At 42.3% G+C, this 72,089-nt stretch overlaps 1 protein-coding gene across 1 annotated transcript; it reads left to right on the forward strand.

Moving 5' to 3' along the window:
• The first annotated feature begins 5,768 nt into the window (after positions 1-5,768).
• TPO (thyroid peroxidase) lies at positions 5,769-50,125 on the forward strand. The gene is given in 11 exon segments (XM_032212968.1): positions 5,769-5,988; positions 6,435-6,536; positions 15,415-15,547; positions 21,569-21,698; positions 23,850-24,056; positions 27,718-28,233; positions 38,869-39,127; positions 41,164-41,334; positions 44,192-44,429; positions 45,989-46,197; positions 49,932-50,125. Coding segments are annotated over 11 exon segments (2,379 nt in total).
• Positions 50,126-72,089: the final 21,964 nt, after the last annotated feature.

Genomic DNA, 72,089 nt, shown 5'->3' on the forward strand with positions numbered 1-72,089 from the left:
AAACCCTTCACAAACAGAATTCTGGAGTGACAGAAACATCTGAATACAGAGAATGTGTTGAAGAACCAATTCCACTAAAAAGTTACACATAAGAAGCAATAATCCAGCTGTCAAGTAGAAAAGCACCGGAGGCAATCAAAATACCCAACTGAGTTATTTAAAGCTGTGGAAGAAGCAGTTAATCTGCAAATGATTCCATGTCCACGGGAACAAGCCAGTGCGGTCCAGAGGCAGCAGGCAATTGGGGGGCAGATCCTACACCAAAGGCGACAGAGGCAACAGAAGGTGCAGATTTACCAGGCTTTTGCGCTAATTCCTTACTTACGCAACAATTTGTTTAAAATTCTAACAAGGTGAGTAGAAACCCCACAGAGAGAGAGAGAGAAACGCTAAATGGAACGGAATGGAATCAAAAAAGGCAGATGAAATCACATAGCTAAGCAAATGGAAAGAAGAGAATTTAGGAAAAGAATTCTGTAGAGATTCTCAGTCACCCAGGTTGCCCCAAAGGTGCTTTTTTCAGGAGGCAACTGGACTTTCTTGGGGTTTTTTTTTCCTTTGAAGACATTTCCCTTCTCATCCAAAGAGCTTCTTCAGCTCTGACAGGATAGTGGAGAATGGAAGGATTTATATTCCTAGCAGACAGCTGGTCATTTGCACCCTTTTAGAGGGTTGTTGAAGCACTTGGAGGTTTATCTGTGTCCTCAGGATCACCTGAGTAGTGCTATTGTTTCCTGTAGTCCGCAATTATTTCCCCCCCTTTGGAACAGTTAGGAAAAACAATCTTTGCTCTATTGACTATAAGCCTGGCTTTCGTCTGTGAACATGAAATACATTATGACAAGTAACAGGTATACCAGGACCCTTGTATTTTCCTTTGAGAAACACTTTTAGAAGCCAAGAGAAAAGAGTATGAAGACTAGAGCGGGAATACAGTATAGCTCTTGTTCTCATCCCTGTTTAACTTGTACAGCAAATATATTATAAACTTGGCAGAACTGGAAGAGGCAGCAACCAGAACCAAAATTGGAAATGAATATGCCAACAAATTGAACTATAAAGGGGATGTCACCTTGTTACCCGAAGTAAAATCATTTTGAGTAAAAGTGGGAAAATGAAATATGGCAGGAGATGTGTGGGGAGGGAGAGGATTCAAAGGTCACGTCAACCAGCACGCTTGGCAAACACTGATAACATAGATGTGAAGGCGGTAAAGGGGATGAGAAATAAGTAGGGACAGGCAGTGGGAAGATGGAATCTGCCAAATCAAAAAAAGGTAAGAGTATTTCTGTGGCAATGCTAGACAAGGCAATGGTTTTCCAATGGTAAAAAATTGACTGTATAAAAGAAAATCAGAAAAGAGGAAAGATGCTTTCGAAATGGGGATTTGGGGATTATTATTAAGAATAGTATAGGCTACAAACAGAACCAGTCAATGAGTCCTAGACAACTAAAGACAGGATACTCTGGTGACTTTGTCCATGCGATACAAGATGATTGGAGAAAGCAACTGGGCTTGGTTAGACCTGGGAAAGTCAAGAGATAAGATGGGTGGACAGGATATATACAAAGACATTGAGACTCTAAGAAAGTGTGCAGAGAACAGCAAGAAAAATGGTAAGACCACTTGAGGATAAAAAATATGAAGTATGGTTGGGCATATCTAGTTTAATTAAAAAAGGACTAGCGGTGACATGATAACAGTCCTCCAGTATCTAAGGGTTCAATTCTCCAAAGTACCTGAAGGCAGGGCAAAAAGCAGTGGATGGAAACTAATCAAGGAGAAAACTTACCTGGAACTAAGGAGAAATGTCCTGACACAACAATTAATCAGTGGAAGGACTTGCCTCCAGAAGGTGTGGGTGTGGAATCACTGGAGATTTTTAGGAAAAGATTGGACAATCATTGGTCTGATATGGTCTAGGCAGCGTCTCCTGACTGAGCAGGGAATTGGACTAGAAGACCTCCAAGATCCCTTCCAACTCTGCTAGTCCGTTAAGTATGGATTGGTCCTGGGGTAGATATTGTCCATGTGGTATAGACAACATAGAGGCCCAGCCCAACTCAATGGCATTCTAATACCTTTTAACAATTCAAAAGAATTATCAAAAACATGAGGAATAAAATGGTCACTCTGAACATCGTGGTTTTTGGTTTTAGCCTTCTCCATAGAAACTGGATTAAAAAATCATATGAACTCTTAAGTCCAAACATTTATATTTGTATCTTCTTTGGTAGCCTATACATCATTGTCTAGAAATGTAACTATGAGCTTTCATGCAACTCAGTGATCTTTCAAATCTGTTTCCTTTCCATAGCCTAATTATTTTAAATAATCATATTTTCCATAAAATATCATTTAGGTAACTTGAAAAGGTAATTTTTGAAACTGGCGGAGGGGGGAAATCTGGAAAGACTTGAAAGGATTTTGGAAGACACTTGTTCTTTAATTAAGATATGTATTGTCCAGGTTGAGAATTTTTTTTATTTGACATCTCAAGTATTATGAGAATGCCAAGTGTTCCAGGGGAGGAAAGAAAGGCAATGTATTACCTTAAATTGGATCATCACAAAGCAACAGCATTCTCAACCCTGTGAAAACTCAAATGTTTAGATTTCTCTTTGAAAGACTGCAGCAGCGCAACGCCAGTACGTTTCAATGCTACCCTTGAGAGTGAAAAAGGACTCTTGAATTGAAGAGGCAGTTTCTGATTTAGTTACAGCCTGAAAAACTCTTAATAATTCTATACACAGGATCTCAGGGTTACGTTGCCTGATTTTTATGAGCTAAGACTTGAAAGTACTTCGCCAAGTGAACAAAAATTGATTTCATTTTATTTGAACTTGAAGGAGGACCCTGTTGGCCAAATGGATTTACTTTGTAGCATAGCTATTTCGTTAATTACATTTTAAAAACCCGAACACAATGCTGCGTCTGTGAATGGCACATGGCATTTATTTGCTGAAATCATTACAAAGGCTGCCAATATCAATGGGCACGTTCATCTTAATTCAGAAATGACTCTGCTTTCACTTCGATACAGAAATAATTGAATTCTCTAAAACTCTGCCAGAGAAAATAGAGAAGTATTAGCCTTTGAATACTTGGACCAAATCCAGCCTGTCGCCTCTTCGCGTATGGCCTGTAAGATAAGATGGGTAGATATGTGGTAGATCACCAGGGCCTGGGCTCCCATGGTCAAGGGCCGGGTTGAAGGCCAGGGGCTGGATGACCTGGGCAACAGTGTAGCCTATCAGCAGCCTCCTTGCTGACGATTCAAACAGCAAGTGGCAATTGAGAGTCACTTGGACTGCAAGGAGATCAAATCAGTCAATTCTTTAAAAGGAAGTCAAGCCTGACTGTCCTTTGGAAGGACAGATACTGAAGCTGAAGCTGAAAGACTTTGGCCACCTAATGAGAAGAGAGGACTCCTGGTCAAAGACCCTGATGTTGGGGAAGGAAGGAAGCAAAAAGAGAAGTGAACCTCAGCAGAGAAGATAACAATAGCACTTAGCCCTTAGACTTATATACCACTTCACAGTGTTCTACCGCCCTCTCTAAGCAGTTTCCAAAGCCATCATATTTCCCCCAGCAATCTGGGTCCTCGTTTTACCCACCTTGGAAGGATGGAAGGCTGAGTCAAAATAGTTAGATAATATCATCAATGCAATGAACGTGGATTTGGGCAAGTTCAGGGAGACAGTAGAGGATTGGGGGTGAGGGTGGGGGGGATTGGCTTGCTATGGTCCATGGGTTGTGAAGAGTTGAACATGACTCAGGGGACTGAACAACAGTAATTAGGGTCAGGAGGGTCTTTGCCCAATTTCATGATGCACATCCCTTGCCTCCATCCTTGGGTTGGGAAGTCCTACTCTCAATTAATCATGCCCCAGTAACCTTCCAAATGGATTATGGTAATATGCTTTACTTTGAGCTCACCTTGATGATTATCTGGAAGCTTCAAAATGCAGCGACATGGGCAGTTATGTGTGTTTCAAGAACTGCACATGTTACATCTCTGCTTCACAAACTACATTGGCTCTCTGGTTCTTTCCAGCTCCAATTCAAGGTGCTGGTGATTGCCCTCCACAGCACAGAGCCCAATTATTTCTCTCCCTGATTGCATCTAGCCATCCCATCAGATCCAACAGAAGGGACAGGTGCTGTTGGCTAAGGAGCATTGTTAGGTAGGATCCAGAAACAGAGTCTGTCCTCTGGGACATCATTCCCTCCCACCAGGTGAAATTTCCCCAATCTTCCAGCTTTCTAGAAGGCACTCAACAATTGGATGTGCCATCATTATAAGAGCCAAGGTGGCGCAGTGGTTAAATGCAGCACTGCAGGCTACTGCTAGATCAGCAGGTCAGCGGTTCAAATCTCACCGGCTCAGGGTTGACTCAGCCTTCCATCCTTCCGAGGTGGGTAAAATGAGGACCCAGATTGTTGGGGGCAATATGCTGACTCTCTGTAAACCGCTTAGAGAGGCCTGAAAGGCCTATGAAGCGGTATATAAGTCTACTGCTATTGCTATCAGACTTGACGTTGCCAAGGATTCATGGAGTCAATTAAATTGTTATATTGTATATAGGTAGAGTGAACTCTCCTCTATCTTTTTATTGTATTTTTATTGTAGCTTTTAATTTTTAATTGCATTTAATGGTGGAAGAGTATGATTTTTGTTCTAACTGTAAGCGGTCATCTGCAAGTGAGATGGGCAGATGTATAAATTTAATGAATTAATTAGTGCAATTGCTTGATCTTCAACAGACCTGATTAAGTACATTGTATAAACCCTGCTAGACAGAACAAGGTAGAGGAAAGTGAGAAAAAGCTAATTTTTCATTCCTTTAGAATGGCTGGAGTGATCTATTGTATTTGACCAAACAAATGATGCCAATTAAACACCTCCTTCACTCATTACCGTAACCGAGCTCCAAATTTCTGTTGTTAAGTGAGACATTTGTTAAGTGGGTTTTGGCTCATTTTACGACCTTTCTTCCCACTGTTGTTAAATGAATCACTGCAATTGATAAGTTAGAAATCTGGTTGTTTGGTAAACCTGGCTCTCCCAATGACTTTGTTTGTGAGAAGGTCACACAAGATGGTCACAGAGCCATGGTCATAAATATGAACCAGTTGCCAAGCGTCTGAGTTTTGATCACATGGCTGCGGGGATGCTGTAAAAAGTCGAAACTGTGAAAAACCCTCCTAAGTAAGTTCATTTTTTCAGTCCCCTCATAACTTTGATTGGTCACTAAATGAACTGTTGTAAGTTGAGAACTATCCATTTCCAACAATGTAGCATTCCGCTATTTTTTATAACCCAAAATCTCTGTGGTTGAATTTGGATTGAAACTTCCGTGTCTCAGGGGATGGAATAAAATACTTTCAACCAGATGTTTTTTTAAAATGCATATTATCCTCAGGGTTTTTTTTTTATAATTCTCCTTCCTTCTCATAATTATTTTAAAAGTTCTTATAGAGAAGTAATTTTTTGAAGTAAAATGGGGGGTCCCAAACTAGATCAAATCATTGTGTTCTTTCTCTAATATAAAGCAAAATAACAATAGAGGAGCAGCTGGGTGTGAGCCATGTGACCCATCAAGTAGTTTGTTCTTATAGTAACCATGAAAACGTGGTTTCGATCAGAGTTGATAAAATATACTGCACAGAAAATTTGTCCCTTTATACGTTGGTGAAAGATTGTTCAGATTCCCACCTCACCCCCCCCCCCCCCGGTCTCCTACAAGTACTAAATAATGAATTTATGAGACAAAAGCAGAAGTAAACTTCTAAAAAAATGATTATTCTGCAACTGCTTCTGCAGACAATGTCTCTTTATATCTCATCCTCTCCACTGATTGTTGTTGCTGTTGCTGTTGTTGCTTTGTATCCCGATGAGGATACAAAAGAGCCATATGGCACTCAAAGAAGTGGAAAAATCAATTCATATGCCCCAAAGAAGCAGATGATATTTCAGAAGGTCAGTGAGCATTGTGAATTATTCTACAATCATCGACGTTAGAAGTGATGAATGGAATAGAAAAGTTTTGTAAGAGTTTTCTTTTAGTACAGTATAGGCTCTGTTTCAGATGGATGTATGCCTGTGCATTTTTAACCCTCTCGCATTTCATGCCAAATGCTTCAATCTACCTTCATAAACAATTTCCACTTGTAGTAATCTCGATCATTTCAACTTTTCCACCCTGGAAAAGTTTTTGAAAGTGATGCCAAAAACTCATAGACAGAAGAGAAAAGAAAATCAAATTTCAGTAAATGATCAGTAGGTAGATATTAGTGGAATATCTAGTGCACGTCTAAACCCAGTGTGATTAAAATGCTATTATTCATTTTTTTTAAAAAAAAATATGTTGTAGTATTCACCAAAGAAGTCAAACCGTGGCTTATGCACCATTTCCCAACCACCCGGAAGGACAGACCGAGGTTTTATCTCAAACAGCTGAAAAAAGGGAAACTTCCACGCAAGACTTGAAAGGGAAACACCAGAAGCATAAACGCAGGCTGCCTCCGAACGGTGAATAAATACATAAGGATAATACTGGGAATGGGACCCTGTGGTTGCTTGAGAGGGTTGCGTCTCTGACATTAAAGCGGTACTATTTTATTCTTATTTTTTTTAAAAAAAAAACATTGCCTTAGGTCAGACTTAAATTCATAGCAGAGCTTGAAGTCCCAGCTAAACACTTTAAATGTTTGAATTTTTTTTTAAAAAAGAAAATGAAAGAGAGGGGGGAGAAAACCTCTTATAAAACTGTATTTGTGTTTCGGGGACAGGGGGAATCAAGTTTGCCAAATAACAAGGACACATGAATCCTATATATGATGATGAACGTAATTTCTTTTTCAGGATATTTAAATAGTTGCTGTTGTTGGTTGAATATAGTTTAATTAAAAACAAAGGGGTTGCTCGGTTTCTATACGGACGTTTCGGAAAGTAACAAGAATTTGAGTTTTTAAAACTTATTTTTCTTTATTTCTCTAAATGCCAAGGGACGTTCATGCAAATTAGCAATTGGCATTTAATCTTTTTGTGCTTATATTATTCATTTGCATAGTTTCAACCATCAGCTCCCTATACAGTGAGTCAACAGGCTAGGAATGCGACAGCTTTGTCGGAAATGACTAATCTCTTGATGTGTACATACAATTATGGCCAAGCAAGAAGAGGGAAAGACTCCCCTGACCCTAACTTGTTATGCACTGGCATCCAGTATTGGGTTACATTGTTAGAGGTTAATCAAGCAGAGCTGTGGTCTTGTATGGCTGCTCATTTCCCTTGGCCCACCACTATAGATTGTGATTCTTAAGTCCCCATCAATAGCCTCCATAGCCTGCTATACTTTCTGTCACAAAGACTACTGTGTTCAAAAATAGCATTGGCCCACTTAAGGACATCGAAGAGAAAACAGAGGCACATGCAGGAAAATGGTAACTGAAGGGAATCAGAAGAAAGTTTGAAGGAATCTCTTGAAAAGTTTATTATGCTTCTCCATCTGTGGTTTCCAAAGCTAAGCAGAGCATATGTCATATCTGTCGATATTTTAAAGTTACATTAAATCATTATGACTAGTGAAACAATAAGAGTTGAGGATATTTTTGCTAATCACATTGGGGAACAATATTTCACAAAATAGACCTAAACCTTTTTTTTTACAGATAGAAATGGATGAAGTTTTTATATATTTCTCATGAAATATATGCAGAAATGGCAATAGATCTGCAACATTTGATTTAAGGGTAGCATCAGCATCAATACTTTTGCAGAAAGCAGCAGACCAAGTATTTTAAAGCTGTCCAAGCGCCGAGAGCTTTTTCAATGACATCACAATTATTGGAGAAAATTGCTAGGTGAATCTTCCTAATCTCAAGGCAGCTTTGCTGAGAACATGGTATTTGAGCATGACACAACAAACACAAAATCTTTAAAGCTAGTATAACAAATGGGAGTTATGCCATTGATGCACAAGGCCTACAGGAGTGTGCAGTGAAAAATCACATACTTGTGAAGGACCCAAAATATGTCACAGCCATCATTCTTTTTAGTATGCATTAATTATTATGACCAATTCTTGACAATTCAGCCATTAAGCTAATGTATCAGTCCTTGAATACATTATTAGAACTGTGTTGGACTTGATGGTGGAGAAACATTGAGAAGAGATGTTATGATCTTCCCACAACTTGGGGGTTTCAGGGGAAAAAAACATATTTGGAACTCTTGCATGTTTTTCCTTATCAGGGATCCAGATGAATACTGTTCCACCAGTGGTGGTGTCAGCTTCTGCTTTGCTACTGCTTCAGCTGCCATGAAACGGGAGGGGGGGGGCGTGTATGTGGGAGGGTTTTAATTGATGTGCTGGAGGTCTGCTGCAGGAATGTTCTAGGATGTTCCAGTCGTTGGGGTTTACGCATGCGTACGTGTTTCCCGCCTGCATCAACGGCCTTCACATTCCATCTTGGCCTGTCTTTTTGAAGTTATCTCACACCTGACATTTGAAGGACTTATGATTGGACTGGAGCTTTGATCCTAAGGGGGGGGACGGGCTTTGCCATATATCAATTGCTTTCGCGCCATATTATTCAGATCTTGCTTCACTACTGCTCGCTTACCATTTATAATTAGTAAAAGTACTTTGGATTTCCAACCCATGGAGTCTCTTGGTCTTCTTTCCTAATTATGGAATGGAGTGGGGCGTGACAAGAAGCAAGATCTGAATAATATCCCTTTCCAGGAGATTTACGTCTACCGAGAAGGGACATAATGTCTTCTCCGACCAGAGAAGAGGAAGGCGCCGTTGGAGGGACGGATTCCAGTGAACTGGGACCTCCCGACCTTTCTTTACACCAGCCCAGCCCGTCTGACCGACCTCTGCACGAAGATTTATGTCAACTACAAATTTCCAATCAGCCTGAGCCTTCCCCCCTACCCCGTTGGTCAACTTCAGTGGGGCAAAGAGAAATAGAGACAAGCTTGAATGCTGGACTCACCCAGAGACCGCCTCAACAAACTTCGCTGGAGCCAGGGGCCGTGAGGAAACCTCAGGCGGGTGAATTCCCTGACTATTGGAGCCAAAGAGGCGATGAAGCTGAATGGAGAAATTATCAACACCAGGGCCCCGTGAGAAAACCACAGCGGAGTGAGTTACCTGATTATTGGGGTCAAACATTTTTGGAGGACAGGAGGGGGGAGGAGGAAAGAGACTGGAGAAGTTGGCAACGTCACCCACGCCAGGATTCTCCCCCACCCCTCCCTCGGCCTGTCTCACCCCCTGCGGCTAGAGGTTTTGCTGATCAAAGGGGACCTCCCCCCCAGGCCCCCCCTCGACGACATCGGATGGCTAAAATTCCTCCCTTGCCTGTGCGTTTTAATGGTGCTTCAGCCACCCTTCCCTCCTTTCTTATGCAAGTCTTTAACTACATGGAAATATATGGGCGGGACTTTGAATCTGACACTTTAAGGGTCAGAATGGTTCTTTTATCCTTGGACGGTGAAGCGGCTACGTGGTCAACTGCTTTGCATATGTCTGGTTCTCCCCTCTTGGGGAATTTCAACCGTTTTATGGCGGCTTTCCGCCAACGTTTTGATGACCCGTTAACTGAGAAGCGGAACAAATTAAAGTTTTTAACCTTTGACCAAGACGATAGACCAGTCGCCCAATACATCCAGGAATTTCAATGTCTGTCTCAGTACATGAGAGGCTGGGGGGAGGATGCACTTCTGGACAGATTTGCTGAAGGCTTAAACGCTGACATTTATCAACAATGTGTCAATCGTAACCTGCCGAGGCGTTTAATCACTTGGTTTGAACATGCTGCTGACGCTGAGCTTGACTTAATTCGTCTGCGTTATGCCACTGAAGAAAGAAGGAAGCGAAAAGAAAGAGCTGCCAAGTCCCTCCCCCCTCCTACTACTCAAGCGCTTTCCAAACGCCGAGGCGACGCGAGGGAGCCCCCTTCTGGCTCCTCCAGACCTTTAACATGTTTTCGCTGTGGGAAGCTTGGGCATACGGCCCCCCTCTGTCGGGCGAAATCACCCCTCTCTGCCCAACCCCCTCCCAGACGTGAGGAGAAACCTGCCAGAGGCTCTGAAAAGAAAAAGAGGGAAACGGCTTTCGCTGGGGAAACCAACCCCCCTCCTCTTCCCCAACCTTTGACGGATGACGCGGATGCTAACTCCTCTTCTTCTGATGACTCAGATGACGACACTTCACCTCACTGGGTGAGTTCAAACAAGGGGCCCCTTCTACTCCCTATTGAATTAAAAGTTCCTCCTGAGGGGACACCTGCCACCCTCCTAGCATTACTGGATTCCGGCTGTTCCCGGTCCATGATCAACCCAGCCATGGTTGAGAAATTAGGACTCAAATTGCGCACTTTGAAAACCCCTATTGTTTTTTGCCAGATAGACGGATCGGTTGCGGGGGGGGGGCCCGCCCATTTTTTTACTGAGCCTTTGGAAATGAAAATGGGTACCCACACTGAATTAATCTCTTTTGTGGTCGCACCTGGCATGGACAGACCACTTATTTTGGGCATCCCGTGGCTCCGGAAGTGGAACCCTCACATAAATTGGCGGACAGGCCGCTTGCGTATTCGCTCCAAAGTTCCTCCAGTGGGGGAGGGCTCTCCAAACCAACCTGACGTCACTAACGTTCCTGAAGTAGCCGCTAGGGGGCAGGAGAGGATTGCAGGAGAGGAGAAAATTCCGAAGGAATATTTGGATCTTAAGGAAGTCTTCAGCGAGCAATCTTCGGACATTCTGCCTCCCCACAGGCCTACTGATTGCTCCATTGACATTTTGCCCGGGGTCAAACTCCCAAAACCCCGCATTTACTCCATGTCACCCAGGGAAATGGAGGAGATGCGTTCTTTCATTGACAAAAATTTGAAACGTGGTTTCATTGAACCGGCCCGACCCAAGGTGGCGGCCCCTGTGCTGTTTCGTGAGAAGAAAGATGGGTCTCTTCGTTTATGTTGTGACTTTAGGAACCTTAACGCCATATGTTCTCAAAACCTCTACCCACTCCCATTGATGAAGGACTTATTGGCGCAACTGGGGAAGGGCCGCATCTTCACAAAATTGGACCTGCGTGAAGCGTACTATAGGGTTCGCATTAAGGAGGGGGACGAATGGAAGACCGCCTTTAACTGCCCTCTTGGTTGTTTCCAGTTCCGGGTCATGCCTTTTGGCCTACAGGGGGCTCCTGCTGTATTCATGCAGTTTATTAATGAGATCCTACACGATCATCTCTATAAGGGCGTTATCGTATATCTGGACGATATCCTCATTTATACCCGCTCTCACGACCACCACGTCAATCTAGTGCGCACTGTTTTGAAAAAACTCCGTGCAGCCAACTTGTATGCCAAATTGTCTAAGTGTGAGTTTCACCAAACTACTATTGACTATCTGGGCTACCGTATCTCCCCTCATGGAGTTGAAATGGACCCTGAGAAGGTTAAGGCCGTCACTGAATGGGACGCTCCCAAAACTCGTAAACAACTGCAACAATTTTTGGGTTTCGCTAATTTCTACCGTCAATTTATTCCCTCTTTTGCCGACATTGCTCTCCCTATTACTAATTTACTCAAAACTAAAGGCGACCCAAAACCTAAACCCAGTAAGCCTTTGGACTGGACCATGGAATGCCAGGCGGCGTTCGAAAAGCTTAAACGCCTTTTTGCCGCTGAACCAGTTCTTAAACATCCTGACCTCAACCAACCCTTCGTTGTCCAAGCTGATGCCAGTGATGTCGCCGTTGGGGCTGTTCTGCTACAAGCCAATGACCAGGGTACCTTACAGCCTTGCGCGTACACCTCACGTAAACTCACTGACACGGAACGACGCTGGGCGGTCTGGGAGAAAGAGGCGTTTGCAGTTCGTTGGGCCCTCGCTACTTGGCGCCACTTCCTTGAAGGCTCTAAACACCCTTTTGAGGTGTGGACTGACCACAAAAATTTGGAGGCGTTGCGCACGCCTCGCCGTCTCTCCCCAAAGCAGATGCGTTGGGCCCAATATTTTAACCGTTTCAATTTCACTCTAAAGTATATCCCGGGTGGAAAGAATTTCATGGCAGATGCTTTGTCCCGGTTACCTCAATATAATTGTTCCAAGCTAAGTATCGTCCAACCGCTCTTGGCGGCTCCGGTGCTCACACGTCACCAGACCAAGGCCCAAAAGGACGTACCTCACGACCTGCTTTCTGACCTCAAAGCAGCTCTCCCACAGGACGACTGGTTCCTGAACCATCGGGACGAATGCACCATGAGAGACGATCTACCGTGGATTGGAGCTAAATTATACATCCCCGCTTCCTTACGTCTTGTGGTCCTTCGTCGCGCTCATGACTCCAGGATGGCGGGTCATTTTGGATTCGTGAAAACTTTGCACCTCGTGAAGAGACAATTCTGGTGGCCCTCTTTAAAGAAGGACATTGAACTTTATGTCTCCAGTTGCCCGGTTTGCGCCACCGCCAAAAAACCTCCGGGGAAACCACACGGCCTTCTACAGTCCGTCGCCCGCCCCATTGCCCCGTGGAAGGAAATTTCTATGGACTTTATTGTGGACCTTCCCGAGAGCCAGGGGCACACGGTTATCTGGGTGGTTACTGATTTGTTCTCCAAGCAAGTTCACTTCGTGCCGTGCCACAAGATTCCTTCCGCCAAGGCCTTGGCTAAGCTCTTCCTTTCCCACATATACCGCTTGCATGGCGTTCCCGACCGTATTATCTCCGATCGTGGAGTCCAATTCACATCCAAGTTTTGGAAGGAGTTCCTCACGCGTATTGGCTCCGCCCAGGGCCTTAGCTCCGCCTACCATCCTCAGACTAATGGCGGCTGTGAACGTACTAATTCCGTCCTTGAACAATATTTACGTTGTTTCATCAATTATCAACAGGACGATTGGGTGGACTTGTTACCACACGCTGAAGTGGCCTATAACAATTCGGTTCACTCCAGCACTGGGTTCACCCCTTTCAGGGTCGTTTATGGCCATGATTTTGTTCCTATCCCCGAACTGCCTACGGCCCAGCCTCAGGTTCCTTCCGTGGCGGACTGGAGTGAACGTCTCAGTCGCCTTTGGCCCCTCACTCGTTCCACCTTGGACGCAGCCCACAAGGCTCATAAGAAGCAGGCTGATAGGAAACGCTCTCAGCCTTATGAGTACCACGTTGGTGATTTGGTGTATTTGTCCACGAAATTCTTGCATACCACTCAAAAGTCTAAAAAATTGGGTCCCAAGTATGTTGGCCCTTTCCCGATTTTGAAAGTTATCAATCCTGTTTCGGTTCGTTTGCAATTGCCCAAACATCTTAACCGAATCCATCCGGTATTCCATATCAACCTCATCAAGCCAGTTCGGGTATCTGACCTGCGCCCCGCAGATGACCCTCCGCCTGCTCCGTTGCTTGTTGATGGGGAACGTCATTTTGAAGTCCGGGACATTCTGGATTCCCGCAGGCACCGCAATCGCATCCAATACCTTGTGGCTTGGAAACATTTTCCCCCCTCCCACACGGAATGGGTTGATAAGTCCCACGTTCGTGCTCCCCGCTTGCTTCGGAAATTTTATGCTGCTTATCCCGACAAGCCTTGACTTTTCTCCTTTCCCTCTCTTGTTTGTTTGTTGTTTGTCTGTTTTGTTCTGTGTTGTCTGTTTTGTTTGTTTTTTCTTTCAGGCTTGACAGCCTTTTTTCCGGGGGACGGCCGGATGTCAGCTTCTGCTTTGCTACTGCTTCAGCTGCCATGAAACGGGAGGGGGGGCGTGTATGTGGGAGGGTTTTAATTGATGTGCTGGAGGTCTGCTGCAGGAATGTTCTAGGATGTTCCAGTCGTTGGGGTTTACGCATGCGTACGTGTTTCCCGCCTGCATCAACGGCCTTCACATTCCATCTTGGCCTGTCTTTTTGAAGTTATCTCACACCTGACATTTGAAGGACTTATGATTGGACTGGAGCTTTGATCCTAAGGGGGGGGACGGGCTTTGCCATATATCAATTGCTTTCGCGCCATATTATTCAGATCTTGCTTCACTACTGCTCGCTTACCATTTATAATTAGTAAAAGTACTTTGGATTTCCAACCCATGGAGTCTCTTGGTCTTCTTTCCTAATTATGGAATGGAGTGGGGCGTGACAGGTGGGTTGCTAACCGCTTTACTACCAGTTCACTTGTGCTTGCGTGCGGAATGCACAGAAGCATCCGGGTGGGTGGGTGGAGCCTCCTGCCACCTCCATTACCGGTTTGGTCAAACCAGGAGCAACCTACCTCTGGTCTCCACCCAGTATCATCAACTCAGAGATACAACTGGGATCTAAAAGCGAAAGTATCTAGCCATCAAGATTTCTGTACCTAATCTATTTTCTCTTTCATGAATCTGTTTATAAAAGTCTTCTCTTCACAAGAATCAGGAATCTTTTTTGTTATTAAGAGCTTCATGAGAAGCTTTCAGAGAAGCAAAGAATGGTGGCAGCCTATATGATGCTTTCCCTATTATAGCCCACATTAATCAGTGAAGCTGGCATGTGATTCCTCACAACTAATTCGGCCATCGTTCTCTCATGTGTCGTGAGAGGCTGCTTTCCCATAATGCTGCCTTACAGCTGTACATAAGAACTATGCGCAAGCAGACAGGGAACAGCTGTGTTTGGTTTGCAGAGTTAAGCAATTCGACAAATACTTGAACAGAAAGGATGTGGATCCTGATAATCAACCACCCCTGGCAATGCTCAGTCCATAAAGAAGAATTTCTCTCACAGCAAGTGCTCAGATACATCACTGGGCTTGGTGCTTTGGGTTGTACTTATATTAATCAGAATTCTCAATGGATACACAGATATGCAGATGAGGACAGATTGTCTAATTTATCTCTACAGAAGAAACAATCTGTAATATCCAGTTCAGATGGAGACACTTTTGGAGTTTCCTTTCCAGAGCTCCTATCACAGATTATTTGAAGGGAAACTAGGAACGAGCCAAAGCTCTCTTAAGCCTCAACAGCAGCTCAGAGTAGCTGGAAGATACGGCAAAAATCTCAGTTTGTGAAGTGTTATCAGTCTCTTCATGAAGTTGACAATGTCTGCATTATTTGGAACTGTCCTACTGCTCAAGCCAAGCACTCAAATTTTGAAAAGTTGGATATTTTAGAAGAATAAAGTTGAAGGCACCAGCTCATAGTTTTGCTTGTGGCTTAGAATAGACGGGTTGTTTTCAAAATATCAAAACTGCCTCCTGCACCTGCCTTGGGTTTTTTTTTAAGTCATATGGACCTTGTAGGACCATGTCTTTGAAATTAAATCCTTAAACCAATCTATCATACTCTGTGATAGTGTTTGCTATCCGTAAAATATTATTGATGAAAAGAATTGTGGCCCTTTTTTAAAAAATTCCAGATCAGTTACCTAGTGAAGTTTTCCTTGTGGTTTCCAATATACCTGGATGTGTGCCTGAAATGCTACCACCTAAGTGTCAAAACAACTCGGCAACCAATAAGTACAGAAGCATCACTGGAGCCTGCAACAACAGGTAAATCTTAGTATCCACATCTACATTTCTAATTTAAAGTACCTAAACTCTAGTCTGCTAAATTAGTGTTTATTTTAAATCTCACTTCAGGGTTTAGCATAGTGATAAATGAGGAATTTGCTGACGTCAAAGAGAAATGGACAGTGGACTTTGGCATTTCCCCAGGCTCATTCCCCCTTTGGATCCAGAATATTAAATTATGGTTTAGTTATGGTGTACAAACTAGATCATGGTTTATATTGCTTTGCTTTTTCTCTGCAACTGTTGAGGTTTGGTTCATTTGACAATGTGCAAACATAGATTTGCTTTCTTGTAAAAGTTGAAGCCTTGGCAGTGAAATAATGGGCCTTTTGCAGATCCAGAAGCCACGCATCTCCCTGCGTGGATACAACTTTATTTAAACCCTGGACTATTTGTAGGTTGTCAGATTACTGCAGCTGCATTATACAATCTTATGGAGGAGTTTAGCATATAAATCATATTTATGTTCAGGTACAAATTTATTTGGAGTTTATGAACAAAAGGTCTTTTATGCCCAGATTGCCACTTGGCAGATTGTGGACTGTATCACTGGCTTTTACTGCCTTCACTTGAGAGAGTTTAAATGAATACAGGACTTTTATGCACAGTAGCAGAACTCTCTGGCCCACAGTGCTTCCAAGGGTTCTATCATCATTTAAAAAAATATTTACACACTTCTTCTTCCCCAGAAATCTATTGGAGAGCTTCTTCTCCCAGGAACAGTCAGTTGTCGGCTAAAATATTAAAGCAATCAAGAAGAAAATAACTGGCTAAGCTGTTAAATTAACATATCATTATTTTTAATTGAGTGAAATAGCACTATATGCCGATCTTTATGCCATTTCAATAAAGACAAATCAACTGTAACTAATCTGAATGCCTTATTAAGGCATATGTCAACCTTCAAGTGTGAATTATCACAGTTAATTAAATGTATTACCATCTCACGCTGCTTTGCAAATTGAGCCCTTCGGTATACTGAAGATCAATCAAGTATTCATAAAATAATTGTTCTCTACTGAGTGTCCACTCAGAAAAAATATATCCTTCTATGAATAACAGTCTTCAGATTTGCTTTTTTCTCCCCCATTTCCTCTCTTGGAGATTCAGATTATAGACAATGCTTTTAAAGTGAGTGCTAGGACTTGTTTGCTTTCCAATTGTTATTCTTTTTATTATAACCTGTTACTTTTTTGGAGACCCAGATTAATCTATTTGAGTCTCTGTATTCTGAAATCATGGGCCCATTTCCTCTGCACCCCCCCCCCAATCCCCTTCAGCTCTGCCTGCGTGGCAAATTCCAGTGCTCCTTCGTGGTCTCACCTGAAGTTCCTACAGAAAATAAAAGATAATTGAAAAACCCTCCCAAAGCAGGATATGATCAAGATGTACGGATTACATAGATTTTGATCAGATGTTTAATGCAAGGTTTCACAATAAAGTATTGAAAGTTGGAAACCGCTATCAATATCCCTCTTTTGTTAAAGGTAAAGGTTCCCCTCACACATACTGTATGTGCTAGTCGTTCCTGACTCTAGGTGCCAGCGCTCATCTCTGTTTCAAAGCCGAAGAGCCAGCCCTGTCCAAAGATGTCTCTGTGGTCATGTGGCCGGCATGACTAAACGCCAAAGACACACAGAACACTGTTACCTCCCCACCGAAGGTGGCCCCTATTTTTCTATTTGCATTTTTACATGCTTTTGAACTGCTAGATTGGCAGAAACTGGGGCAAGTAACGGGAGCTCACTCCATTACGTGGCACTAGGGATTTGAACCAATAAACCGCCAATCTTTCTGATCGACAAGCTCAGTGTCTTAGCCACTGACCCACCACGTCGCCCCCACTTTTGTAGAGAGTTCATTAAAGTGGAGTGCGTTTGAATATTTGGAATCTTTTCCTACTGTGCTTTTTTTAGCCTGAATTGAGTTGCCATTTATGAGATAGTCTATGAGATAAATTAGATGATAGATGATAGATAGATAGATAGATAGATAGATAGATAGATAGATAGATAGATAGATAGATGATAGATAGATAGATGATAGAGAGATAAAGCGATAGAGAGAGAGATAGAGATAGATAGATAAATAGATAGATAGATAGATAGATAGATAGATAGATAGATAGATAGATAGATAGATGATAGATGATAGATAGATGATAGATAGATAGATAGATAGATAGATAGATGATAGATAGATAGATAGATAGATAGATAGATAGATAGATGATGATGATGATGATGATGATAGATAGATAGATGATAGATGATAGATGATAGATAGATAGATAGATAGATAGATAGATGATAGATAGATAGATAGATAGATAGATAGATGATGATGATGATGATGATGATAGATAGATAGATAGATGATAGATGATAGATGATAGATGATAGATGATAGATGATAGATAGATAGATAGATAGAGATTTAGAGATTTAGAGAGATTTATTAATATTTGTAGGCCGCCCTTTTCCCTGAGGGGACTCAGGGCGGCTCACATAAAATAGGGGAAGGGGAGATACAGACATTAAGGTAAGACATATAATAAAATAATAAACAACATACATTCATCATTCGGGAGGGGAATTATCCTTGTCCCCAGGCCTGACGGGCGAGCCAGTTCTTCAAGGCTGTGCGGAAGGCCTGGACGGTGGCGAGGGTGCGAATCTCTACGGGGAGCTCGTTCCAAAGGGTCGGGGCTACTACTGAGAAGGCCCTCCTCCTTGTAGTTGCCAGCCGACACTGGCTGGCCGATGGTATACGGAGGAGGCCTAATCTATGTGATCTTATTGGTCGCAGGGATGTAATTGGCAGAAGGCGGTCTCTCAAGTATCCAGATCCACTGCCATGTAGGGCTTTATGGGTGACTAATAGCACCTTGAAGCGCATCCGGAGATCGACAGGTAGCCAGCGCAGCTCGCGGAGGATAGGTATTATGCGGGTGAACCGAGGTGCACCCACAATCACTCGCGCGGCCGCATTCTGTACTAGCTGAAGTCGCCGGATGCTCTTCAAGGGCAGCCCCATGTAGAGCACGTTGCAGTATTCCAGCCTAGAGGTCACAAGGGCCCGGGTGACTGTTGTGAGAGCCTCCCGATTCAGGTAGGGTCGCAACTGGCGCACCAGGCGAACCTGGGCGAATGCCCCCCTGGTCACAGCCATTAAATGGTGGTCAAACGATAGCTGTGAGTCCAGGAGGACTCCATAGATAGATAGATAGATAGATAGATAGATAGATAGATAGATAGATAGATAGATAGACAGACAGACAGACAGACAGACAGACAGACAGACAGACAGACAGACAGACAGGCCTCTCTTACGTGTGAATTGTTCGTGCCTAGCATTCTTCGTGATTCTTTCTTGTCATCCTCCACAGTCACTCTCCATAATGGCTATGATGAGAATAATCAAGAAAAGCAGATGAGCATGAAGGGAGCAAACAGGACAGAGAATCATGATGGCGATAGGGACCATTTTGAAGCCACATCAGTCCTACCTGCTCTTTGCAGGAGACCAGATTAAAATATCCCAGACAGTTGTCAGTCTAGCTGCCACTTCAATACCTCCAGTGAAGGGATGCCACCACCGCTCTGAATAATTGGTTCTACTGTTCTTATTGTGGGAAGGTTTTGTTCTTCTTCCAAAGCTGAATGGTAGTCTGCCTTCCTCTAATTGAAATCAATTCTTCTGAGTTTCCGCATTCTGGAACAGGTCCTGATACGGGACTCCATTTTAGGTATTTAAAGAGGGTTATCATAGCTGTCCCAATAATCTTTTCTCCATGGTATGAGATCAAAATTTGGACCCAGGGCAACCAGCATCAGAGGTGGGTTGCTAATGTTTTTATTACTGGTTCGGGCGCTCTCTCTCTCTCGCACGCGTGCAACACTTCTGTGCATGTGCAAAAGCATCTGGGCAGGTAGGCAGAGCCTCCCACCGCCGCTACTACCGGTTCGGCCAATCTGGGCTAAACTGACAGCACTTAATTTTGATTCCAATCAGCTTATACTTTAATGATCCTACTGATTGTTGTGGCAAGAGGCTTACAAATGCTTTGCCAAAATCAAGCTGTACTATACCTAGATCATTTCTATACTCTAATAAAGCAGATACCTTAAAAAAAAAGAGTTAAGATGAGCCTGGAAAGATTGTCTCTTTGTAAATCTATCATTTTTAAGAATGGGATGATTAGACATAATCTGCTTCTCTTCATGATCTGTTCTAGAATCCCTCTAGAGATGAGTGTCAAACTGACTAGCCTCTAGTTCACTTCCTTATTCCCCATTTTGAAAAGAAAGAGCAGTATTGGCTCTCTTCCGGTCATCTGACACTTCAGTTCCTCAGAATAGATCGATTGATCTATCTGTCTATCTGTCTATTTATCTATCTATCTATCTATCTATCTATCTATCTATCATCTATCTATCTATCCATCCATCCATATCTATCTGTCTGTCTGTCTGTCTATCTATCTATCTAATCATATCTTTCTCTCTCTCTTTCTCTCTCAAAAAATAATAATAATCTAATCTTAAAGTATGAATCTGATACTTTTTTGACCCATGTTTCTTATCACTCTCAAGCCTTAACTCTGCCTTTCACCTGCTTTCCATAACTTCTGGAAGAGCCCATAATTCTCTGCTAAAGAAGAAGGATCCTCATAATATCTGCTGAGTAAATCTGCCCCTACTTCACCACTTGCCTGCTAGCATTTTACCGCCTTCCCTGGGCAGTTGGTCTCTTGATTCTTTTTCTTTGGGGTTTCATCTGAAGACATCGAAAGGAGCCCTTTTGTTTTTAGCCGCATCTTTTCTTTTTCTAATGTCAGCACATTCTTTGCTCCCATTTTCCCCGTGTTCTTCAGTTCAGGATTACTTGTCTCTTTGCCCTTCGTGGCCTGACCTTCCTTCCGTTTTCTTCTCTCTGTGGGTGTTGTCAACTCTTCATTAAGTTTCATGGGCAACCATGCCAGCTTTTCCTTTCATTCCTCCTGATTAAAATTACGGGCAACGGTGCTTTAGGACTCCCACCCAGGTGAGGAGACGTTGCTCCTTCCTTCCTTTTATTCTCACTTTGGGTGTATCAACATCTGTTTGGGGATGTCCAAGATACACGTGGCTACAATCAGCTTTGTTTTCCCTTAAAATAAAGCATCCCAACTTTACCTGGTCATTTTATCCAATGTCCTGACTCTCTTCTGTCCCGCTTGCAAGATGTAGAGGCATAAGGAGATTTGCTTGGCTGTAATAGACTCTGTAGACTCTGCTTAACAGTCATTTGTTCAGTGGCCTAAGTTACCAGAGAACTGAATGAGTGGTACTTGCTGTATGCCTGCTGCTGCAGTTCTTCTGGGGATCACATGATCAAAGTTTGGGTGCTCGCCAAGCTGCCAACATTTACAGTCACAGGGTGAGCTTCAACTTTCTCCAATCTGCCCCGTGTTCTACTGCTTCTGTTGCCCCGGGGACTGATCCATCTCCTTCCTCCCACTGCTGATGAGGCAGTGGGAGGAAGGCAGCTACTCGCTAAGCAAGGATTGGAAACTCTTGCAAGGCTACAGAACACCTTGTGCCACTTCACTGGCTTGCTCCAGTCATCAGCAGCCACTAACTGCACTCACTCTGAGCTGTAGAATCTCCCATAGCAACCACTTACCTGCCCACCAGCCTGCTTGCAAACCTACAGGACTCGTGACTTCCCACCAGATTTCCCATTGGTTTTGCTTGCTGAAACCTGATAGGAAATTACAATGGGGACCTTGTAAATGATTCTCATTTGACATTGGCAGAGAGAACTGCTGAGACGGTCATCACTCAGTGATGAAGTCACATGGCATCACTTCACACTTTAGTCATGGAAATTTCAATTGCTGTCATTAACTGAGGACTGCTTGTAAGAATAGAAAGGAAATCATGCATAGAATAGACTGTTATAATGAATGATTGTAATGATATAAATTATTTTAATTTAATTATTTTAATTACATAGGGAACATCCTACTTGGGGAGCTTCCAACACTGCTCTAGCTAGATGGCTTCCTCCGGTTTATGAAGATGAACTAAGTCAGCCCAGAGGATGGAACCTTGGTTTCTTACATAATGGATTTCCATTGCCTTCGGTCAGTACAGGACAAAATCATTTTTCAAAATAAAGTCCCTTAGAAGGCATCCATACTGTGCTGAAACATAAGCTTTCAGGCAAGAAAAAAATAAGGAAGCACACTGAGAAGTAACTTTCTATAATCCAACAACATTCAATCCAACAAACATAATCAAATAGTAGCTATTAACAGTAATCAAACTCAGCAGTTCCAAAGATAATGAAGATCAGAAAAGTCTTCATGAGGATGATATGTACCATATGCCAACATAAAAAGTTCAAGAAACAGAGCTTAGGTACTACAGTGGTACCTTGATACTCAGCATTAACTGGTTTCTGGAGGTATGATGAATACCAAAAACGATGAGCACCAAACACATTATTATCATAAGATACAATGTGGTGAGTCACAAGGCAGCCGACACTGATAATTTCCAATTTGTGCATCGAGTACCAAACAAATGATGAGTACTGGGACAAAACGTTCATGTCAAAATGCATTGAGTACCAAATCCAATGAGTTTCAAAGCAGTTGAGTACCAAAGTGCCATTGTACATCTTTCATTTTTGTCACTCTCTTCATGTCCACTTGCAGAGTGAAAACCCTGACATTGCTTAGGATATGGAAAGACAAGTTGATTCCTTCAGATCGATCAGCCCTATGCTGGGGGCAACTTTGTGTACTGTCTTCTAATCCACAGATTATAGGATTATAGGGATGAGTTTCAGCCTTCTGTATGTTGGTGAATTAAAATTCCCAGCAGTCCTCATATTTTCCCACACTGCTAAGATGTTGCCCTCATCACTATCTGGAGAGACACAGATTCTCTGCCTTTGAATGATAGAAGGTGGGCTGCATGGGGTAAGGGTTAGGAAGATCACAAAGAAAAGGTTCTAGATGGTGCTTCCCTTCTTTTCCAGCCAAGATCCCATTGATTGGGGAAATGTTGACATGGAATTATTCATTCATGAACATTAGATATCTGGGAAATTAAGGCCTTGTTTCTAATGAATGGAAAAAGGGAGATATGATTAAGGGCTGGATAGATGTATTTGATCTTAGACGTTTTTGAACATATTAGAATAAGAGTTGCTCCCCTCAAATCTGTGAGCTCTGCTACTTCCACACGTTGCATGCATAAATTGTAGGAAGGAGGTCTGTACATACTGTATAAAATCAGCACCAATACTAAAACAAATAAAACACAGTATTTGTCTCATTGCACTGCTAGAGCCGGCAAACTGAAAGGATAAAGGTTTCTCCTGTCCAGTCATGTTTGACTGTAGGGGGCAGTGTTCAACTCTGTTTTTTAGCCAAGCAAGCCAGCATTGTCTGAAGATATTTTTGTGATCACATGACCAGCACGACTGTATGTGAGGTGCACGGAACGCTGTTATCTTCCCACTGGTGGTACATATTTATCTACTTGCATTTGCATGATATGAAACTGCTAGGTTGACAAGATTTGGGGCTGGAACAGGAGCTCACCGTGTTTGTGCAGTTTTTGGCTCTTGAGTTGTTGACCTTCCGGTCGACAAGCCCAGCATCTTAACCATTAGCAATCTCTTATGCATAATGGGCAAATCTTTCACTGCATCACAGGCAAGACAACTTCTGTATTTCTGCCTGGGAAAGGGACTCTGGACCTGCATGAATACCATCCGAAAGACAAATATCTGGTTGCCTGACTGCTTCTAGGCTGTCATCCAGGTGCTAGAAAGCAGTCCTTCCCCTCAGAAGCTTTTTCAGTTTCTTTCCCATCTTCTTTTTTGGGTGGACCGAAGTACTCTCATTATATGATTGAGGATGCTATGTAAGACCCCTTAGAGTGTAATTGTACATAAGTCTCATTGAACTAAATGGAAGTCACACCTGAGTAGCCATGTATAGGAGCCCAGTTAGTAGTTATCAAATAATCAAGTTATGTGAGTCTCCCTCAAGATATCAGTCGCAAGTTTCTTATTTTCCAAAAGGATGAATAACATGATGGTAAATATGTAATTCAACCTTCTGTGATGTCCAACTTCTATACCTGCATACAAGCACCAGTCTGTCAAAACATAGAGAAATAAGTCAACAATTTGGAGTTGGGGGCTTTTTTAGGGCTGGGGTAACATTAGGAAAAAAATACTGTGTAACATGGTGACTTGTTAACTTATTGTCTTCCAGGTACGTGAAGTGACGAGAAAAATTATTGAGGCGTCTAACGAGGCTGTCACTGAAGATGAGTTATATTCTGATCTGATCACTGTGTGGGGCCAGTATATCGACCACGACCTGGCCTTCACTCCTCAAAGTGAGAACCCACCTTCCTTCCAGGGAGCCCTCAACTGCCAAATGACCTGTGCAAACCAAAATCCATGCTTCCCCATACAGGTACAGTTTAATAAATTTTATTTACTTTTAAATACTCTTTTTAAAAGAGTCCCATTCACAGATGTCTACCTGGATGTGACCAAATCATCTGTCATTGCATATTTTACATATCTGTGCCTGTATGTACTTCAACTACTTCGCTCTCGAAGGGCTTCGAGTGGCGTCCTTTGGGGCGTATCTGTGCAAGCAAATGTATTCGACGCATGAAATTCCAGTGGTGAGCATATTCAGAAGTCTCGCCATCCTGTGCAGCATGGCTATTAAAAATGAGGCAGTCCTTTGAGGAAATATCAATCCTTCTTCAGGGACCCACCAGCTATAATGAAAATCCAGCCCAGCTGTAATGAAAATTGTCCCTCTGGGTTTGAGGATATGTTTTACATTCAAGAAATCCATCCCAGATATCTCCATTTTGTTTTAATCTAGTGGAAACAGCTGTTACCCTACGAAGGACACAGACAGGACTTGGTAATTTGGTTAGATACCTTGACTTTGTACTAGATAATTGAGGAGTATATTCATTTATTCCATAACCTCCATAGGCGACATAATAGGTATTTTATAGCAATTTGTTCCATTCTTTTATGTCTTGTCAAACTGACAAGCCATTACAACCCTTTGGCTGTATTCAAATATTTTAATTTGATTAACCATGGCTTGTTAAACAAGGCATAGTTGGCTGAATTCACATAAAGTAGTAATAACATGCTGAGTCAAAGTTACACAACTTCATATTTTGGTTTACTGTGAAGTAAACTGTGTTCATGTTTACTGCACCCTAAACATAAACACATATACAGCTTAAAAGTATGCAACATTGAAATAAAAGTATTCCAAATTCAAATGCTAATATAGATTCCAAGCTTTTTGCCAGTCTACTCAACCCAATGGTCAAGAATACTACTTGGGTGGGGGAAGTGAAAAGATAATAAATAATAAATAAATAAATATAAATGAAGGCAGAGGTGAGTCCCCCACCTCTTATGCAATTGGTCTCTAAATTTTTCTTCTCCCTTTAATCTCCATTTAATATATCATTTCTTTGAAGATTAAGAAAAGTACCTCCGAAGAATGAATTTCTTCCCTCAAAACAGAAGAATCCTCTTGAGTGTGATAATTATAATTCTGAGATAGATTTTAATAGCTAGGAGCTATTTGATGTCCTGACAGTAATTAATTTTTCTAAAAGCAGCATGGTAATTATATTTTATTTAAATTGCTGTTGTGATAAATATAGTCAAATAGCTAGAAATATTTTCTCCTAATGATTAAGGATGAAACATCCTATGAACATGCACCCTCAAATCATTAGTAGAAGAATTTTTCTGTTAGCATTTAACATACAGTGGAATTATGACAGAATTCCATACTTACATGCCAGCCCCACTGTATTTCCCCAAATGAAAAAATTAAGATGATCCAGTGTAAAAACCGTTGTGCAACACCACTAATTCCGATGCCACAATGATAAAAAACCTCATGAGATAATATTAAGGGTAGTTCCAAATGTGTAAAAGTATTTAGCTGAATATTTTCAGCTTCACCAAAATAGGGAAATCTACACTGCTTTCTTTGAATTGTCAGCATATTTCTCTCCTGTAACTTCACTGATATTAATAATCAGAACAAAGAATGGCAATGTTATATGTAACTTAATCAACACTTCTTTGTGACACCTTCCTTCCACAAAGTAACTGAAAGTGGGAAAGTACAACAACTTTTCGGGGATTCAACCGTAGCTGAGTTGGCCAAGTGATTTCCACAGGGACAAAAAAGGGAAATTGGGAAAGGATTCTGAATACTGCATAATTCCTGCATTTTAATTTATATTCTACAGATGCCAAATACAGGTACTCCTCTGCTCACGACCACAACTGAGTCTAAAATTTATGTTGCTAAGTGAAACATGTGTTAAGTGAGTTTTGCCCTATTTTACAACCTCTCTTGCCATAGTTGCTAATTGAATCACTGCAGTTGTTAATACCAGTGCAGTAAATCTGGCTTCCCCACTGATTTTGCTTATGAGAAGGTTGCATAATCCGATCACACACCTGACCCCAACGGGGCACTGCAACCGTCATAAATGTGAGTCACTTGCCAAGCGGCTGGATTTTGATCACATGACCACGGGGATGCTGCAATGGTGGTCAGTGTGAAAGATGGCCACTTTTTTCAGTAACGCCAGATGGTGTTGTAAGTCGAGGACTGCCGTATAAGAATTCCCTCTCCATACAGAATGGTTTCTCCTGCGTAGAGATCATGAAGTGCTTGTTCCTCCTTCCTTTCTGCATAACTCCAGCAACTACACAAAGGAGTAGAAAAGAAAAAAAGAAATTCAACTCGTTCATGCATAACACGACAGAAAAGACATTCCCAGTTGTGGCGTATGACAACTTGCTCTGCCACAAAAGGCTTCTCCCTTGGAAATCTGTAAGCGTGATTCCCCTCCGGAAAGAGAGATAAAGGCAGCAAAGCAGATGACATTTGGAGAGATTTTCTTTAAGACCACAGATCAAAGGAAAGAGTTCAGTCCTCTCCTTTTATGCCCACTCCTCCTGGTTGATTTATTTAGGTCTATAAGTCCCCACCACCATCAATATTTTTGCATATATATTTTTTTTAAATCTGCACCTTAAACTTACTCAAATGTGTGCTGGAAATAACTGGACAATCCCTGGATGTCAGCAAAAGATCCGAGTTTTCTGCAGCTAGAATTTTGCAGCTCAGCTCAGATAGGATTCCCCCAATTCATAAACAAAACAAGTATAAATATCTCTGTGTGTTGTATGCTGGATATTAAAAGAAACATTTTTTTGTCTTTTAATGACCCCGTAATCCCTTACATCGGGGGTGGAGTCGGGGCAACTGAAGGGAGCTGAATGTTTCCTGGCCGGATGCCCTTCCTGTCGCCTAATGCAGAGTTCGCAGCAGATAATTACTCATTGTGCCCAGAGAGAGAAATGTCTCCCTCGCTGGCAGCTTCCACCCACCCAGTTCCGGCCAGGTGCAGAGACAAAGGATGACCTTGACTTCCTAGAAAGAATTTTGTTATGGCTGCATATCACCCAACTCTGTATAATCCCCTCTCCCATATTCCCACAACAGAAAAGGTGGGATAATATGAAGGGTATCAGCCCTGAAGGCCAAAAAAGAAAAAGAAAAACGGCTTGCAGGACTGACCCTACCCATTCGGGCTCAAGGTTGACTCATCCTTCCATCCTACTGAGATCGGTAAAATGAGGGCCCAGATTGTCAGGGGCAGCATGCTGACTTTGTAAACCCCTTAGAGAGGGCTGTAAAATCCCTGTGAAGCGGTATATAAGCCTACATGCTCTTGCTATTCAATAGAGGCCTTTCATGCGTGCTGATCCCTGGTGTTTGCACTGGGCCTTACTACACAACATTGTTTAAAAATGGAGGTGAGTTGTAAAACGAAGTTGCACCAAGGATTATAAATTTGTACTGGAGAAGGCCTACTGTAGGAGGGTCTTTCTACTGTAGGAAACACCTTTCTATTAATATGTGTGGCTTTATACCTCCTATAACTTAATTAATTAACTTAATTTATTAATTAAATTAAAATAACTTAGTAAATATGATCCACATTGTGACTTTTAAAAAGGCTACGCTCTTTCATGAAAATAATTCATTTGATTCACAGATCTTCTCCAATGATACATTCTCTACAAGGATGGATTGCGTCCCTTTTTATCGTTCAATGCCTTCATGCTCCACTGGCCAACAGGGGAAAGCGTTAGGAAATCTATCAGCGGAAAACCCAAGGCAACAGATGAATACAGTTACTTCCTTCCTGGATGCCTCGACTGTTTACGGCAGCACAGCTGCTGCGGAGAGCAAGCTAAGGAATCTGACCAGCGAAGGAGGCCTCCTTAGAGTTAACCTGCGGCATTTTGATAAAGGGCTTGGATATCTTCCTTTTGTTGACCAGGTCCCTTCTCCTTGCGCCCAAGACCCAAGGGAGGATAAAGCAGAGAGGATCGAGTGCTTCATGGCTGGAGATACCAGGTCGAGTGAAGTGCTTTCCTTGGCTGCTCTGCACACTCTCTGGTTGCGAGAGCACAACCGCCTGGCCAAAGCCCTAAAGGAGCTGAACCCCCACTGGGCTTCCGAAACCGTCTATCAAGAGACTCGCAAAATGGTTGGTGCCTTACATCAGGTCAGTCAACGTTTGCCGATGTCTTCCTTTCGGATCCCAGTTTCTCCTTTCTGCCCATTTCATCCGGAGAAATTGGATGGATTGCCAGGGTGTTTACTCTAACGTATGATTAATGGGGCCCCAAAATTTATGTTTTTAAGTGAGACAGTTGCCCCATTTTGCAACCTTCCTTGCCACAGTTGTTAAGTGGATCGCTGCAGTTAAGTGAATCTGGATCCCTCGTTGACTTTGCGTGTCAGAAGGGGGCGTTCATAAGTGCACCATAAGTGCCTGCCATCCCTCTCCTACTGTCCCATTTATATGTCCTCTTTTTATGTGTTGATGGCTATGTTTTGCTTATTTATATCCATTTATTTGTGCCACATGTTTTTATACTTGTTGACAAACAAACAAACAAATAAAGTTCGAAGAAGCTGATCTCATGAGCTGATGGGAAACTGCAACCGTCATAAATAGGAACCAGTTGCCAAGCATCTGAATTTTGATCAGGTGACCATGGGAATGCTGCAATGGTTGTGAGAAAAACAGCCATAAGTCACTTTCCTCAGTGCCGTTGTAATTTTGAATGGTCACTAAATGAACTGTTGTAAGTCGAGGACTACCTGCCCAGTACAACAGGCCGAGTGGTAAAATGCAATAATAGAATCCTCCTTTAATTCCAAGATGTCTTCTTCCCGCATTACGTTTTTTTACGTAAGCACCCACCGCCACAAGCAAAGCTGCCTTGTGCTTCAGTCGCCTTTATTTAAGGTCAAACTTTTGAAAAAGTAGAATTAGAATTATGTAGAGATAAGTTGCATTCAGCCTTGGTGCGAAGTAAGTTGCCATTGAACTCAGTGGACTTATTTTTATGATCAAAGTGCTTTATTGTCATGTATTTTTGATGGCCGAGTGCCTTTATCTATTGTATCTGAAATATTGTTTTCTCCCTCAGAATCAAGAGCCCTTAGCAGCTGTTCCAGCAGTAACCTATCCCCACTTTAACTCATTCTGTGTAGTTGGATCCTGCAGGGAGGGCTTGTGTTCTCCCTTGCCTCGCTCAACCAAGGTCATCTTTGTTTGAATTTCAGTATATCAAGCTGTTTTTATCATTCCCCAAGGCTACCAGAAGGAATCATGTGTGTTTCCCCAATCATTCGCCGTGTGATCACTGTGGATTTCAATATCCATTCAGATTTCCTAAGTGAAACTGGATTCTCTTGATTATTTTCCTTTCTCCTTGCTTCCATCCATTAACTGCCAAACAGGTGCTTAATCCCCTTATGTTACTCTTCACTGGTTGGTTCTTAATTACCAGTTCTACTTTCTAGCCTTTCTCGATGTTTTTTTTTTTTTTGCCCTTCTTTCTTCATTCCTTCTCCGATTTCAGAGAAAATAATAAAACTTTAGAAGTCCTTCAGGAGTTTTCAAGAATTTAAGATAAGTTTTGGATTTCATCTGACAAATCCCAGATTGAACAGTTCTTTCCTTGCTGAGATGAACAAATTTGACTTCTTTATTAAGATACCTTGAGAACATTTTGAGATGGGTGGTCCAACCACAGACAGAAGTTGAAAATAAAAACGGATCTTCCCCAGTCAGTTTGCCCCTTGGATCCTCTAAATCCTTTAAATTTAAATCCTTTAAATCCTACAGTTTGCCCAGAGCTGAATCTTATGAAGAATCATCAGGTACAACACTTTAATGATAGTCATAGGGTACAAATAAGCAATCAGGAAACCATCAATATTAATATAAATCATAAAGATACAAGCAACAACGTTACAGTCCTGAAGTCATAAGTGGGAGGAGATGTGTGATAGGAACAATGAGAAGATTAATAGTAATAGTAATGCAGCCTTAGTGAATAGTTTGACAGTGGTGAGGGAATTATTTGTTTAGCAGAGTGATGGCATTCGGGGAAAAACTGTTCTTGTGTCTAGTTGTCTTGGTGTGCAGTGCTCTATAGCGTTGTTTTGAGGGTAGGACTTGAAAGAATTTATGTCCAGGATGAATACTACACAGAAGCTGTAGGAAACTGTTCCAAATGGTGGTTATAATATAAAAATATCACTTGGATTATAGGAATCTTCACACTGAGGATCAGTCCACAGGGAGTCTCCTCTTATGAACTTATGGCCACGGTTAGGATCCAAATTTCTGCTGCTAAGTTGTCAAATGAATTGTGCCCAATTTTACAACCTTTTTTTGCCATGGCTGTTAAGCAAATCGCTACAGATGTTACATGAATTACACAGTCGTTAAATGGATATGGCTTCCCCCATGGATTTCTCTTGTCAGAGGTTGGCTGGGAAAGCTGTAAATGGTGATCACAGGATTTCCCAGGATGCTGCAACCATTGTAGATACACACCGATTGCCAGGCTCCTGGATTTTTCATCATGTGACCATGGAGTTGCTGCAGGAGTCACAAGTGCGGCTGTAAGTCATTTTTTTAGTGCCGCTTTAACTTCGAACGGTCACTAAATGAAGAGTTGTAAGTTGAGGACTAACTGTACTTGCAGATCCCCTTTCCTGAAGCCACCACCGTATTTAATTTAGCCCTTTGACAAAGAGAACCACTTGGTCCTGTCAGAGTTGCAGGGATACATTAAGGAATTACTGCCAGATAATTATAACATAAAGCCTGTCTTGTCTCTCCTTTTGCGGTTTGGTGCCAACTTGAGAAAAAATTAAACTTCTTAGACTTCAGCAGGCTTCTCAATGTAAAATCTTGTTCCGTGCATTTGCTCACCTGGATCCTGTTATGCCAATTTACTGCCCACAGGAACGGAGGAGAGAACTCCTCAGAAGTAATGCATTGCAAAGGAACCGATTTAATCCAGTTGGCAAATACAGGCTTTGGCCAGAGTCTTAAAGTAACTAAGCCAATTCAGCCCGTGGGGAAAAGGCTGTCCTCTTCCTTTAATTATCTTCTGTCCTGGTGAGAGCAATGGTGGCGCAGTGGTTGAAATGCAGGCTAATTCTGCATTCCACTGTCAGGAGTTCGATCCTGACCGGCTCAAGGTCGATTCAGCTTCTGAGATGAGTAAAATGAGGACCCAGACTATTGTGGGCCACATGTTGACTCTGTAAACCACTTAGAGAGGGTTGTGAAGCACTATGAAGCGGTATATAAGTCTACGTGCTCTCATGAAGAGCCATTGCCATCGGCCAGGGCAACTGAGAGTCACAGAAGTCTGAGGCTTCCTTTGCCCGATTTACCAACCTCTTTGAAAATAAAAAAAGTTCAGAGAATACATTTCTAGCTGGGCCTTGCTCTTCCAGCTAGTTTCGTGCCTGTAGGTTTTCCTCTCCCCTCTCTGCCGTCTTTGAATGTGGCTCCCATCATCACACATTTGCAATCAAGGACTGTGTTTATCCACTTCTGAAACACAGCAATTCAGAGTGAACCCTCTGCAATCCTGGCACAATTCACCTGGAAGCGGGGAGGTTCCCTAAGAGGCCGCCCCAGAAATTGTGAGCCTTTTACTTGAGTCTAGGAGAAATTAAGCAGGTTTGTCTCAAGTCAGGAAATCTACGTATGATTGCTCCTGCCTGAGACGCTGTGAATTGAGTCAATTTTCTTCACCTAACAGGGCTTTAATTTTTCATCTGGAAAGGGTTAGGCAGTAGCCGTGTCTGAATCATTTTGGGAGTCAGAACTTTAGCCAGCAAATAAGCAGCCAAGTTCCAAGGGGAAATTGATTGCTGTTGCCATTGCACAACATGCAGTAATCACACCAAACAGTTTCAAAGGAAGTTGTTGACATTCCTCTGAATTTCTGGTCCGTAACCATAATAAAGATAAGTCTGTGTGTGATCATCCCTTGAAAGGGCCTGAAATATTCAAGCATCCTTCATTCCCCACCCAGAACTGAAGCGGAATTGCTGAGATTTCCTGCAAAGCCAATTCCTATGAAGGACCCTCTTCTGCAAGGAGTCCCTTGCTTGGTTCCTGGGGTTCTCCATCCATTGCTGCCAGCATTCTCAAATGCCGAAGGGCTTTGCCTCCAGTTCCATATCAGAATCCCCCACGTCAAGTTTAGAAGTGGTGCAGCCTGGATCTGTAGTAAGGCCGGTTGTTTTGTCGGCTTCAGAACTGATAGGTTTGCTGTTTCGTGTTCTGAAAGAAAGGTATAGCCAGGTGGGCCTCCATCCTAACAAGACAAAGGCTTTGTAGTGGGAGAGCAATCCCAGAAAGAGGCCATGGAAAGCTTTAGGTTCTTCCCAGGCAACCTCTGTGTCTCAGAGTATATTTTATTAACTCTGATTGGTAAAACACCACTGGCCTTTACAAAAGTCCTGAAAAGTTCCTGATTCTTCCTGCAGGAATTGACCCAGGTAATAAGACTGGGGCAAATACCTGAGGTTGTATATTGCTGATAATGCAGTGTCTTTTATTATTATTTCATTGCTCTTCTTATGATTTTTTAAAATCCTTGCTAGCTGCCCAGAGTCATTTGGCAAGGGGCAACCACATACATTGAATGAATACATAAATAACAATCTTGTACTTTCCTGGACAGGGAAAATCTAAATGTTTGATCTCATCTTAGTAACCTCACAGTTAAATGATTGGAATGCATTCCGTGTCAGGCTATTATTGTTGCTCTCGGAGTGGAAAATGCAGGCAATGGAAAGTTAGGTAACCAGACTGAGTGGGCCATCTGGCCATTTGTTATACTTGGGCCAACAAAGGAAAACTAGCAGTCAGAAGACATGAAAACCTCCTTAATTTCACAACCTATGAAACTTAACCATAGTTTCAACTGGGAAATTGTGATGATCTCAATCAAGCCATGTCCAAAAATGCTAGGGAATAAAAGTCTGGCACCCAGACAAATAACCCATCAACAGAACATAGATATAAACAACATCTACATACCTTTTAAAAGAGACAACCAACATCCAAAAAGGGAGGGGAAAGATCAAAACGCCTGCCCATCAGCATCCAGATAAGCAGAAATCAAGAAGTAAACAATGCCTCAATCAAGGAACTGCCACACAAGCTAAAAGTAAACAGCCCAACTAAAGAACCTCCAAGACCATCCCCACCAACACTGAGAGGGAAGCCACTTGATATAAACCGAGAACAAGCCCTGCTTCCTACCAGCACTAATGATGTTGCCTAGTTTGGATAAGGAAATATCTGCAAGATAACAAGGTCCGGGAGCACCAATGACCCTCCATTGTTACACCTGTGTTGAACCAACACTACTGGCTGCTTTGTGGATACTGACATCAGGATACCTGACCTGGGCAGTTATTATTAACCTCAACAGAGTGAGTTCTGCAGCAATGCCATAGTCAATAGGGGCCACCTCAGAGTTACTTGTGCCCCTGCTATTTGGAATTTGGTTCCCTTATGAGAAACCAGTTGGTTGGTCTTCAGATGCCGGTTAAACACCTACTTCTTCCTGTAAACCTTCCCCGTGTGAATGTGACAGAGGAATAGCTTGGTTTTCCTTTTTCTCTTTCCAATATTTTTAATGGATTTTTGTATTTGATTTTACTCCCATGCCCCTTTCATTATTTTTACTATAAACTGCTTAGAGATTAGGCTGCTTGGAAAGCCACACCAACACCCAAGCCACCCAAGTCAAAGCAACAAGAAGACCAAGGAATTGTATTTTTTTTGTATACCTATTTCCTCCCCCTCTCCCCAGAAGGCCAATGTTAAAATACTACTCATCATCTGTCTGAGAATTGCAGGTTAATGAGATCAGTCTTTGGCACATTAGAAACAGTTTAGAAAGACTCTTGTCATTTTCAGGGACACTTATTACATCTATACCAACATCAAGTTGGTAACGTAGATCATAGATCCATAACTGAAGTGTGTTATGGGTACTTAACTAGCAGCTAGCAGCTTCTAGAGTTGAACATAACAACTACGAATGTGACACTTTCTTATTGAACTCCTGCAACTATATTCCCCTACAACTTGGGGAAAGTAAGTGAAAGGATAGCATCCTAATAGCGCAAAGAGGGAAGCTGAGAAATAAATACCAACTTTTTTTGAATCATAATACAGAATATTTATACAAATTAGAAGAACAGATTTAGCTGCTTTGTGGGATGACAGAGTAAGGAAAATGATTTTTCCCCCTGCTTGGAAAATATTGTGAACACTTCATTATAAAAACATAGTGAATTCATAGATAACATCACTGGGGAAATTAAAGTAGAAAGACAGTACAAATGTAGGTCTCTCAAGGTCACCTCTTTCCATCCTGTTGAAATGACATTGCACGAGGAGAATCTGAAGTTAAGAAGCGGAGGGCAAAAATTGTATCATGCAATTTCAGGTTATTTCTGAAGTCACTCCTGTTCTTGTTATGACTGTTTACTCAAGGCATACATATGCCGGCTGATCCTCAGTTCTTCGGCAGCAGATTCTGGTAGATTCAGTGCAAGTAGTCCTCGCTTACAATAGGGACTGGCAACTCTTACTAATCAGAGCAGTCATCTCTTAATTGTGCCATCACATGACCGTGATTTGTGACTTCCTGCTGGTGTCTCCATTCTCTCTGCTTGTCAGAACCCAACGATGAAGGTTGCAAATTGTGGTCCCATGACTATGGGACGTTGCAACCATTGTAAAAGTGTGCTGATTGCAAATTGCAATCACATTACAGGAAGCTGCTGCAATGCCTGTAGTTTCCAGAACAAGCCATAAGCCTTGATTTTCAGCATCATCATAACTTCAAGGCGAGGAGGAGGAGGGGAGGGGAAGAGATAGCAGTGACATAACTACACTTGGAAGAAATGGAGGAGGCAGATCAAGGGTTTTATCAAACTAAGAGGAAAAAGTAGGGTAAGAAAGATATTCAATGGCAGTCAACCTTGAAAAGGCAGTAAGAACACAATACACTCACAATTTCATTTATCAGGATTTTTTTTCCTCTCTTCTGTATACTGTTTCTATTTACTAACCGATTAACACCACAGTGAACATCTGAAACAACTAAGGAAGACAAACGTTTCTTTCCTATCTGTTTGGGATAGAAAATTGTCCTAGCCATTCTGGTTAGATTTGCTGTGAGAGTTGACTTAAAGGTGGAGTCCCTTTGTTGGAGAAGGCCATAGTTGCTGACTGAGAGATTCTGACTCGGGACCAGTGAAGAAGCTACTCTTCTTCAAATACGTCCAAAAGTATCTGACAGAAAAGATTGGACCTCTAATTGAGGAAACCTTCACCATGTAGCCATTCAAGCTGATAAGGGAGCCCAGCAGCTGCCAAGAGCTTCAGGTAAAGGTCTCCACAGATGCTTGGCAAGTATATTGCTTTTCCTCGGTCTAGAAGGGATACGACTGATACGACTGAGGCAGAAGAAGATCTTACACTTTTTCCTGGTTCCGATGGATGGTCTAGACCAGGGAGCCCAGAACTCTGGGAGTTGAAGTCCACAAGTCTTAAAGTTGCCAAGATTGGAGACCCCTGAAGCAACAAGTATAAACTATGAGGTCTCCCTGAGGGACCAAACTTCAAAATTATAGAAAGGGAATTTAGCCATAACAACCATGTGGCTTAGTGAAGGGCCCAAATGCATGTTTAAATTGACATTTTTATGAGCCAACTCAAGTGTAAAAATTTAAAAATAAAAAACCCTGCCAGCATTTTTGCTCCAGAGTCGATACCCAGTAGAATTCTGTGGAAGATAGCATCTAGGCGTTTGCTAGAACATTATACCGATCCTGCCATTTTGCAATTTAGCGATTTCTGCAAGAAGCTCAGATGCTCATTTCTCTTTTACCCCATTCCATTGGGAAGGCAGTCTGCTAAAGATCTAATCTCGGCTCCACTGTTTCTCATTTAATTCATATAATGAAAAAGGCAAAAGAATCCTCCATTTGCTCTTCTCCAAATACCTTTTTAATTTTCCAAGGCCTTTGCAAAGCAGCCACACCGAAGCCGATGCTCATCACTGGCGGCAGTCCTTCCATATCTTCTGCCTTTTTCCTTTTCCTTTCAGAGGGCTCCGCTCAATTTAGGTCACTCTTGTATTGCAAAGATAAAGGCTTTTATTTCTTTATTTTCCCCTGAATAAGACTGGATGTCTCCGAAGTACAATAGGAACCATTCCTTGCCAGAAAGCCTGACTGAATGAAGACTATCAGCTGTTATTCTTTTCTTTTGCAGTGATGTAAGGCAGAGTTGAGCTCAGTTTGAACAGTCTGGCCCAGATGGGATTTCTGAAAACATCCTGATTTAAAGAGATGCCCACATCACGCTTATGGGCCTGTTTGCTGAAAGACTTACTGTTCCAATTCTGAAGGTCTCATAGAAATGTTATAGCAACAGCACTTAGATTTATATGCCACGTCAAAGTGCTTTATAGCCCTCGCTGAGCTGTTTACAAATGTGTAATGATGAGAGCCACATTCAAAGATGGCAGAGCGGAGAGAGGAAACCCTAATGGCACAAAACTAGCTGCAAGAGCAAGGCCCAGCTAGAAATGCGTTCTTTGAACTTTTTATTTTTAAAAAGCTTGGTAAAAGGGCAAAGGGAAGCCTCAGGCTTATGTGACTTTCAGTTGGCCTGGCCAATGGCAATGGCACCTAGACTTATATACTGCTTCACAGTGCTTTACAGGCCTCTCTAAGTGGTTTACAGAATCAGCATATTGCCCCCAACAATCTGGGTCCTCATTTTACCCACCTCGGAAGGATGGAGGGCTGAATCAACTTTCAGCTGGTGAAAATCAAACTGTTGGCAGTCAGCAAAATTAGCCTGCTAAATTTTGACCACTGCACCACCATGCCATCTGGGATTACTTTCTACATACAGTACACTCTCTTTTTCAGAAGTGTAACCTGCCATGATATGCTTTGAAGGATTATTTTAAATAAATGCATAAATACATAAGGATGTATTAGCTCAGTTCCTCGAGATTCCCCAAATATTTTACACGGCAGCCACTCCAAATCCTTTTCATCACGGACACTGATCAGGGATTGCAGCAGTTGGTTAGTCCAATAATCAGCTGTCGGTGTTTGACAAAGAAAACCACTGGAGTTTCCCTGCCAAGTTATTAAATCCTTGTTTCTCCAGATTGCACAGGTTAAACAGAAATGCTAGTTGTTGTTGCTGGGCCTTTCAAAGATGAGATCTTCTAAGTCCTACTGGGATGTAGGATTATTATTATTTTTTGTGCCTTGTGTGGTTGATTCTATCAACTGTAGTAACCTGTTTGTGAGTTCGCACAGGGCAATGAGAAGAGAGGAGAAATATATAAAGGCAGCAGTAATATAATTTTTTTAAAGGTTGGCTCTTCCAGCAAGGTAATTTGGCCTCTGCTGAGCCAGCATTATATACTGTTGCAACAAGATTGATTTCTTAATCTCTCCCCCATCAGTAGAACAGGTATGGGCGGAAGATAGATTACAGAGTTTCTAATTCTGAATTAACACCTTGCTAAGGCTGCTGAAATGAAAAACCCTTCGATTAATCAGCAATGGACGTAGATCTCGGCTCCAGGACTGAAAAACGCCTTCCTAAATGGAGTGTTTAGTGGGACATGATTGGTTTAGCATTTGGAGCACATGATGGCTTTGTCGTTCAGGAGCATTTCTTTGATTGATGCCTTCTAAGGATTAAGAAAAGACACACGAAGCAGATCTGAAGAGCTTTCCCACTCCCGGGCCAGAATTTATCATAGGACCATCATGCTGGCGCAAGAGAAACATCCGTCCTGGTCGTAAAAATCAGGTGTGGTCATGTGATGACCTGCTTAATGACTGGAATGACTTACAACTGCAATTGCAGGTTCTGTTATGGTTGTGAGTTAAGGACTGCATGCAAGGTTTTCTTGACAGCATAGGAGAAACTTTCATAGATCAATCACTCAAATCTTTATTACCATGATAGGCCATCATATACTTGCAGAGAGAATGTGCTTGATTTCTCTCAAAGGCTGAGCCGAAATGATGTCTCTTCACACTTCTAGCACATACAATGAGATCCGGGGGGTGGCCTGGTACTCATCAATAAACCTATGGCATTATGGAAGCATTTGCTAAAGAATTTCTGTAACCCAATATGAGGCTTTGGATGGCTATGGGTTTTCTGGGGATAATTGTAAATGGGCTTATCAGATGGATTTTGGGAGCACTTTATCATAAAATCTGCCCACAATTTCATTCAGGAAAGAAGCCTTTCATCAAAAACCAGGTGAGTGGCCATAAACCTGAAAGCAAGTTGCTCAAAGCCAGAGTTTCCGATGGAATTCAAGGCTGCCTTGCTTGCAATGAAATCATCTCTACTGCCTGATATTGTCCAAAGAGTCACTTTCTGTGGGAATGTTGGGATTTGGGTAAAATAGCAATAGCAATAGCATTTAGACTTATATACCGCTTCATAGGCCTTTCAGCCCTCTCTAAGCGGTTTACAGAGAGTCAGCATATTGCCCCCAACAACAATCTGGGTCCTCATTTCACCCACCTCGGAAGGATGGAAGGCTGAGTCAACCCTGAGCCGGTGAGATTTGAACCGCTGAACTGCTGATCTAGCAGTAGCCTGCAGTGCTGCATTTAACCACTGCGCCACCTCGGCTCATGTTGGGGGCAGCAGCCCAATGTTTCTTGATAATAGTCTGTCCTTCCTAAAACACTGTCGGGGGTTTCTTATTTCCCTTCTTATTTATTCCTTCAGATTATTACCATCAGGGATTACATTCCCAAGATCATCGGTCCGGATGCTTTCGAACAATACATTGGTCCGTACCAAGGCTACGATCCCACAATCAACCCAACAGTCACCAACGTATTTTCGACCGCAGCCTTTCGCTTTGCTCACGCTGCAATTCATCCACTGGTGAAGAGGCTGAACCCGCGGTATAAGGAAGACCCAACGCTTCCTAATCTTTACTTGCATGAGGCCTTTTTCACTCCCTGGAGACTCATTAAAGAAGGTGCCTCTGTAATGCAGTTACATCCACTAACACGGCTACAATATTCTTCCTAATTGAAATTTCCTTTCAAAGAAAAGGTTTTGTTTTCATCCCAACATTGTTCTGACTGCTGAATCATTAGCTGACACATTTTGGTTTCCTGCTTCTAGCTAGTAGAATTAATTACGCACCCTTTTCATTTATGTTGGCTTTTTGAATAAATTTGGCTTGCCAGATGGGTTACAATCCGGGGTTATGTGTGTACACACATAAGGATATGTGTGTACATACTGTGAGGTGTATATGAAATGTAATCAAAGCTCATACTTTCTGAATTATTTCAATAACTTTTGTTTATTCCAAAGGTCTAGGCTAATTTTTTACAGTGTGGTATTACAAACAGAATATCAATAATACCTAAATCCCAATTTACATTGCAGGGATAGGAAACAAAAAAAAATCCTCCAGAGGTTGCTGGATGTCTTCCGGCAAACCCAACCAGTAACGGTGCAGGTTTTGTGGATAGTAGCTCAGTGACATCAGAAAGCCTTCACTATGGATATCTTGTTTCTGAAGAGGTCGATATAGTGATCGATAAAGAAGAATATTTGTAATTCAGAGTTGAAATGAAGGGTCCTTGATGACCTCTGAGTTTGCTTGTTTTCTTGCAGATGTTTCATTACTCAATCTAGGCAACTAGGGAGCACTGTTGATGCTAGCTAGTAATGAAAAGTCTGCAAGAACACAGAGCACCAAGGACCCTTCATATACGGTGGCATAAACAGAGGTGGGATTCAAATTGTGAGCCGCCCTGAGTCCCCTTCGGGGAAAAGGGCAGCATATAAATGCACTAAATTCAATTCAAATTCAATTCAATTCAAATAATTTAACAACTAATTCTCTGCCCTAATGATTTCTTCCAACAACCAGTTCACCAAACTGCTCAGAAAGTTAACAACCCATTCTCCCAAAGTGTTGCGAACTGGCTGAATCCCATCACTAGGTATAAGGCTGTGGGATAGGTGCCTCCACCATCCTTTGCTTCCTTATGTAGTAATAGTACTAATTGTGAGAGGGATCTTGGAATCCTGGTGGACAACCGTTTAAATAGGAGCCAGCAGTGTGCAACAGCTGCCAACACAGTTCTAGGCTGCATAAAAAGAGGGATAGAATCAAGATCACGTGAAAGGTTAATACCACTTTATAATGCCTTGGTAAGGCCACACTTGGAATACTGAATTCAATTTTGGTCTCCATGATGTAAAAAAGATGTGGAGACTCTAGAAAGAGTGCAGAGAAGAGCAACAAAGATGATTAGGGGACTGGAGGCTAAAACGTACAAAGAACGATTGCAGGAACTGGGGATGTCTAGTTTAATGAAAAGAAGGACCAGGGGAGACATGATAGCAGTCTTCCAATATCTCAGGGGCTGCCACAAAGAAGAAGGTGTCAAGCTATTCTCCAAAGCACATGAGGGCAAAACAAGAAGCAATAGGTGTAAACTAATCAAGGAGAGAAGCAACTTAGAACTAAGGAGAAATTTCCTGAGAGTTAGAACGATCAATCAATGGAACAACTTGCCTCCAGAAATTGTGAATGCTCCAACACTGGAAGTTTTTAAGAAGATGTTGGATAACCATTTGTCTGAAGTGGTGTAGGGTTTCCTGTCTAGAAGACCTCCAAGGTCCCTTCCAACTCTGTTATTCTATTACATTCTCAGCTTAATGGAAGTTAACTTAGCAGACTTTGAATGCAAGGGACACTTCTGTGCAAGCATAAATTCCCAATTGCCATTTTACACATTCATTTGGATGCAATGAACTTTTGGTCTTAACACATAGCCTCCCCCACCCCCCTTAGCCTGTTAAATCAAGAGCTTAGCATACAATTTATAAAGAAAAGATTATGCATAAATGTGTATAACTAATGATATTTTTAAAAATAGTTGTAATGACAGGTAAGTTATTTTTCTTGGGTAGTTGATGAAATCTTACGTGTAAGCTCTCATCCCCAATAACGTGGTTTCTTATAAATGCTACTTATTTTTGTGGTCGAAGGTGGTTTGGATCCCTTGCTAAGAGGAACACTAACAACTGCGGCAAAACTTCAGGTCCAGGACCAACTGCTGAATGAAGAATTAACGAAGAAGCTCTTCGTGTTGTCTAACAATGCTTCCTTGGACTTATCCTCCCTTGATTTGCAACGGGGGCGTGATCATGGGCTCCCAGGTACATTGATGTGCTTTTCTAAAAAAAAAGATGTTCTATGTCAACATTAGAATGAAACAGGCTGGGTGTTTCCTTCTCTGACCTGAATATCAGTTATGATTATTCAAAGCTATTCTTTTCCTGAAGGGAAAAGGGAAAAATGAGTTTCATGTAATGCTGGTTTTGCTTTATCGCAGAAGTGATCAAACTTTGGGATGGATCGAGTATGTGGGGCTACTAATGCTTGCTACCAGCAGCCAGTGACAGCAGAGAAATTGTGGTCCAAAAGTACAAGAAATGACAATTTCCCTGCCTCTGTTTGTGAGGAACAGCCTTCTTTGATTAAGGAGATAATCAAAGGACATAATGGGGAAGATTTAACATTTGTTTACCCTCCACCTTCCCTGTAAATTGACTGATAGATCTGCTGCAAAGAAGTCATAAGATTAGAGTTCTTGGCTGAGGCAGTTACACCAGAATCAGAATAGAGCTGGAAGGGACCTTGGAGGTCTTCTAGTCCAACCCCTCCCCCCTGCTCCAGCAGGAGACCCTATACCATTACAGACAAACGACTGTCTGGTCTCTTCTGAAAAACCTCCAGTGATGGAGCACCCATGATTCCTGGAGGCCGGCTGTTCCACAGGTAATTTGTCCCCTCTGTTAGGAAGTTTCCCTTTAATTCCAGGTTTCTTCCCTCCTTGATTAGTTCCCATCCATTGTTTCTAGCCTTATGATGTACATTGTCCACACTGAAGGAGGAACCAAGGTTCACAGGAGTAGATTTCAAGGCATGGTTTTTATTCACTCCTACTACAGGTAGTCCTCGACTTACAGCAGTTCATTTAGTGACCATTTAAAGTTACAACGGCACTGAAAGAAGTGACTCATGACCGTTGTTCACAGTTACAACCTTTCCAGCATCCCCAGGATCACGTGGTTCATACTTATGACCATTGCTGTGCCCCAAAAAGTGATCACTTTTTGCAACCTTTTGACAAGCAAAGTCAATGGGGAAACCAGACTCACTTAACGACTGCAATGTCTCACTTAACACCCATGGCAGGAAAGGTCATAAGATTGGGCAAAACTCACTTAACAAATGTCTCACTGAACAACAGAAATGTTGGGCTCAATTGCGGTTGTAGGTCGAGGACTACCCATATTTACTTTCCAAATTTAATTCCCCCCCCCAATTAAGGTATGCGGGTATGTCATGTGACTGTAACTCTTTAAAGCTTACCTGGTGGGTGCAGAGAGCAACTGTGGGAACACATGAAAAGTGTGGTTACTTTAAAGAGCTGCAGACAAGGGCGGCTCTGCCTTTCCATCACGGTCGAGTGCACCAAGCTGTATTTTTCAAAGTATAAGATGAACCTTTTTCCTCAAAAAAAAAAGAGGGTGAAAACCTGGGTGCATCTTATACAGTGAATGCAGCATTTTTAGTCTCCTGAGACCCCGCCCCATTTTTCAAAAAAAAACCAACGATGTGCAGAGGGTTTGGGAGGCCTGCAGAGGGCTCCTGGGGGCTGGGGAGGACAAAAATGAGTGAAAATTGGCCCATTTTTCACAAAATGGGGGTGTTTTGCCCCGGGAGCTCTCTGCAGGCCTCCCACACCCTCTGCATGCCCCATTTTTTGCCCCATTTTTTGCAACCCCCCCCCCCCCCAAAAAAACAACAACATGCTGTGCAGAGGGCTCCTGGAGGGCCAGGGAAGATAAAACCCTTTTTTTTTAAAAAAAAATTTATCTTTTCAAAATCTTGGTCCGTCTTATAGTCCAAAAAATATGCTATGTCCTAAAATCTATACAGATTGCCTAATCTGCTCTGGGTAGGGTTCTCTCTTTTATATAGCATTCATTTTCCTACTTAACTAAACCTTTTGATATCAGACGAAGCCTTCCATTCCCGGTTTCAGAGCTCTCGTTTTTCAATCTGTCACCATCAATTTCCAATCCTCTTTCCAATGTTTTATATAATTCACCTCAATCCCAGTTCCTCTGCTTTAATTAATAGAATAGAGCTACTGTAATACTCTGACCCTGAAGATTAGCTGTTAATAGTGAGCTTGACACCTTTCAGCCGCAAACTCCTGAAAAGCCCTAAATCAAATTAAAGATTGGTTTGCCATCATGATAAGCAGGACCAAGCTGGACTTATTAACAAATCCAGTTACAGCCGTCAGCATTTCCACAAACATATTTTGCAGAAAAAATGCCTCTACGGACAATGCTGACGGATCAGAGAGAGGCTGAAGGTTGTCTTGGCGCAATGTAAGATGAAGACGAGGCAAAATATTTCCTGTCCCACAGCGTCATTTGCAGAGGGTTTGCGGATTTGAACTGGCATCCTGTCACTCAAATCCCCCCTCCAAGCTTTTTTCTCTCTGATTCTTGGGCCAGTTTCAATCCAAACTCAATGCTTGGCCCTAAAATGACATCGGACAGGTGGGCCACACGGCCAATGTGATTTTTTGAACAAGCAGATGGGATTCCAATATGACAAATACATTCTTTATGCCAATGACTTTGTCTAGTATTTGTTTTTTTAATACTAGAAAAAGTCCACTGTTGCTCTAAGCTCAGTTTGCACATGGATTGGGAGCCATGAGGATATATCAGTATGTAGGCTTGACAGGAAAATTGAATGTTGGTACTGCTGCCACATCACTTGCATTGCATTGCCATGAAAACTGCACTCTTGTATCCGTATAGTCCCAAGGATTCTCACTCGACAGAAAGCTTTTGGTACCAAAATTATGATTTCGTGGAGGCAGGGGTTCGTGTCTTTTAGAGCTGATGGTCCACATAGTTACAGTACTTTTGTAGAGCTAGAAAAGAGAGATGGGTTTGAATCTTACTGTCTATGCAATATCTGCAGGTTATAATGATTGGCGAGAATTCTGTGACTTGCCGAGGCTGAGGACTGAACAGGAGTTGATGACAGCAATAGAGAATAAAACCGTTGTCCAAAGAATTATGGAACTCTACAGAAGCCCCGACAATATCGATGTCTGGCTGGGGGGAATCGTAGAAACTATTCACCCTGATGTCAGAACCGGCCCCTTGTTTGCATGTCTCATTGGAAAGCAAATGAAAGCGTTGAGAGATGGCGATAGGTAAGCTTATTGTACCTGCACTATTGGAATACACTTGCTTTTACAGAACAGACAAGGTGAGCCATTTAGATAACTGGACTCAAAAGATTTGGTGATCTTCAGCACAATGAAGCCCTGCCTTCCTTCCTTCCTTCCTTCCCCTCCCTCCCTCCCTCCCTCCCTCCTTCCCACCTTCCTCCCTCCTTCCTCCCTCCCTCCCTTCCTTGCTTCTTCTCTCCCTCCTCTCTTCTCCCTCCCCTTCCCTCCCTCTCCCTCCCTCCTACCTTCCTTCCCTACTTCCTCCCCCTCCTTCCTTCCTTCCTCCCTCCCTCCCTCCCTCCCACCTCCCTCCCTTCTTCCTTCCCTGCTTCCTTATTACTATCACCACATTGCTATCATCATTACACCACCATCATGAATTATGTTAGCAGCTGGAAGTTACAGCTTCTGCCAAGGAGGAATAATAAACCCTCTGTGACTTAAGGAATTGGACTCAGGATACCCAATAGCACCCAAGGACTCAATATCCCATCACATAGCTAATATTCTCTGCCAATAAGCACCAGGAATCTCTTTGCAGATACTCAAATATCAATGCAAAGATCTATGGGTTGGAGGTAAGCAAGTCTGCGTTCGAGACCCGAGTGCTGCTGTGTGATGGGGTGAGCTCCCGTCATTCACTCCAGCTCCTTGGCGGGGACATGATAGGAGCCCCCATGGGCAGCCCCTGGGCGATGGTGATGTCACTAGCTAATCTTTTCAACCCGGAAGTGCCTTAAACGATACCCCTGACATGAACAAGATGGGGGAAGTGCAAAGATCTGCAGTGGATAAGACTGTCAGAAACAAATATACAGTGGAACCTCCGGTCACGACCGTAATCCGATCCAGGACTTTGATCACAATCCAATTTGGTTGTGACTGGAAGTGAGACTGACTGCGCATGCGCATAAAAAATGGCATGGCAGGGGAAGTTGCCTCGGCTATGTTTGCTCGCCACCTGAGTCTGTGTTCACAACCAGAGTCGAACATTTTGGGGATTTTTGGGTCGGCACCCGATTAGGTCATGGTCAGAAGCGTTCGTGACCTGAGGTTCCACTCTACCTGTAATGTTGTCCATGTGAACCAGGAGTCTGCTTTACTAGGGAATTGTTGCTTGATGGAAGCCAAACAATTACAGTACAAACATCTTCTTGGTGTTCACGCTGAAAGCACATCGTTTCCAGTAGAAAAATATCATTGGAGCAACCTTGACAAACCCTGACATGCTCAGTGCTGTGTGTCTTTTGTGCCTGAACAAAGTTGCATTTCCCCCACATGGTGATGTAGAATTGCATTCAGTATTCTTATTACTACACCATTAAATCCATAACATTACTTGTATTCCATATCCTTTGATGCAACGTATAATCCTTAGTCGTTCATGAGATTCTATTTTGTAATACTCCACTCTGTACCCAAATTTTAATCCATTTCTAGCCATGTCCTGATTCATATTTCAATATCAGCAAATGTAGTTCTATGAAATCGGGATATACACTGATAGATTGTCATTGTATTGGGATCTTCCTTCCGTGCAGATTTTGGTGGGAGAACATCAATATTTTTACCGATGCTCAAAGGCAGGAGCTTGGAAAATATTCTTTATCCAGACTTATCTGTGATAACACAGGCTTGATGGAAGCAACTCCTGACCCTTTTCTACTTGGGAAATTTCCTGAAGATTTTGTGTCATGTGAAAATCTACCTAGCATTAATTTAGGACCTTGGCGTGAAGTCCTTTGACCAGGTAACTTGAAAACTAATAACAGATTCATCTACGAGTATTTATTGATAAATAGATTCTATTTCATTTCTGGGCATAGTCCCAGGTTGAAAAACACAGGACTGCTGCCTTAATTTTAGTTAGGGATATTTGCAAACAAAAAAATACATGGAATGTTTTGAAGGTTGGAAGCAACATGTCTTAATTTCTTCTGCCACCAATTATAAGTAGATCTTCTTGAATTGCATGAAAGGAGGGTGTGAAATCCAGCTGGTTCTGGCAGTTTCTGGAGAATCAGTAGCAGAAATTCTGAGTAGTTTGGAGAACTTGCAAATTTGGCTGGCCCCGGAATGGGGTGGGAATGGAGATTTTGCAGTATCCTTTCCCTGCCACGCCCACCAACCCACACCATGCCCACCAAGCCACGCCCACAGAACCGGTAGTTAAAAAAAAATGAATTTCACCACTGCATGAAAGGATTATGAAAATATGCATGAAATATTGCTCATAATAGTGTCAATAGCTCTGGTGTTATTGACCAGAGTGCCACCCTTTTTAATGTACACACACTGATACTGTGGATTCCCTACAAATGCTACTGGCACAGAATTAACCTTTTGTGAAGCTTTCCTTATTAAGAATCTAAATTACACCTAGCAAATTGAATTTACTTTCACATATAGGCATGGAACAGGATTAGATTAAAATCAAGAATTGCCTTTTAATTATGTTGCTGAATCTCTCAAAAGCTTGCCAATGCAGCATTTATATACCTGCCAAATTTAAAGAAATCAGGAGTAATACAATGGAATCAAATCCAATTAATTCAATGATTGAATATATTGGCAAGGAGAACATACTGTATGTATATTCATGCAGACAACCAGCTACAGGAACTGTGGTGGTGCAGTGGTTAGAACAGAGGTGGTATTCAGCAGGTTTTGACCACTTCTGGAGAATCAGTAATGGAAATTTTGAGTAGTTCCGAGAACCGGTAAATACCACCTCTGACTGGCCCTGCCCCCATCTATTCTCTGCCTCCTGAGTCCCAGCTGATCGGGAGGAAATGGGGATTTTGCAGAATCCTTCCTCTGAAGTGGGGAGGGAATGGAGATTTTACAGTATCCTTCCCCTGCCACTGCCACCAAGCCACGCCCACAGAACCAGTAGTAAAAAAATTTGAATCCCACCACTGGGTTACAATGCAGTACTGCAAGCTACTTCTGCTGACTGCCGGCTGCCTGCAATTTGGCAGTTCAAATCTTACCAGGCTCAAGATTGACTCAGCCTTCCATCCATCCGAGGTCAGTAAAATGAGGAGCCAGATTGTTAGGGGCAATAGGCTGACTCTGTAAACTGCTTAGAGAGGGCTGTAAAGCACTGTGAAGTGGTATATAACTCTAGGTGTTATTGCTACAGGAACATCCTCAGCATCTCTTAAATATACATGATTTTGCAGCAGAAACCAAGGCTACTGGATCTGAAATGCAGAACTCTGGACAGTTGGTAAATAGCAGTAGACAGGACTCCATATATGACAATCCTCCAGAAGTTATTATTCCAGCTGCAACAAAGAATATGATATGGCTCCCTAAATAAGTCAGAGTTGGGTTTATAACTCACGGTAGGTCATAATTGGTTTAATTATGGCTTATTTGAGAAATCAGAATTGGATTCACACAAGTTAAGTCATAACCATGGTTTACAAAGCAGAGTAGCAGAGTTCTCACTGCCTTTAAATGAAACAAACTTTGTATGGCTTGTACCAATGTGTTAACCAAAATAATCTCTTTGAGAGACGGACTCTGGCACGACAGGCATACCTTTAGGGTTCAAGGTGAATAAAAAGTTGATTTTTAATATTATTAACAAATATAAATTTCCTTACCTGGAGGTTGTAAGATCTTTTATGGAAAAAATGTAGAATCAGATGTTATATTTATTAGGCAGTGGGTAAATAACAAAATAATTACTAGCTGTTGGTCAGTTTGACATTGATTAAGGGTAAAGAAATAAAGATAGATAATAGCAATAGCACTTGGACTTACATATTGCTTAATACAGCACTCGCTCAACCTATTGCCCCTTACAATCTGGGTCCTCATTTTACCAATCTCAGAAGGATGGAAGGCTTGAGTCAACATGAGGCAGTCAGGATCGAATTCCAAACTGTGGGCAGAGTTTGCCTGTAATAATGTATTCTTAACCACAGTGCCACCAATTAATAATGCATTAATTGTGGCAAAATAAAATAGTAAAAAAATTATGCAAATTTTCAGGTTCTCCAGAATTTTCTTTGACATAGGAGGTTACCAAAAGTGGTGAAAAAGTTAAGAGGAAAGCATGAAAGTCAAGAAATCACATTTAATATTCCAGCCATCAAAGTTGACATTAGGTCAAGACTGCTAGATTGAATGTATTAAGTCATGATTACGTGTTAGCGGTGTCAACTTACATCTACCATTAGGAAACCGAAAAAAATATTTCTACCCCAGCTTTGGAAACACCAAGGCTACTATAGTAATCCACAACAGTCTGTGTGTGTGTGTGTGTACATATATATATAATCCCTTTTATATATGCAATAAAGAAATTATTATTAGGTTGCAATAAGTCCTTTTAAACTCACTATATTGTTTTGTTTTTTGTACTGTACAGTGTATGTGGGACTTCTGTATTCAGCAAATATAACCTATCCTAGGTTTCTGTTCCTAACCATGATGGTGCTAAAATAAGTAAACAGACATTATAACACTGCAATGCAAGTTCTGTCCTTTAGGATGTGAGTTTTGCTGTCACTAGCAAGTATGTAAGGAACAGAGTTTGTGATGCAGGCTGTATTCCATTCAGTGGTAGGTTTCCATATTTTTTACCACCGATTCGCTCACGCACACGCATGCACATGGGCACGATGCTTCTACACATGCCTCCTGCCACCACTACTACCGGTTTGTCCGATCCAGGCCAAAGTGGGAGCAACCCCCCTCTGATTCCTTTCCACCACAAAGTCAGAGGTGGATTTCACCTAATTTTATCACCGAATCACCATGCACTGAAAATGTGAGTGCACACTTCCGCGCATGTGTGCAGCCTTCCATGCATACGCTTTGCTCACACAAAGCTTACTTAGAAACGTGGCTAAATAGGATGGCATAGCGCCAGGGCAGGTGGATGGGGTGGCTCCACCCACAGGTCACCACTACCGGTTCACCCAAACCAGTCCAAACCACCTGAATACCACCACTGCACAAAGTTGCTTATGATTCATGGAAACACTGTCGCCTGAATAAACAATACAAAATATTTATTAATTGTTCCTTCAACAGCCAAATAAGCTGATTAATAGGCACCCTTGAAAATTATTACATGGCAAAAGAAAAAACAAAGATATTACAAGGCTGTTCCTAAGTTCGCTACTTGCAGTAATTATTGTGTATTTAATTTTTCTCATTTGTTGCAGAATTTCATAATGTTATCAGTGCAATAAAATCTCTCTGGGTTTTATAAAATATGAAGGTATGAATTTGGAAAAAGACGTATTTGTAAGTAACTGCATGCACTGTTATACAAAAAATCTGGCCTTCACAACTGAGTATGTCAGTATGAGTTAAATGCCCCTTAAATTATAAGAATAATAATTTAGTGGAGCAGAGAATAAGGCTTCTATTTCAGTATTTAAAGCCATCACCATCAACCAAAGTTGATCCATGGACATTCATGTGCCTGGTTTTCACCTCATGTTCTGTTTTTACTTTAAGAATAGCAACCTGGTTCTCCAGTCAAAGAGGAACATGAGGACTTCATCCATTGCTTAAAAGCTGGAAAATCTTCAGTGACCCACACCTGCCAACAAAGATATAAGCTACTTGGACAAAAAAAATTATCCTGCACGAAAGGGAAATGGAATTCAGAACTGCCATTCTGTCAAGATGCTTCTCTTTTTCAAACCTGATATTTTCATCACAATTAAATATTTCAACATAGCCCTAATAAATGCCATTCCTTTTGTTTTTATTTAATGTGTTTCCCCCCAAATAAGGCAAAGCCTTATTTTTTTTTTGACCCCCGAAATAAGCACTTGGTCTTATTTCCAGGGAGGTCTTTTTATTTTTGAGGTGCAGGAGACGGAGAACACGGTCACTTCATGGCTGCTGCAGTGTTGCAATATTTTCAGGGGAGGGCTTATTTTAGCGCATGTGCTCAAAAACCTAATTGGGCTTATTATCTGGGGAGGTCTTATTTTCAGGGAAACAGGGTACATATTTTTTTTTAAAAATTATATGAACAAAAGCAAAACTTAAGAACATATGTAAAGGAAAGTTAATGAAAAGATGCAAAAAGTGTGAGAAACTATACAAATAAATATAAATGTGAATCAAAGATTGCAATAATATTCATATGAAGTCTGTTCGAGAGCATATAATTTAGTTTTAAGAAATCTTTGGCAGATTTAATTGTAGATAGTCCTTAACTCACTACCACAATGGAGCCCAGAATTTCCGTTGCTAAGAGATACTAAGTGAGACAGTTGTTAAGGGAATCTTGTCCCCTTTTACTATCACTCCTGCCACCATTGTTAAGTGAATCGGTGCAGTTGTTAAGGTAATAACATGGTTGTTAAGTGAATTTGGCTTCCTCATTGACTTAGCTCAGTGTTTCTCAATCTTGGCAACTTGAAGATGTCCAGACTTCAACTCCCAGAATTCCCCAGCCAGCATTTGCTGGCTGGGGAATTCTGGGAGTTGAAGTCCAGACATCTTCAAGTTGCTAAGGTTGGGAAACACTGACTTAGCTGGTCAGAAGTTCACAAAAGGTGATCACATGACCTCAGGATACTGCAGCCATTACAAATACGGACCAACCTTTGATCATGTGACCATGGGGATGCTGCGATGGTTGTAAGTGTGAAAGTGTGTTATAAATATCTATCTAGCTTTGTTTTCAGCTTGAATAAAAAATGGTTTATAAAGTTCTTTGGGTGGAATCAACAGAAACTATTTTCCCTCTAAATATGCCTACTGGCTGGTGTGCCCTCACTCAAACTGGGTCTTCATAGAGAAGCTCCATTTTAACATTACAGTTCAGTGATATGGCTTACGATAAGCAATTGAATTGTTGTGGCCCGCCAGCAGCCAGGAAAGCCTGCAGCAGAGTCAGACAGTGAGGAGGTTGGGGAGGAAGCTGGGCCAGTCCTGGAGTCTGGGGAAGGCTCTGAGGAGGGCTCTGCATCAGAGGCAGAGATGGGGCCAGGGTCGTCAGACAGTTATCAGCTGCCTTTGGTATCAGACATCAGTGAGGCAGAGGAACAGCTGGAGCCTGTTCCCAGTGTGCGCATGCGCAGAGTGGCCAGAGGAAGGGAACAGCTAAGGAACAAGGGTTGACTTGGGATAAGGCCACAGGTGGATGGTGAATTGCTCTTCCCATAGGGAATAAAACAGGAGCGAAAGGCGAGGGGTGTTTGCAGGAGACAATTTGTTCATTTCTGCATTCTTGCCTAGTATTGCGCTGTCTGAACGATATCAGCCTGATAAAGGTTGGTAATTGTGAACTATCTTGAAAGACTGTGGACTTTGCTGATGAGGAATTCACTGTAATTAAATGAAAAAGGGGTTTATCTGGACAAGGACTCAGTTCAATGTTGCTGGGGAAGCCCAGGTCTGAACATGAGCTAAAACCAATAAATTGTGAAAGATTACTAGTGATTGGAAAGTGGAATTTCCATAATTCTCAGTCACCAGGCTCCATTTTTTTCATCTCTGGGTCTACGTGTACAATGCCATTTTTTAATTAATGTAGACAGTTGCACTGTGATGCTCACTGAAATGGGATTGGGAAAATATTCCATTCCCAGAAACGTCCAGAAAGAGGGTCCCATTGCAAAGCTACAGTTCTGTCATTGGAAGCTATATGAAAGGGAGAAGGTGCAGAATTGCTGGATTTGTCCACAACCTGCTTCACCCAAGTGATTATATCACTACAGTCCTGGTAGCCATTTGCCTTTATGTGCCCCCCCCCAATTATTATAATGAAAGCTCACTTGCCCTAAATTAGAAAGAGAGCATCACTTACAGGCAGATTCAGAAATGTGCCAATAATACTTAATGTAGATTCCAAACACATGGGTACCACAGGGAAGAGTGATGCTGGGAAGGATCAATTTATTCAGCTGTTTCCTTGGAAGGAGGGAGAATTCGAATCTTGCAGATTTGTCCACCAATTTCTCATTAATAATCTTAAAGATAATTGCCAGATTGGATCCATGTCAGCTTATTTCTGCAGTTACTTTCTGTACTGAATGATGTACAGGGGTGGGGTGGGGGGAATCTTTTTTACTTACCTAAAACTTTAAAAATAAAGCCTATGCATTTATAAAAACAACTATCTTCAAAAAACAGAGAGTTCTTCTCTAGCATTTCTTAAGAAGAGCTAAAGCATTTTACAGACTATTGCAGTCATAAGATAATGGAATAATAGAAGGTTTCTGCCGTCAAAGGATTTCAAGCAAGTGAGGAAAAACAGGAAACCCAGAGACTGATTGTGGGGCTCAGTTGGGTGGGTCTCAACCCCATGATCATCTCTGTGGGCCGAGCTTCCTTCCCACCTTCATCCAGCTTCCAGGTAAGGCCTGCTGCCACTAACCATCTTCCTAAAGAAAAGAAATGGTGGCAAAATAATAAATGGCAATACTATCAATAATAATTATTAAGACCATCAAACATCCACGTTTGCCTATCCCAGGTCCTTGTGAAGGACCTTAGGATGGAGGGGGACAAAAGTGCCAAATCCAGTCTAAATATTTGGTTGTCAGAATCAGAAATCACAACGAATTACTATCACAACTGTTTTTGGCCCCAGTAGCTTGAAAGCAGATGGCCAGATTTTTTGGAGATGACAACAAAAGCATCCTTTTTACGTTTTTAAAATTGATTGTATGAAAAATACAAACAGAACTGGTTCCTATTAGCTTTAGGTGGTGAAATACCAAAACAATTTCACTTGGCTGGAAAAAGGCATTTACCTGATAAGATCACAATTCCTCAAAGATCAATCCCTCACAAAATGCTGTGGGGTGATTGAATACAGAGTGGGTGAGATTTATGATCCCCAAATCTTGAATAAATGTATAGACAGATGATAGATTAAATAGATAGGTAGGTTAAATAGCTAGATGGATGGATGGATAGATATATAGATGATAGATAGATGATCTGCAGTTTACACCAAAGCAATAAATTAACTTCTGCTAGAGGAATCGGAGCAAATTTCTTGAAATGATTAACAGACATACTCAAAATAACAGAAAACACAGTTACAGGCTGGCGTTCCTAGCCAAGATGTAGTCTGAATGATTTGAGTTTGAGTTTAAGTTTGAGTTTAAATTTATTTATAGGCCGCCCTTTTCCCTAGGGGGACTCAGGGCGGCTTACAACATATAGGGAGGGAATACACACAATGACGGTTAAAAGAGAACAACACATAATTAAAAATAAAAAGCAACATTCATTCATCATTCGGGTGGGGACAGATTATAATCTTTAACCCCAGGCCTGACGGGATAGCCAGATCTTGAGGGCTGTGCGGAAGGTCTGGAGGGTGGTGAGGGTACGAATCTCCACGGGAGATCGTTCCAAAGGGTCGGAGCTACTACTGAAAAGGCTCTCCTCCGCGTAGTTGCCAGTCGGCACTGACTGGCGGATGGAACTTGGAGGAGGCCTAATCTGTGAGATCTAATAGGTCGCAGGGAGGTAATTGGCAGGAGGCGGTCTCTCAAGTACCCAGATCCACTACCATGGAGGGCTTTATAGGTGGTAAGTAGCATCTTGAAGCGCACCCGGAGATCAACAGGTAGCCAGCGCAGCTCGCGGAGGATAGGTGTTATATGGGCGAACCGTGGTGCGCCCATGATCACTCGCGCGGCCGCATTCTGGACTAGCTGAAGTCGCCGGATGCTCTTCAAGGGCAGCCCCATGTAGAGCACGTTGCAGTATTCCAGCCTAGAGGTCACAAGGGCACGAGTGACTGTTGTGAGAGCCTCCCGGTTCAGGTAGGGTCGCAACTGGCGCACCAGGCGAACCTGGGCATATGCCCCCCTGGTCACAGCCGACAGGTGGTGATCAAAGGTCAGCTGTGGGTCCAGGAGGACTCCCAAGTTGCGAACCCTGTCTGAGGGGTGTAATGTTTGACCCCCCAGCCTGAGTGATGGAACACTAGCCAAATTATTGGGAGGGAAACACAACAGCCACTCGGTCTTTTCCGGGTTGAGTACAAGCTTGTTAGCCCTCATCCAGTCCCTAACGGCTTCAAGACCCTGGTTCATCACATCCACCGCTTCATTGAGTTGGCACGGGGCGGACAGATACAATTGTGTATCGTCCGCGTATTGGTGGTATCTTATCCCGTGCCTCCGAATGATCTCGCCCAGCGGTTTCATGTAGATGTTGAATAGTAGGGGGGATAAGACCGACCCCTGCGGCACCCCATATGTTAGGGGCCTAGGCGTCAATCTCTGCCCCCCAACCAGCACCGACTGCGACCTGTCCGAGAGGTAAGAGGAGAACCACCGCAAAACAGTGCCTCTCACCCCCACCTCCCGCAGTCGTCGCAGAAGGATACCATGGTTGATGGTATCGAAAGCCGCCGAGAGGTCAAGGAGAACCAAGATGGAGGCATGGCCTCCATCCCTGGCTCTCCAGAGATCATTGGTCAATGCGACCAAAGCGGTTTCTGTGCTGTAACCAGGCCTGAAGCCGGACTGGAATGGGTCAAGGTAACTAGCTTCCTCCAAGGACCGCTGAAGCTGGGAGGCCACCACCTTCTCAACAACCTTCCCAACAAATGGGAGGTTGGAGACTGGACGATAATTGTTAAGAACGGCTGGATCCAAGGATGGTTTCTTGAGGAGGGGTCTTACCACCACCGCTTTAAGTGCGGGGGGAAGAGTCCCTCCCGAAGAGAGGCGGTAACAACCGCCTGGATCCAGCCCCGTGTCACCTCTCCGCTGTTGGCAACCAGCCAGGAGGGACACGGGTCCAGTACACAGGTGGAGGCACTCACAGCTCTCATGGCCTTGTCCACGTCCCCGGGGGCAACATCCTGAAACTCAACCCAGAGATGGTCTGCCAGATTATCCTCCTGTGCCTCGGCTGGATCTGCAAAGGTGGAGTCCAGATCCGACCGAAACCGAGCAACTTTGTCCGCTAAGAACTGGGCATAGTCTTCAGCCCTACCCTGCAAGGGTTCCCCCGTATCCCTCCTATTCAGGAGGGAACGGGTTATCCTAAATATTTCTGTTGGAGAGAAGGATTCCCTTGAATGCACGGGGTGGGGGTGGGGGATTACCCATCCTTAAAGGGAGGAAAGAATCCCATGGATGGTTTGGACCAAGTTCATGATGGTGACCTTATTCTGTTATGATTTTTGGTCATAACAAAGATGGAGGAGTTGGACTTGGATTTGCATATCCATTCCTCAAGAAAGCCAGAGGGGCTGGTCTCATGTCCTTTGTGTTCTGAGATTATTAGTCCAGACCATACTTGTTCCTCAATACTTGATTTAATTTTATTTTTTACAATTAATTTCCCCCCACCTTTATTAATTTTAGAAATCACTCAAGCAGAAAACACACCGAATGCTCCTTCCCGCTCTTATTTTCCCCACAACAAAAACCCTCTGAGGTTGGGTAAGAGGGTGGAACTGCCCCAAAATCAGGCAGCTGGCTTTTCTGCCTAAAGCGGGATTAGAACTCACAGCCTCCTGGTTTCTAGCCAGGTGCCTTATCCTCCACTTGGCAAAAGACAATCCTGTACATGCTTCTTTGTCCACAGAGCTTTGCATTATTCTCTAATAAGCTACAGCATTCAGGAAGATACCTTGATAGATGCTGAATCCATTTGCATGCATGAGCTGGTAGATTCTCTCTTAAGCCGCCTTATCAACATTTCTGAGAGCAGAAAGTGATTCAGAGAACAGGAAAGGGAAAGGCAAATGGCATCACACTCCTCATTATGTAATTTGTGACACATGGGATATTGTTGTGTCTTGATCCGTTTGCTTACGGATTTAGAGGATCTGAGGGGGGGGGGATGCAACTTTCTCTTTTATTCACATTGTATATATTCCCCTAAATTCTATCTACCAATATGCCAGGCAAAATACAGAAGCATTAATAGTGTTATAATATCATTCTCCCTGCCTCTCAGCAGAGTAATATTCTGACAACAAACTGAATGGGAAGTTGCATAAATCCGAGACGTTGTTTACGTCCAAAATAAGCTGCAGTGTGTCTCCTGTATGAAAATGAGGCAGCATAATGGGGCTTGACAAAATAAGAAGGAAAACAACCATCAAAGGCTGTCAGTAAAGATCATAGTTTAATTTATACAGTAGGAAGCCTTGACTTCTTCCCTGCACAGCCTATTCTCCATCTTCCATACACAATCAGGCAGATGAAAAGCACATCAAGACATAAACAAGAGTTGAGCAGATGTTTGCTGAAGTTACAGGAAGCTCAGAGACACCAACAATCCCTTCTCTGTTACTTTGTCCTGGGATGTCGTTCTGTGGAGATGTTCTCTTTCCCCCCTCATATTCAGAAGTCACATAGAAAGATATGTATGTAGCGGAATAATTTTCAATACCAAATAAGCCACTAGATACACCAAGGCCAGAATTGGCCAAACTGAAATAAATTGTCCTGAAAATCTGAAGCTCCACAGCGTCCACTGTAATCCTCCTTCTGAGGTAAAAGTTTACAAGCTTTAGTTGCTTTGAAAAGTCCATTCGATTTCATAAATTCATTTTTAATTTTTTGGGACAGAATAGAAATCAATCTCAGTTGGATGTGGATGAAATTTAAGCTTAAGGAAAGGTTGCAGGACAAACAATATTGCTACTCTACCACTTCCTTTTCAAAGGAGGAGGGGGAGGAGAGGGAGGGAGGGAGGGGAGGAAGAAGGGGAGGAGGAGGAGGAGGAGGAGGAGGAGGAGGAGGAGGAGGAGGAGGAGGAGGAGGAGGCTTGGACCTCTTTGAAACTTCCTGCATATCATTTCCCAGATGGGTCCCCAAAAATACAAAATACTATCTTGATTACAAAAATGTATTTATTAAATTTATTACAAAATAAAGTGTCTGCAGAATGATTCCTATAACACAAACAGAATTAACATTAACAATATGGACTTGCTTATGCTAAAGAAAAATAGGACATCTAAAACTAAGAGCCTAAACTGATCTGGCTTCTGCTTGAAATCTTCAGTGAAGCTTTACCACAGTATAGCTGCCTGCTCTTGTAAGCCACCAGCTGTCTATCCAACCTGCCAGTCTCAACCGCAAAATTCCTGCTTCTCCATCCTAAAGTTGACTTCAGCCAGTAATCTGAGCCTCCAGATGATCTTCCCCATCTGCATTTCTAAATCCTTAATTTAGAGCCTAGCAACTATGAGTGGATCAGCACAGTGACCTACAGGTGAAGATGCTCGCTTCCCGCTCAGAAGATTGAGAGTTCAATCATAGTCAGCGACAGGTGTTTATCAAGGCACAAAGAGAAAATATCTACTGTGAACTCCACATAGGCATTAGGAAGGGCATCTAGCCAGTAAATACTCAGCTCCATTCAGTCACCCCGACCCCACACTGAAGTAAAGGATTACAGGATCATTAAAAAAAACTATAAGTAAGATGGCCCAACTGATTTAAGACTGTTCAAATTAGCAAAGTGGCCTTTTGATTCTTACCCAGAATCACGACGGGGGGAAACACAACTAAAAAGCAGTGGTTCTTTCCATTCTTACTGACTTGGCAAAGGCCTATACTTGTTGACTCGTGGCAGTTCATTGCAATAAAATACAAAACCAACCTACAATAAAAGAAAAGTAAATAGCAATTGGGAAAAAATCAATTAAAGGAAAGTTCATGGGCAAGCTTCATAGCATAAATTCCCATACCAATGTCAACCAATATTTAATTTATTTTAGGTATTCAGTTCAGGCGTTACCTATCCCCAAACAATCCTGGATGGCTCAGAATAGAAACAAAAAATATCAAATCTTTGTTGTGATTATTTTGTGAAAAGATGTCCGAGTCTGGCCTCTGGGAGAGACTATTCCCTAAGGGGGTGAGAAGAACTGCTGGTTATAGATGCCCTACTACAAACCATAGTAGGCTTCCTCCGCATGTTATGGCTGCCTTTCCAGAATTCCCACTACAATATTAAAGAATTCCAGGAGTTGCTTCTCCATAACTCTGCAACATGCCAAAGAAAAGCTTGCCCTTATTGCTATTCAATTGCTCCCACTCCTTCTGGTGGGACTTCTTCAAGGCATTTTGGGGTAAAATTTCAAGACTTCAACTTCTTTTTATAATGACATTGTTACATTTTACTGCAGGCATCAATGGAGCCAATCTCTCATGTCACTCTTTGGCTAAACGCAAGAGCATCAAAGGTCCAGAAGATAGCAGAATATGTAGAGGTAAGATGGCTCCACTGCTTTTGCACTACAAAATTCCTTGGAAATTTCACACAAGTTACAAATGCTTACTTTCATTGTCTTTAACATTTTGTATTTTATGATTATAGAAAGTTGAGTGACAATTGCTTTCTAAGCTTAAAGTCTATCAGAGAGAAAATAAATGTCTACGAGAAGGTTAGTTGAAGCACAGTGGCCAATTCAAAGCCATATATATATGATATATATTTAGTGAATGGAAATGTAAACTAAATTTGTCCATTCCAAGGTCTGCACTAAAAAGACACATCTTACTTGATAGATTTCTCCTTTCTCTTGATATAATTTAAAGGTATAGAACAGATATCTATGAGTTTTCTGAAGAGTAAAGGTTCCTTTAACAACTAAAAGTATTTTAAAAGCAAAAAATGTATGCCATGAAAGTAATCTAATCACACAGTGAAGCAACATGATAGAAACAAATTAGGAACACCAAAACAGCAGAACAGACCATGAAAAAAATGTTTTAAATTAAGTGGAATGGCAGAAGCAAACTAATCTCCAGTACATTATAACCAATATCCAGGGACTTTTCAATATAAAGTTCAGTGTAAAATTTCTCTTTTTAAAATAAATGTTTAAGTAAACTTGCAGGAACCCAATACTGTTTTAATTACCATAATATTATTCATAATAGTAACATTTAATATAAATTAAACTTCAAGAAAGAAAAGAAAATAAAAAGGAATAAAAAGGAAAAGGAAAAAAGAGGGACAAATATAATAAAAAGAAAAGAAATACATAAAAAGAAACTTCCAACATTCATCACAGTATTAAAAAAAATCATTTCCTCTGAGGTTATCAACAGTTATCTCTTCTTCCCACATCCCATCTCTTCCCATCTCTATAAACAAACCGTAAGTTTTTAGTTCTCATGTCAGCAGAAAGTCAATAAAGAGTTGCCAGAAGTAACAACATATGTTGTTTTAACTTGAATCATATAAATCAATGTTATACTCATTCTTTTGCTTCTAATATTCTTAGTCTTTAGTACATACAAATGTTGTTGTTTTCATTTCTTCTTTGTCCCATTTCCACCAGTTCATTGAGGCTATAATAAGCATGTTTTGCAAATTCAAGAGCAAAAAGTTGCCTAGGTCATTGTCTTGGTTCATCATTTGTATTTCCCTTTTAAATTTTAAAACCTCAACCACTTTACTTTCTAGTTCCAGTGAAACACAGATTTGCTTATATTTAAGAGCTGAGATATGTAATGGTTAATATTGCATCTCTTAATGAATGTGATTAGGACTCTGTTTAGACTTTCTGTTGACACCTGCATTGAAAAAGATGTTGCCTATTGGACACATGTATAGTTAAAGTTGAGTTATAGGGTGAAGACTTTTGTTAATTAAGAAGAGCTGGAGAGATAGTAAAATTGTTTATACTAGTCATGATGAGGGTGGGAAGTCACTTTCTTAGGATTTTGTCTGTGGGCGATCTCCAATTCTCTTCTTATCAAGAGAGGTTCCAAGAAGCCTGTCTACTCATTGGTTCCTTGGTGTTTGCTCTTATCCACTTTCGCAGAGTCGTTTTCACTTCATGTATGTCATTTGTGAGTCATGAACGAGTGCAATTCTCAATAAAACTTTGTTAATCAATGGTTATACCACACCATCTTCCTTAGGACACATTTATATTTTTTTCCACAAACTATAAATTTGTTGGTGTTTCATTAAACGTTTCTGTTTCAATCAATCAACAGCTATTTATTCTTACATACTCTAAAGCGCTTCCATTTTAGAACCAACTAGACATGACAAACAGTCACAGTACTTCTAATCCATAAAGTAAAATTAAAGGGGATCAATACCTAATATGCACAACAACCAGACTAATGGGGGAGCTTCTTACAGGGAGAAATATAGCATTGCTACACATAATTCTGCAAAGGTTTTGCCTTCTCCCTGCATAATAATTTAGGATTGTTGGTTTATCATGGTTTCCTGGTACAAACAGCTCAGTCTGTAAATGTAGGAATAAAACAAATCAGGAATGGGAAAAAAAGTTTATGTGATGCCAGGTTCCTGGTTCATTGCTCCCAAACAAGCTAATAGAACCCCATTTATCATTGTTTGTGAATCCAAATATATTTGGGGGCAAACTTTAAGGATAAGGGTTTAGATTTCACACTGTTCATTTCTAGTAAGGTTCAAAGATGAAACAGTGCATGCAAAGATTGTTCCCATCTACAACTTTTTCCCAAGGATCACACAACTGCCATGTGATTCAAGTTGTGGGTGGGGTAATGCATTTTGTTAAATGCATTTTTTTACCACATTTGAATCATCTATTTAAATCTGAAACCATTATACAAACTTAATGTCTAGATTATTTTAGCTTTTGCACAGAAAGGAGTAAACTAGATGCAAACGAGCTGCACCAATCAGCATGCTGCTTGTTTATAACAGCTCAAGATAAGAAAACGATTCTAGCTAGTTATGTATAAATGTAGCGTTCCCTATGAGAAGGGGGTTATTTCCTGCTAGCTGGCCTCAGCCGGTGATTTGCAGTAGAGCAAATTCCAGATTCTCTACATGGCAAAATGTCAGATTCACTTTTCTAAGAGGAAGGTTATTGCTCATAAAACATGTAATTTATAGGGGGAGGGGTCCCAGATTGAATCACTGGCATGTTTAGATGGAATTTCAGAAATTTCCAATCTGAAAACTTTAGAAGTCAGTAAACTATGCATAGCAGGAGGTTATTGGCAAGAAAGACAGCCTGTTTTCCTTTCCCCAACAACATTTGTGTCCCTCTGGTGCCATCTTTTGTCACAATGTTTGTCTGTGACTATCAGAATCATACGAAGGTATAAATTGGAGCTAGAATATGTTACAAGTCAGCACAGCAGATTTGGTAATTGGATTAAAGGATCTTGGTCCAACCCTTCTCTAGTGTATATATACATTGAATTGAGCCACATTAGTATGTTGCATATTGAAAATAAATGAACATGCTCACTTTTGGAAGAAAAACACATATGTATAAAATTGTACATGTGTGTGTACATGTCAACTATATTTTGCACTGGTTGAATTCCAGGAATATTCACAAGTATGTAGATTACATTTCAGCATGAGGCTCCTCTAAAGCACGGGTGTCAAACTGGCGCCATCATGTTGTTGCCATGTGACATTTTGTGACTTTTCCCCCTTTGCTAAACTGGGAGCGGGTGTGGCCGGCACGTGACACATCCGGCCCACGGGCCACCAGTTTGACACCCCTGGTCTAAACTAAACACAGGTAGTCCTTGATTTCTAACAGTTCAATTAGTGACTGTTATAATGACAATGAAAAAAGTGACATGACTTTTTTTCACACTTACAACCATTGCCACATTTCCCTCGTCATGTGATCAAAATCCAGATGCTTGACAACGTATTTGTGATGGTTGCAGCATCCCAGGGTCATGTGATCGCCTTTTGCAACATTCTGACAAAGTCAACGAGGAAGCTGGGATTCATTTAACAACGATGTCACTAACTTAACAACTATAACGATTCACTTAACAACTGTGGCAAGACATGTCATAAAGTGGAGCAAAACTCACTTAATAAATCTTTTAGTCACTTAGCAATAGAAATTTTGAGCTCAATTGTGGTGAGGACTACCTGTATCTATCCCATTATTTCTTAAAATGCTAATAACTCCAGCAACTCCTCAGATGACAGTGTCCAAATCTGCTCTCTGATAAATTTAATCAGACTGGAAAGGATATCACACATTGTGGTTTTTAGTCAAAGATAGAGCACAATAATATAACTGCCTAACTTTTGGGGAACTATTTCCAAGAAAAGCACTGCCTTTAACAAGCTAACCATCTTTATAAAGGGCATCACATTGTTTACAGGCACAATTGCAAAGTGGAGTTTCAGTCAAAAGGAGAGTCTGGGTCACAGAAAGGGCTTACTAGATTAAACCAATTTGTCATATTGACTTCAGGAGGACTAGTACTTTAATAAAGGACTTCAGGGTAAATGCTATTAAACTCCAAACTCCAAACTTGATTGCAGAAAATACAACGTCAGCAACAGGGTGATCAATGCCTGGAATGCACTATCTGACTCTGTGGTTTCATCCCCAACCCCCCATAACTTTAACCTTCAACTGTCTACTGCTGACCTCACCCCATTCCTAAGAGGTCTGTAAGGGGACGTGCATAAGCGCACTTATGTGCCTATCGTCCCCACTTACTCGTATCCATTTCCTGCATTCATTATCATGTTTATACTTGTATCTGTTATCTTATACATGCTGGACAAAATAAATAAAATAAAAATGTTTATTTTGGCGTCGTTCTCACTGAAAGGCCACCCAGAAGACAATGAACATAATTTGAATGTTGCACTGATAAACGGCCAAACTCCAGTTGCAGGAGAACAAAAACATCTCTCGGGGTCAGGAGGATTTTCAGACAGACCCACAAAGGTTCGACTCCAGTCAAACTTAATCCCTGCTGTTCTGTTCATGTATGTATTTAAATGTCCTCTTTTTTGGTGTAGCCATTTTTTCCTCTCCAAAAGGATGTATCAAATGTTCTTCCTGAAAGCCTTACCTGCTGCTCTGTATTATGCTGCAGGCCACTTCAGCTGACTGTTATCTGCAGTTCAGCGGTTCAAATCTCACCAGCTCAAGGTTGACTCAGCCTTCCATCCTTCCGAAGTGGGTAAAATGAGGACCCGGACTGTGGGGGGAATATGCTGACTCTGTAAACCACTTAGAGAGGGCTGAAAGCCCTAGGAAGCGGTATATAAGTCTAACTGCTATTGCTATTATTAACATCTTAAGGATAGAGACAAGTCGGTCCCAGGGTCAGAAACAGGGGTGGGTTTCTCGCCCCGTTCCAACCGGTTCGGTTGGAACGGAGCCGGTGGCGTCCTCGTGCACGCGTGCGGTGCACGCGTGCATACTAGCGTCTGCGCGACACTCCAGCTGCTCCTGGAGGATCGCGCAGGCGCTGTATGCGTCCTGCGCACGCGTGGAAGCGCAGAACTCGTCAAAACCGGGTAAGGACCGTGGGTGGGCGGGCGCACCCTTCGCCATTCCCAGAAGTTACTTACTTCTGGGTTCGCCGACCAACCGGTTCGCAGGGACCGCCGCGAACCGGTTGAAACCCACCCCTGGTCAGAAAGGTTTTGCATTTTTCTATAAACATGTGATCCATTAAAAAAATATTTCATTGAAGTAAATCGGTTTCAGCATCTTTAGTTTGTGGCATTCTCTGCTTTCCACCAAGTTTATGGTAATTGAAGTTAAATTCATTTATTCTAAATATTTAAGTGAGTCTGCAATAGAACCTTTTTTTTTTGCTACAAGTGTTTTAGAACCCCGAGAAAGAGTGTCTAAAACAGTAAATTACTGTGTGTGTGAGGGTGTGTGTGTGTGTGTGTGTGTGATTATTTCCCCATATATAAAGGGAGAGAGAAGGAAGCTTTCCTCTCACTAAATCAAGTACTTAAAGGTGGCTACTACAACAATAAGCTTTTCGAATATTAGTGTCAAAGGACTGGGGGACCATATTCTGTAATGTAATTATTTCCCCTGTGCAGCTGAAAGGTTTAGAGCTGCCTATAATGCTAATTTTAACTATCCCTGGGCATTGCAGGTAACCACTTAGTGAAAATGATACAGACACAAAGGAGGTTTTTCCTATCCTAATTTCCCAACTGTACCTATTCTTTTCTCAAATGAAGATGAATGGTTAACTTTTGAGAACTGAAAGTAATGATATGCTGATTAGTTTACAGTTAAAGCAATAATAAAATATCCTATCCTATCCTACATACCCTGCCCTGCCCTGCCCTACCTGTTCTGACCTCCTCCTCCATCCAGTAACGAATGCCGAGACAAGCTTAGCTGGAATGCCACAACACTTTATTAGCAGGAAACATAAATCTTGGTGGCTGAAAGCCCAAGCACAATGAACAGATAAAGAATCTTGGCAGCAACTCAGACTCCGACAGATACAGATAACAGCTTCTCCAGCGTTGAGAATTAAGTTGAATCCTGCAAACAGACTCCTCCCAGAGTCTCTCCTTAAATACTATATTGAGAGAAGCCTAATTACAACCACCTGGGTCCAATTATCTTCCTTACCTGCGTAGTAGTTCTCTACGTTGATCTGTCCGCCATTGCTGGGCATCCAGGACCAACTCCCTTGCCTCCTTCCAACTGCTCCAAGGCCTGACGTCAGGAGCACACTCGCTTTGGCTTTCACCGCTGCTCCATGCCTCAGGCGCCTCCTGGTGGCCAACCAGCCTCTCTGATCCCTGCTCGGAGTCGGAACCCTGTCCAGGGTCCTCCACATCTTCCAGTCAATCACATGTTCTCTATTACAGTAATTTAGTCCATGTTGTCCTGCTCCGACCCACCTTTTCCTCCCCCTCCTCCGAAATCCTAATTAAGCAGAGAGATTGCCTAAACAAGTGATCTCTTCCTGGGCTGCTTTTCTTCCCAGTGCAGCTCATCCCTACAAAGGACTAACTGCAAGATAATAAGCTCAGTTCCATGACCTTAATTAGTTGATTTGAACTCTCTGGCCAGCTGGCAATGCGGCCTGACATCGACAAGACCCCAATGAGTATCACACAACAGGCTTTTCTTTGCTCCTAGGCAACTCCTGGCTCACAACCTGCAGCAGACTAGTAAACAGCCAATAGCACCTCTTCACGCGTATTTCCTGTTGTGTGTGCCTGCTTCCTCTCTTGTAATCCCTTCCTCTCCAAGGAAGATAAACACAAACATCAATTCTCTCTTTGACAATTATCCCAGCACAGTCTGGGGAGTGGGGGAAAGAAAAGGACTATAAGCCTCTCCCTTTTATCCAGCTTCCATGTGAATCCCAGAAATCTTCCCTCTTCCAGGGCTGCTGGGGGTTTGCAGGGGTTCAGAAGGATCTCTAGCTAAGATTCCGTGCAGTTTGGAGAACCCCCAAATCCCACTCCCACTAGCTGGCCCTGCCCACCCCTCCCCTCCCAGGAGTCCCCAGGCGGCCCATTTTGGAGGCAGGTAAGTGCAGAGCGCGGGCAGAGGGGAGGGCAAAAAATGGGCCTACCGGAAGTTGGGGGAGGGCCTCCGGAGCCTGGGGAGGCCGTCTTCACCCTCCTGGAGGCTCAACAAAAGACTCCGGAGCCCAGGAGGCCAAAAACACCCCCCTCCCCATGGTGCAGGAGGCTGACTTGGCCACGCCCACCCAGCAACCAGGCAGACATCCCCTGCTCTTCCCCTCCATTGGGATTCACCTAGGTATTTGGGGTCATGTCCTTCTGGTACAGCAAAGCAATGGAAAGTTGAAATGAAATCCTAAGCCTAGTGATGGTCATGTGATTTAGTGGTCACTAAATGAGGACGACCTGTATATAGCAAGGCAGCCTGTTTCCTGAGGGATTTATCACCCTCCCACTTTTCTCCTTTTCTGTCTATCACAATCCGACGTCTCTTAGTCTGTGTTGCTTATAAGGTGACCTCCAACGTTTATACTTCATGAACTTCTTGACTATCAACATGCGAACTGTACAAATTGCTCCAAGTAATAAAAATATTGTCAGCACAGCATGTTAGATATGTAGGTGGGGGTTGTGACTAGGATGAGCTTATTTCAGCTCTGAGAAGTACTGGTCTGGTCTGTAGTGGACTAAATTCCCATAGGTAAGATTAAGGCGCTGAACATGAGGAAGGATTTAATCAGTTGAAGTCATTTCAGATTTAAATTTATGTTATAAGGTACTTGGTCTTTAGGAGAGAATGATGAAAATAAATCTATGAGCGTAATCCAGGCAAAACTAACTATTTTTAATATTCACGGTTCATTCATTTTGATGCACAGAGTTAATAATATTGAAATCAAATCTTCAAGGCTTAAATAATTCTCTTCATAAATAAAGTAGTGCTGAGTGCACAAGACTAAAGGCCGACAAGAAATGTTTGCATGAAGCCTACTTTTCATAAATATTTTTTTTAAAAGATCTACACTAATACCTTCCAAAATGTGTTATTTCTCACAAAGGCTTTATATCAAGCCTTTGGACGTCTTTAGGACGTAGTGAATATATTATTATTTGCTGTTAAATTCCATACCAATTGTTATTAAGTTATTATGGTTAAATTATAGAATTGTTGAGCATTTTTATTTCTTTGAACACTTTAGCTGATCCTACATGGAAGAAGCCAACGGTCTAATGCCCCCTCCAAAACATTGAAATGCAGAGAGTAGAGATGCTAAGGAGCCTGTAAAGGTAACTTATTCATTAATTTCACTTCTTCCCAAAACGGTTGATTAATCTCCTGTCCAAAGATAGTCCTTGACTTACAACCACAATTGAGCCCAATATTTATGTTGCTAAGCTTTTGTTAAGTGAATTTTGCCCCATTTTATGACCTTTCTTGTTACAGTTGTTAAGTGAATCACTGCAGTTAAGTTAGTGACATGGTGAAGTGAATTTGGCTTCCCCATTGACTTTGCTTCTCAGAAGTTCACACAATGGGATCACATGTCCCTGGAACACTGCAACCATCATAAATATGAGTCAGTGGCCAAGCGTCTGAATTTTGATCACATGACCATGGGGATGCTGCAATGGTCATAGGTGTGAAAAACAGTCATAGATCACTATTTCCAGTGACATTGTAACTTTGAACAGTCCCTAAACAGAATATTGTAAGTGGAGGACTATCTGTATGTGCCAAATGCTGTGTTAGTCTTAGGTCAGATCCAAAATCTTGCTTTACTATGAATCTGGACAACTGACGTGTCCTGTTAAACAAAAAAATTACATGAGGTAGTGCTATCTTTGCCTCAATATAACTGAATGTGTGTGTGTGTGTGTGTTGCATTTGTGCTGATAAATAAATAAAGGGAGACTAGTATTTATCAGCACAAATGCAACACAAATGTAACAAAGGCAACAGTAAAAATATTGGGTTTCTGTCGTGATGGTCTCTTGTGACGAGCCGATAGACAGAGAAAGGAAGCAGTCTGCTTCCTCCCATATTTGGGCATACCAGGGGTTGTAACACTAAATACACACACATATATATATAATCAATTTGCCTCTTTGGAGTTCAACTTTGAAGTCCACATCCTGAAGATGAAACTCAAATCCTTTGGCCACCTAATGAGAAGGAAGAGCCTCATGCTGGGAGAGATTGAGGGGAAAAGAAGAAGGGGACGACAGAGAATGAGGTGGCTGGATGGAGTCACCGAAGCAGTCGGCGTGAGCTTAAATGGACTCCAGGGGATAGTAGAGGACAGGAAGGCCTGGAGGAACCTTGTCCATGGGGTCCCAATGGGTAGGACACAACTTCACAACTAACAACAACAAAGCTCAACTTCCCTAATTTTATCCTGTCTTAATTTTGCAGTGCTGAGGTATCTAAAAGTTTCTCCGAAACAATCCTTAACTATCCCGCTAAGAGGTTGTCAGGCTTGGCAATCTAAAGCCTGCAATGCTGCCTCGTTTCCAATGGAAAAGAAGTGACTGAATGTTAAGTCTGCAATCTGGAGAGCATTCAGCAAATGAAATTTGACACGGTGATCTTGTGAATTCTCAAGGGTGCTTTAGGCTCTCCTCTCCTCTCTTCAGATTGGTTTCATGTTTTACAAAGAACAGTGACACTGCCAGCGATGTAACCATCCCGAGACAGACTTTATTCCGGCTGATTTTCTCTTCTAAGTGACATTCATTACAAGTCTTCCACTTGCGTAAGGGAGCAGAGTCCGAGAAAAACCTGTGCAGGCCTTCCTCGAGAAGCCATCATTGTCATACATCTTCTTGAATCCAGTCACACCCAAGTTCCCCGATTGTCATACCTGGGCCCAGTGGTGGGTTCCTACTGGTTCGGACCGGTTCAGCTGAACCGGTAGTGGCTTGGCGGCCTGGGTCACTGGAACCAGCAGTTCGGGGAAGCCTCGTAAAACACACATTAAGCACGCATGCATGTGTGGTGCACACATGAGTGAACCGGCAGTAGTGCCTGCTGGACCCACCCCTGACCATGAATGAACCTAAGTAGAATCTGCTTAGATTTGTTTATTTGTAAGATTTATATCCTGCCTTTTCCTCCAGTGGCTTCAAGGCAGCAAATGTACTGTGCTTGCTTCCAAGAACCCTGCAGAGGAGGTTGGGTGCAGGAAGAAGGACTGTCCAAAGTCACCAGTGACTTCTATAGCTAAGGCCGGATTTGGGACTAGATTCCTTTATTAACATTGATGTAATCAATATAACATTGAGAACCTTCGAATATTATTTAACTACAGTACTAAATTAGCGAGTGGTAAAGGATGGTGCCGATCATAGTTCAGTTAAGGTCTAGAACAGCAGGGGTGTCAAACTCAAAGCCTGCGGGCTTAGATCTGGCCATGGGGCCGCCCTGAAAACAACGAAGGACAAGCCCACAGTGCCTCTGCCGGAAAAAGCAGAACTCAAAAGGGCCGCACGAGGCTTCCCCAAACTCCGTCTTTGCTGGCAGAGAGCTGCAGGAGGCCTCTGCTGCCAAAAACGGGGCCTTGAGGAATGACAGTAACTACCTGGGGTGCTTCATTATTCAATTGTTGTCCTAGACACATTTTCCCCAGCAAAATGTTGACCTGAAAGAGCCCAGCAAAGTGAGAGTTCGTGACCTTCAAGTTGGAAAATCAGCATGTGAGTCCTTATACTTTAAGGGGGATGTATAATGAGGTAGAATTATTACCTTCTTGTGGTTTTGAAGCATGGGTGAAAATAGGCATCACTCTATGATAAGATTCTCCTTTCAGTCGTGTCCAATTCTTCCAAATTTAGAGGCCAGGTCCCTCCACGTCTTCCAATCTTGCACTACTTCTTTGAGTGTTTTTTTAAATCATGCGGTCATTAAGTGAATCTGGCTTTCCCCATTAACTTTGCTTGTTGGAAGCCAGCTGCGAAGGTTACAATTGGTGATAACATCCCCGCAACTGGCATAAATACATGTCAGTTGCCAAGTGCCCGAATTTTGACCAGGTGATCAAAGGGATGTTGCAACTGTTATGTGAAAAAGGGTCAAACAGTCATTAAACAAATGTTTGCAAGTTGAGAACTGCCCTCTGTGCAGGAAACTGTCAAGTTAATCATCTTGTTTTCATTCCAGTGGGAAGGGGTTACAGGACTACTGATATCCTATGGTACAAGTACAGTAGTACAAAAGAGAGAGAGAGAGAGAGAAGTGTGTAAGTGTAAAAGCTGCTAAGGAGTAAAATGTGTGTGTGTGTGTGTGTGTGTGTGTTTGTGTATGTGTGTGTTTTAAGCCAAACCAACTTTTTCTGTTTTTGCCTATAAATTACTGTTCTTATCTCATTCCACAAATGCTGCGTTCAGCTCTCTCTTTTGATGCAGCCTCCGTGAAAGTCATTCAGAACCACAGGACTGTTCTAAAAATGGATGCGGAGCCTGTCTCAAATTATCTATAAGCAGCTGGAGCCGAACATATTCGATCCCTCCGTTTCCGTTCAGAACAATACAGGCCTCCAGCCACATTTCATCTGCATGGACCGCGCAGGAAAGGTGGCCCAGTGGAGGAAAACTTCACGCATCGTTTTTCACCTTTAATAAACTGTTGCAACGAGAATATTGCTTGCAGCTTTGCGTGTGGGTGGGCAAGGGCAAGCATGGCGTCAAGCAAAGTCTCCAAATAAACATTTATTTGGGAGATGATAAAATAACAAAACATCCAGGAAACACACACACACACACACACACACACAAAGATATAAGGGGAAATGGAGTTTTGAGGCTCTTGATGTGACACTGTGTCCAGGTTTTATTGACAAAGTGGCAAAGTGAAAAATTGTGGTATTTTTGTTCCCTTTAGATGAATTTCTTCCCAGTGGCATTTTCCAAAGTTATTGCAAAGACTTCATCCAATTACAGACATGCTCAGGATTTCATTCTAGGAAGGCTCAACAAGTCGTTTCTTAGCCAGCACAAGCACCTCACTCTTGTTGCTGTTCAGAAATTGTCTTGTCAACCACAAGCAGCAGGTTTGATCGTGGGGGGGGGGGAGGGGGAACAATGCTGGACTTCTGGCTTTAAAGATCAGCGCCAGCCTAGCAAGAAGAAAAATCAAGTATTCCACAATCAGAACCTTCCCAGGAAGAGGCTGAAAGTTACAACCCTGCTAGACTCTCTTGGGTACCACGATTCATCTGACAAATCGGGCTAAAGCTTATTTAAGCGGCATTTGGAGCACATTTCCCATCTTGCCTAAATCTTGGTGAATAAGGATACACTTAATCAAAGCTCACAAACAGTAGCTTGTGCCAATAACTGAAGGGCTGCCACAAAGAAGGGTGGAGGATCCGCTTTTCTCCAAAGCACCTGAGGGGAGGACAAGAAGCAACGGGTGGAAACTAATCAAGGAGAGAAGCAACTTAGAACTAAGAAAGGATTTACTGACAGTTGGAACAATTAATCAGTGGAACAAATTGCCTCCAGAAATTGTGGGTGCTGCATCAGTGGGCGTTTATAGGCACAGGCTCACTGGGGTCTGAGACTGAAGGCCTATGGATCAGATCCAGCCCACAGGGGGCTTAGATCTGGCCTGTGGGGTCATCCTGGGAAAGGACTGGCCCGTGGGGCCTCTGCCAATGAAAACGGAGCGTGGGAGCCTGTGCAGTTTCTGCTGGCGAAAGGGCTGCAGGAGGCCGTTGTGGCTGAAAAAAGAGCTCGGGGGGCTGCCCAGGGGCCTCCCCAGCTCCATTTTAGCTGGCAGAGGGCTAACAAAACAAACTGAAAACAGAACAGAAGGAGAAATGTTTCCCCTTTTGCCTTTGAGCATGAAAGAAAGTATCGGGAAGGGGAAGAGGAAAGGCAAAGAAAGGGATGGGAAGAGAGCAATGAAGGAAAAATAAAGAAAGAGGGGAAGGAAGGAGAAAGGAGAATGAAGAGGAAAAGAAAAAGAAGGAAGGAAGAAGGGAGGGAGAATATAATGAGAGTGAGGGATGGTCTGAGGGAAGTCCTGCCTTAGCACTTGGCCACCAAAGGTGCCCCCAGCACGAGTGATGTCAAACTGGCCATGCCACCCTAGCCATGCCCCCCAGCCCCCCTGAGGTCAACCCTGATGCAGCCCTCAATGAAATCGAGTTTGACACCCTTGGATTGGACAACCATTTGTTTGCAACAGCATCAGGTCTCCTCCTTGAATAAGGGGTTGGACTAGGAGACTTCCAAGATCTCTTCCAACTCTGTTCTTCTGTTAAATGGGCCTGGAAAGCGGAAATCTCTCTATATTATGCTTCTGGGAAAAACACTGTCTTTGGAGGAGAAAAGGGACATTTGTTAAATACCGTTGCACTAAATTGATTTTGATGTCTTTAGTCACTTCAGACAGCTCACACACCTAAAGGTGAAAACAGCTGTCACACTCAGCGTTGCTGGCTGGGACATTAGGATGTGGGT

The sequence above is a fragment of the Thamnophis elegans genome, chromosome 3, assembly GCF_009769535.1.
Source record: "Thamnophis elegans isolate rThaEle1 chromosome 3, rThaEle1.pri, whole genome shotgun sequence".
Lineage (NCBI taxonomy): Eukaryota > Metazoa > Chordata > Lepidosauria > Squamata > Colubridae > Thamnophis > Thamnophis elegans.